Raw genomic sequence first — 70866 nt, forward strand, 5'->3', positions numbered from 1 at the left:
AGCAATAAAACAGGGTTGTTTATGTTAAAAAGTTCTTAATTGAACTTGGGTAGATCATATGTCTGCTGACTTGATGGTTCTTCATTGAAAAATGCGTAGAACCACTAAAGTAGCAAGAAAGACTAGATCACAAAATAAACATACTCAAAAGATCATATCATCTATCACGAAGAACATTCGATGAAAAAGATATTAAGATTGGCAAAGCATGATAACTAAACCTATGCAACAAGTGAGAAGCAACACTCACATTGTAGCACTGGAAATCAAGTATAGCTTTGAATTCCATGAACTGTTTTAAAGATGGGTTTGAGGCCCATGGTTGTAAAACATTAGGGTTGAACATTTATCATATATGAAATGTATTTTCATATTCCATTTATAATCTTGGTTTAGTATTAAATGATGAGTCCCTTTAATTTGACAATATATTCAAGATAGACTGTCAGGACCAGTCCTGTGACTAAGAAATGTCTATCAAGTGAACTTGAATGTCAAAAGTTGAAAATGGTCCCTGGTCGGAGTTTTCTATAAAGATGGACGCATAGAAAACGTCAGACGACTAGAATGCAAGATGACTAGTAGTTCTGTTTCTTGAACTATGTGGACATGGCAATGTCGTAACCATTTGCATAGATACTTACTTTGGGAAGACTAGTATCGGACAGACCTATGAAACTTTACTGTAAGAGATGAAAATCTGTCATAAGTAAATTTCATTAAAATTATTAGACATTAAATCCTCAATACCTGAGTGATTTGAGATTACTTGTTTGAGAACTGGTTACTTTGACGTTGACCAACCGTCACACCGTAAAAGGAGGCTATAAAGGCAACGCTCAGGTAATCACCTATCAAACGAAGTCTAATCTCAAGATCGCAAGATTGGGATTTTCCTCCCATAAATCGGGATGAGATGCTTAAAAGTTGTACAAGGCCACTCGGAGAGCTAGAAACTGTAAAATGCATGGTCGTGCTCAAATGAATCATAGGCTATGATTATCTGTTTATTTGATGAGTTGAACTCTGAAACCGAGAAACACCTCTGGACATAATAAGGATGACAACTCTTACCTTATGTTCAAGAGCAAGCATCGAGCGACAAAGGAATTAGGAAATGCACACTTGTCCCTAAGGACAAGTGGGAGACTGAAGGAAATAATGCCCTTGGTCCAAGTATGCATATAATATTAAGTCTAATAAATGTGGTTCAGTATTAATTAACAAGTTAATAATTCAGTGAGATCAAGTGAGCTGAATGCCTAGCTAGAGGCCGCTTCAGTTCAAGTGGAATTAATGATATTAATCCACAGCTTACTCTTGACTGAACCCGTAGGGTCACACAAATAGTACGTAAACAGATCAAGTATTTAATGGCATTAAATACTCCATCTATGGATATTCGGAATCGACGGATCTTGTTTTCACTGGGAGCTGAGATCGTCACAATGCAAGAAATGAATACTCCGGAAACGATGATATTGCCGGAAACGGAAATATGGATCGTATCGGAAATATAAATGTTATCCAAGTCGTAGATGTTGCAGGAAACGGAAACATGGTTCGTATCGGAAAATATTATCGGAAATGGAAATATTGCCGGAATCGGAAATATTGCCGGAAACGGAAATATTGTCAGAATCGGAAATATTATCGGAATCGGAAAATAATTCCGGAAACGGAAATATTCAATATTTGTTCGAAACGGAAATTAATTCCGGAATCGGAAATATTAAATATTGTTCGTATCGGAAATGAATTCCGGATTCGGGAATTTAATCGGAAAGCGTATCGTACGAATTAGCATCGGACGAGGCTTGCTAGACGAAGGCCCAGCACGAGGCTAGGCCAACGCCCAGCAAGCCACACGCCAAGTGCTCGACCAGGCCCATCGTAAGGCCAGGCCCAGCCAAGCATTGGCGGGCGCGCACGAAGCTGATGGGCTGCAAGGCCGCATGCGCTGTGCGCTCGGCGTGGGCCGCAAGGCCTGCGTGCGGGCGTGCATGCGTGTGTGTGTGCTCGTGTTCGTAACGAATCCTACTCCTATCGGAATTCGTGCATTGATTAAATCCTAATCCTAAAAGATTAAATTTATTATTTAGAGTTCTAATAGGATTATAATTAATAAATCCATATCCTAGTAGGATTATAATTCCTTTCCATAAACTCCATAAATAAGGGCCTAGGGTTACATATTTAACAGACGATTTTGAAGTATTCAAAGGTAAGATTTTTAAGCAAAAATCAGCCAAACACTTGCAACCCAAATAGCCGAAAATCCTAGTAACCTTAAGGGCGATTCTAGTTGGTCAAGCTTAAGGCGGATCCGGACGTGCTGTGGACTATCTACGGAGGGACGACACTTGAAGTCCTAAAGACTTGTTCTTGTTCGGTTCGGGCGCAGCTAGGGAGGGCACGCTACAAAGTATATGCATCTGAATTATGCTAAATGATTATGTGTAAATAATATGTTTCCTGGCTTTATGGTTTTTTCGCATGATTTATGTTTATTCATATGTATCATAACCTAACATATTCTTTTAGTAACATCTTATCAGTTGGGGAAAGCGAACGAAGCAATTGGCTGACAACTAGTTTCAAAGACACGGGGGGAATGGGGGTCAACATGGAAAAAATGCAAAAAGAAAAAGGGAAATGACAGGATTCAGAATGCTCAAGCAATTAGATAATGCATGCAAGGTGAAGAAACAGTGAACGTGACAATCCCTATTTATGGCCACGCCTAGAAAAATTTGAGTTTAACTTAAACGGATATACAAATCTGTAAATTCCGCAGAAAAATTGAACCAGCGCTGGAATATTTCAGCGTTGCTAAGTCAAGCGCGGGAAAATTCCAGCGCTGGCAAGTCAGTTCCGCAAAAAACTCCATCAGCCACGCAGATTCCGATTTCAAGCTTTCTTAAAGTTCTTATCTTGCATAAACTCTGTTATAAGGTCAGCTATTCTAGGACAGCCAGGATTGTATTATTTTCTAAACTCTGTACTCGTACTCGATTTCCGAATGAAATTTTACTTCGACTAAAATTCTGATAAGCATTGTTGATCCTAAAACTTAAAGCGCATCATTTCTTGTTATGTGTTTTTCCGTTTTTTTTAGGTGAGTCGGTATACCTGAAAAGGAAATGCCTACGACTAAGGCAATATATTCACAAAATACTGAAAATTGACCCATTTTTTCGCAAAAATCGATGCATGCACAAACAAACAAAAGAAACTAAAAGTACGAAATGCAAAACAAAATATACAAAGTCTATAGCGCAATACGAAAAATGATACATGTCCAATTAAGGAATACATGTCTACGGCCTACTGAGGCTCATCCTCTTCACCATGAGCACCATCACTCGTGCCAGCATCCTGCGAACCCTGCAGACTATCAAACAAGGTCTGGAACTGAGAAGAGTCCCAGCTCTGCGTCTGCACCACAGGCACCCACCCTACACGCAAAGGCGGCTGGAATGGCTGAGGCTGCCAACTAGTCTGGAAAGACTGAAACGAAGGGGGCTTCCAACGTATCTGAGACTGAGGCACCCCGAACGGCCCACCATGGCTCCTCCTAGGCCTAGTCGGTGGTCGCATGGGCCTATGACCCACACCGACGTCCGAGAAGCGAGGCCTAGCATGCGATCCGGAGGCACCACGATCGCCCTCAAAAGAATGACGATCCTTCGAAGGAGTCCACATCGGCTCCGGCATACGGGCCTGTGGAACGCCAGTCTGCAAAATCCATATACAAGCCAGCACATACATAACCAAACTGACAAAATAAAGCAAAATTACTAGGCACCATACCTGAGTCGAGTTCGGGTTGCTACAAGAAAGAGCAGCCCGAGCAGAAGACAACGCGACCTTTAGCCGGTTGACTAAGGGCACCACCTGGTTAACCATCCTAGCAGGCACCTGAACAATAAAAAGTGTTAACAATTCTACTTGAAAATGTGCAGTAAGTGTGGCTACCAAGCAAACAAATAGCATACCACGCGAACATCCGTAGGAACCAACGGATGAAGTCCCTCCTCGTCAGGAGTCACGGGCACCTCCTCTATGATCCTAGACCCGTCCGTCGTGGTGTAACGGATCGTGCAGTTAAGCGGCACCCAACCGCTAAGATCCGTAGGCTCAGGCTGCAACACAGAAAAATGATAAGTCAAAACACAACAAAGTAAGAAACACACGTGCATATCTATAAAGTCCTAAAGATTACACGTACCTCGACGACCGGAGGAAGCAAGATCCGGAGTCGCACAAAGTTAGGGTAGATGTGATCGAGCAGCACGAAGTCACCCGTAGGCATATCTCGTCGCAACACTGCTCGACGACTAACAAGTATGCCCGTAGGACGCAGCATGCTGGAAGGCCGCGACTTGGGAACCCGGGTAAGCTCTGAAGCATGTCGGATCACCCGCTCCCCCCAAAAACCAGGCAGGACCTCCAAGACCCTGGTATAGGATCCGACACCGAGACTGAAGCCGGGACTCCCTTAACGCCTATATCTCCTCCAGCTCGGCCCAGCAGGACCAACCCACCCGTTTGCAAAACCAAAAAACAGACAAGTCAAGTAACTCACATAAGACGAGATATAGTAAGTAAGTGACAGCTGGGGATACTTACCAAGTGAGGGCGCCCAGCTGCATTCATATCCCCGAACCACTTCATGGCTGGGCGCCTCTTCAGCTTCCCGGCAGTGCCCCACCAAAGGGCAGCAGGGTAACCCTCAGCCACTCTACTAGACCAAGGGGCGAAGAAAGGCAAGCGCTCATAAGCCCACAACTACAAGAAACAAAACAGTAAAGGCATATGAGTAAAAGTACGCAGCCCATTTAGCACTCCAAAAGTAAAGAAGGTCAAATACATACCTCTATGAGCCGTGGCACGACACATAGAAAAATCGGCCTCATCGACCTGTCTGGACCGTCCAAGACCCGCACAGCCACACACATATGGCTAATTAGGTTATCATAGGTTGCCTCGCCCTAGCAGTACAAACCTAACTCAGACAAGTCGCTGGCCAACGAAATCAGCCAAGGGTCCACCCTCTTAGATCGGTTCGACAAAATCGTCGAACTCAAAAACAGCAAGTAGAACACGCGGGCATACATCCTCGCAGAAGCACCAGAAGGGCGGCCCTCCGCCAAAAAGTCCACCAACAAGGAGTAAGTGAAGGAAATATGTCCTTCACCCAAGGTGCATTAGTCTAATACCAAGGTTCAGATTAATTACGAACAATTAATTCAGTGAGATCAAGTGATCGGAACAGCTAGCTGAAGCAATGCTTTCGATCAGTGAGTTCTAATCTATATTAGGCTCATAGCTTACTCTTGACTTAACCTATAAGGTCACACCAATGGCATGTAACAGATCACCGGATTAAATGAATAGGAAATTCATTTAATAGCTTTTCGAGAATTAGTTCGGAAAAACATATATATACGATATGACGTTGGATCGGAATCGTATATCCTATCGTGAATATTCGTAAGCTGGGCGAAACAAATAAATCGTATCGTACGACGGTGATTCGTCAAGTACTACACGATAAACAATAGCCGTGAGGCGTTGGTCGCGGATACGAGCAAGACGAGGTTGTCGTCCCATCGAGCCAAGCACGCAAGGCCCAACGAGCCAGCAGCTCGCCAGCAGCGAGAGCAAGCCCGCAAGCCACGGTTGGGAGTGCACGGACAGCAGCGATGGCAGTAAGCAAGCAGCGAGGCCCACGGCTGCGTTGCCTTGTGCGCGCTGTTGTGGGCTTGTGCGTGTGTAGCTGGCCGGTTGAGGCCTCGTGCCTTGGCCGGTCATGTTATAACCTTAGGGTTATAACACACCACCTCCCATTGTGTTTTTCACACACAACACAATTCTAATTCTACGTACGTTCAGTAAAACCTAATTAAAGAGAAACCCTAATTCTCTCTTTGCCTCTGTTCGTACTATTCTTCCCTAAAAGCTAAAAACTTTTGAGTGACGCTAAGCTACGAATTTCAAGACGGATCTGAACGTGTCGGTAAACCAAGTAGAGGAACAAAATTTGGAGTTCTTTGTTCGTCTTCGTGAATCGTTGAACTAGGGAAAACACGCTTCGAATGTAAGTTTGCTTAATCTGTACTCTATACATGCTTCCTGGCTTTGGGGAATATTCCGATGGGTTAATATGTATTTAATTGTATTCCCATACAGTTGTATCACGAGCAACATGTTTTAAGTACTTTTTAGCATGTTAATATTTTTTTATTTTTGTCGAATTTTCTGAATTTTTTCATTAATTTACGAAATATTTCTGGATTATTGGATAGATCGCAGAATATGTTATGAATTCGAAAATTGTTGGAAATTCGATTTTTCTGACCCTAATGGCCTAATCTGATTGAAAACGACTTTCTAAGATCAACTTATGAGAACAGAATAGCAAAAACAGGCCTTGAAGTTCGAGTTTTTGGGCGTTTTTGTTAATTAGTGAATTAAATTAACAATTTTGGAAAGTTTTTCAATTAATTTCACAACCTAAACTACTCGGAATTAATTGAAATTTTTCCCTACTATTCTTGGGTATATTTTAAAATTATGGTAAAAGTTTCGGCCATAAATGTTAAGTATAAACCCTAATTTCAATTTTCCCTAATTTGGTAATTTTTAGATCGTAAATTGATTTTTTAAATAATTTAGATCTGGAAATTTGTTTAATTGGGAAAGGGAATATAATTTCATGATAAATGGCAGTTTTTAAAAATTATTGGATTAAAATTTTGATTAGATTCGTTAATTTGAATCGTTGGATTGTTGGAAAATTAATTAAATCACCCACTTTGTTATTTTTCGAAAATAAAACGATTAATTTTGTTAAATTCAAGAAAAATAACGTCATGAAAATAAAGTTTCGTGAAATTAAAAATTATTTTTTTAATTAATTGCCTCGTATGGCACGAGCCAAAGGCGCGGAACGATGGGTGTGCGGTGCGTGTGGCTGGGCGTAGCCCATGCGCGCTACCTCCCCGTAGCTTGGCGCAGCAACGCGAGGTAGTCGGCAAGCAAGATGGGCGTGCCAGCGCGCGCTGGCCGAAGCAGCGAGCAAGGCAACAGCAGTGCCTTGGCTCAGCGACGAAGCAACGAGAAGCAAGGCACAACGCTAGCATTGACTTGCGAGCAGCGACGAGCAAAGGAGCAGCAGCACGCCTTGGCTTGTAGTGTTGTGCGGTGGGCTTTGTGAGGCAAGGGCGTTGCTCCTCGAGGCCTCGTATGGCCACAATGCACTTGGCTATGTTGGGTTGGGCGCAAGCCTAGCCCGTGTTGCTCAAAATTGGCTATTTTGTTTGTTTGGGCTTTAAATTTTATTTTTGCGTGAATGGCTAACGGTGGATATTTATTTATTTATTTTATTTAACTTGGGTCGGGCCGTGAGTTTAATTAAATATTTAAAATTAAATTATCCAAATTAAAATACTGGTTTGAGTTGGAGCCATTTCATGAAATTAAAATGAAATAATTATTTTAATTATTTTCGTAGGGCACCATTATTTTAATTAAATTAAATTTTGATTAGGATAATTCTAAAGATTAATAATTCGGAATTGATTAATCTTTTAGGACGCGTTTTATGTGAACGTGATTTTTAAATAAATCATTTAAATACTTGTGTATTTATTTGGGCCGTTCGTTTTAGGATACGAATGGATGAATCCATAGAATGTATATTTTATGTATTGCAGGTACTCAAAGTGACTAGCTAGTATGGCCAATCTAGGATAGTTAAATACGGTATGCGTACCATTTTATGTTTGAATGTAAAGTTTTAAATATGATCTGCGTACCATTGAAATTTTGATGTAATTTTTTAGTTATTTCAAGTAGTTCTAGGAAGTTTAAAACTTTAAGTTAGCTTATTGAATGAAGTTCAAGACGATGCCAAGCTAACAAGGTGAAGAAGATTGGATGCTTCAAGACAAAGTTTTGGGCCATACTAGTTCACCAAAATTAATTTATGCACTATATATATTGTGAATGAATGTATATTATGCATGAATGTTGTTTGTATGCTCGATTAGATTTAGTTCACTAAATAATCGAACCAAAATAGAAACAACTAGGTCCAAAGTAATATTGAGTTTAAAATTGCCTTCCAAATCAAGCACTTACAAAAATCTAGGGATCTAAGGTAGTAGGTTTCCGCCAAAGCGAGGTGCTATTTTAGTTGACTTAGATGGTAAGGTATCCCAAAGGAACACGTTGATTGTGGTTTAAACTCAAACAACAATGACATATGTTGTGGCAAAGGGATAACTTATGGTATTAATTTATTAACCAAGAGTAATTTGGAGATTACTAGCAATAGGTTTTGCTTACCTAAAATCTTAAAAGACTTAAGACATGCCAAATCTGCTAAAGGATTTAGGAATTTAAGGGTCTTGGAATCGTTTCATTCATTTTGGACCATGTTTTGCTTTTGCATGAATGAAATGTTTAATAGCTTTAATTATTGCATGTTCGTATTTATTTCAAAGTTATTAAAGATTATGAATGGTTATTTATTGGAATTCTTTTCAAATGTAGAATATCTAAAATGACAATCAAATCATCAGAATTTCGGGATGTCGAGTTAAACTTGACTAACCTTCTTGAATGGGAAAGGAAACTTATCGATGTTTTAAATGTTAACGACATGCGCTATGTCATCGAACAACCTTTTCCTAGCTATTATGCGCGGGGTATGACTTCAGAAAGGTACAGAAATTGGGCACTTCACAAGTACCTTGTCTCGGAGTTTATCCTAAAATCTATTCCCGAAAATTGGAGAGGGAGGTTCAATACCTATGAGCCTCATGCACTCCTAAGTCCACTAAGGGATAGATGTCGTGTGAGGTATCAAACCAAGGGTCAAACTGTTGGCAACGGGGTTGATGAATTGGCTAATTCAATGAGCAATCTCAAACTAATTACCCCACATAGATCATGCCTGGAGGTCGAGCTTCTAGAGGCACAAAAGCGCATTTACAAGGCTAAGATGGATAGAAACACACCAATTCGGTCTCATGTGAATATGATTGTAACACCCTAATAATTCCTTGCTTTTATAAAAATCATTTTCCAACTTAAAATAAAGGAATTACTAAAGCATTACAACTTTGTAGTATTGATTACTACAAAGAAGGAATGAAACTAAGCTCTAGTATACCACTTTGTAACACCCTAATAATTCCTTGCTTTTATAAAAATCATTTTCCAACTTAAAATAAAGGAATTACTAAAGCATTACCGCCATCGTGATAACGGTTAAGGCTATTACCAGAATTACGCAGCGGAATTTAATGTCAACTAACTTTTAAAAACATAATTAATGAAACATCGAGGCCTCCTACAATTTGGAACCATAATGGCCCAAAACATAATTAAAGTAAATTTAAATAGTTCAAAATACGAAAACATGCAACTCTCTCAATCATCCCAAGCCACATGATTCCGATCTACCAACCTGCTAATTTATTCTACTCCCCATCAATGCAAGTGCAAATGATAGATCACATTAGGGTCATTAAGGCAAAGGCCATGACCAAAAAACACAAAGCACGTAGTTAGCAAAAGCTGAGTACTTACAAGAATAGAGTGAACTGAAACTAAAACATGCATCACTCACTAAGTACTAATCAACATGCAAAAGCCATATAATAATTAACAAACAAATCATGAATACAAGACTTGACTCTTGACTCGACTCTTGACTCACAATTTAATTAGAATAAGCTTCGAACGGGCCAAAAGAATATTCCATAAAGGAAAGAGGTGATGGGAGCCAACCATACACCAAATACTAAATAATAAATTCGGGCCATACCGAGTGTCGGGCCATACCGACGGAATTCCTGCGCATATTATAAATGAAACAACGTCTTGTATCATTACTAGGAGTACGAGCTTTCCGGCAAGACTCCCCCCATTGTTCATACTCAAGGTATATACGTTCCAAGAGTTTTGAAGCTTGTTCTGGTTGCACTTTACGTTTATTAATATTTTATTAAAGGCGAACTCAAGACTCACCAACACGCACACATACTATTAATAAACAACAACCAAAACAATCTTATTTTAAATGCTTTAGGACTTGTGATCAACAAGGCAAGACACTTGTGCGATTACTACCATGTTCCTCCTCACCAAAGTAAGACTCCACATCATGCACATTAACATGAGGGTTGTGCCCTTGCACGACAAATCCTAATTCATTTCATACATAATATTCCCAACTGAACCCTACATGTGCGGTGGCTTACGTGAGCTAACCCTTCACATGTGGTAAAATAAATAGTACAACGAGGTACGAATAATTGGCTCAAAGTATGCTAGACATCCCGTACAATAGCATACAAATAAATAATCCATCCCTTGCATGTGAAACAAACCATACATGCATAAATATTGAACAACATGATTGACAATGAAATCCATAGTCATAATAATTCCAACATGCTTGTTCAACAATTAATCCAATAAATCCAACATCACAAATCACATGCTCGTTCACCAAAATAAACATGATTCCACATAATATAATTCACATCATCAACAATCATGTAATGTCATTGACAAAAGGTGTGGTCGCCCTAGACTTGTACGTACCTTGAATACCTAAGCGTAGGGGCCACTTTGCAATAACGAGCACTCAACTAGAAATCACCTCCTATCATCAAAATAATGAAACTTAAATTATTTCCATGTTCATTAAATTTCCAGAAACTTTATAAAATTTAAAACCTCCTTTAAACTTTAGAATTCAATCGTTTTTCAATAATATAATCGTCTCAATTTGCAAAAATCAATCCCTAGTACAAAAACATACTTTTTCCGCCTTTAAAACCAATAAAAATCAACACTTTAAACCTTTATTCAAATCTGAAAATATAATTGATTATCATAATTAAAATCATCACCTAATTATGCTAATCAATTGACTCATTAGGCCTAGGTTAAAACCCTAACTTGAAAATCCCAATAAAACAAGTTTATCATCTTAAAAATCAATGCTTTATTCAATAAACAAATCTGAAAATTCGTCCTTTAATAATTAAAACAAGCCTAATGAATCACAACACGCAAATCCTCAAACCACGGTATTTATAACCGGTTCCCAGCATTTTAATTACTCAAAACAATATTAATATTATAATTTAAAATACGGAATGTAAATAGAATAGGCAAGGAAGAACAGAATTATACCAATCCGGCCTATAGCACGGAACAATCACGAATTAGAGTGATTGGGCGAAAAAGAATTGAATAACGAACACGAACAACACACACACACACACACACACACACGTCCGTGTGTGCGCGCGCGGGAGAGAGGGGCGACGAGCAGGGCTGGCGCGCGGGACAAGGCAGCAGGGCACGCTAGGTGCGCGCGGGACAAGGCAGCAGGGCAGGGCGCTTGTGCGCGAAGGAGGGGCGAGCAATGGGCTGGCGTGCCGCAAGACACAAAGCAACAATAGCAGCAGCACACACGCACAGCAACACGCAAGGGAGGCGAGTTGTGCGGTGCGAGAGAGGGAGTGGGCGAGAGGCAATGGGTGAGCGACGGGCGAGAGAGAAAGTGCTAGGCGCTGGGCGCGGCAGCACACGAGGGCACAAGGGAGAGCAGCAGCGACGCAACAGCACGAGGCTCATGCTTGCGGGCCGAGTGAACCGGGCGAACAAAGGGAGAGAGAAAGAGGAGTGTTGGGCAAGAAAGAGAGAAAAGGGTTTATGACAAAATAGGGGGTCATTTAATGATGAGGAGTCCTATTTATAGGCTCCTTATTGTTAATGGGCTAGGCTTAGGAAATTAGAATTGGGCTTAGGGGATTAAATGATTGGGCTAGCTTAGGACTTGAATTAAATTCTTTTGATTGGGCTCGTTTAATAAAACGAATTGGACTTTTCATTTAAAAACCCGAAGCCTTTAAAAATCCTTTGCAACTCATTTAATTTCCCGACTCTAGAATTAAATTCGTTTCGTAATTAATTAAAATAATAAATATTCTAATTAATTAAAATACATTAAATAAAATACATTTAAATATTATTTAAATGCTAATAAATCGTAAAATGCTTTATAAATATAATAAAATATACTTACAATTATTATAAAAATACGAGGTATTACAGTCTACCCTCCTTAAAAGAAGTTTCGTCCCGAAACTTGGGTTCGGAAATCAAAATTCAACTCAAAACTTGAGACTTTCAATGCGTTCATTTGCAAAAATCTTAAGTTGCTGTATTCTTTACATGATTAAACAGGACAATAATAAGTGCAAATTCAATAGAAAGCACTAAATTGAGCATAAAATAGGGGAAAACAAGGTAAAAAGCGTGAAATTCTACCGCACTCTACCCCCCTTAAAAGACACGAGTTACGACCCCGTAACTCAACTAACCTCGGGAAAAAGCTCGGGATATTTCTTTCTCATTTCGTCCTCCGCTTCCCAAGTAGCTTCCTCGGATTCTTGATTAGACCACAACACTTTGACAATTTTCACATCTTTAGTACGCGTACTATGCACTTTGCTATCAAGGATTTTGACAGGTCTTTCCTCAAAGGTTAGACTTTGGTCTAATTCTATGGTCTCCGGTTGCAACACATGCGATTTATCCGGGATATATTTCCTTAAGTGAGATATGTGGAACACATTATGCACTCTATGCAAGTCCATAGGCAAGGCTAGTCTATAGGCTACCTTTCCGATTCTTTCTAAGATCTCATATGGGCCTATGTACTTAGGGCTTAACTTCCCTTTCTTTCCAAATCTCATGACACCTTTCATTGGTGACACTTTGAGTAACACCTTATCACCTATATTGAACTCCTCATCCCTACATTTCAAGTCCGCATAACTCTTTTGGCGATCTTGCGCCGCTTGGATCTTTGATTGGATGGTTCGGATTTGGTTCATGGTGTACTCTATCATTTGAGGTCCAAACACTACGGTTTCACTAATATCATTCCAGCAAAGTGGACTTCTACACTTTCGTCCATACAGAGCCTCAAATGGTGCCATTCCAATGCTAGCATGATAGCTATTGTTATAGGAAAACTCAATCAGATCTAGGCTATCTTCCCAACTTCCTTGGAAATCAATAACGCATGCCCGAAGCATGTCCTCCAGGGTTTGGATAGTCCTTTCAGTTTGTCCATCCGTGACTGGGTGGAAGGTTGTACTTATTTTCAATGTCGTACCAAAGCTCTTCTGCACGCTTTTCCAGAAATTCGAAAGAAACCTTGAATCCCTATCTGACACGATATCCTTAGGAACTCCATGTAACCTCACAACATTGTTAATGTAAGCTTTAGCAAGTTGTTCCATTTTCCAGGTTTCCTTCATTGGTATAAACACTGCTGACTTAGTCAACCTATCTACCACAACCCAAATTGTATCATTCCCAGTCTTTGACTTAGGTAAACAAGTGACGAAGTCCATAGAAATACAGTCCCATTTCCAGCTTGGAATCTCTAAAGGTTGGACCTTTCCTTGAGGTCTCCTGTGCTCTATTTTAACCTTCTGACAAGTCAGACATCTAGCCACAAATTTAGCCACTTCGTTCTTCATCCTTGGCCACCAATAGACCTTTTTCAAGTCCTTATACAACTTGTCACCACCGGGGTGTACAGAATATGGCGTATTATGCCCTTCTTTCATCAATTTCTCTTTCAATTCTCCACACTTTTGAGGCACGCACCACCTGCCTTTGTACCTCAAACTTCCATCATCATGGATTCGGAAATCTAACTCTTTACCTTGCGAAATCTTTTCCTTGATTCGCTCCAACTTTACATCACCAGCTTGATTTTCCTTAATCTCATCAAATATGGACGGCTGGATGGTTAAGGCATTCATCATTCCTTCAAGGCTTTCACCACTCACTATTTCAAGGTTCAAACGCTGCATGTCCTTACACATCTCATTAGCAACTACTAACGCATTAACACTATGACTTGATTTCCTACTCAAGGCATCCGCAACTACATTGGCTTTTCCCTTATGGTACTGGATGTCCAAATCATAGTCCTTAATTAACTCCAACCACCTTCGTTGGCGCATATTCAGGTCCTTCTGTGTGAAGATGTATTTTAAACTCTTGTGGTCCGTAAATATCCTACACTTCACACCATACAGATAGTGTCTCCATATCTTCAATGCAAACACTATAGCAGCCAGCTCTAAATCATGGGTAGGGTAATTGGATTCATATGGCTTCAATTTCTTTGACGCATACGCAATAACCTTCCCGTTCTGCATCAATACACACCCTAAACCATTCTTAGAAGCATCACTATACACATCATATGCACCACTCTCATCTGGTAAGGTTAACACTGGCGCGGTTGTCAGTCGCGTCTTTAAGGCTTGGAATGCTTCCTCACACTGGTCACTCCATTCAAACTTTTCTTCCTTCTTCATCAAGGTAGTCATGGGCTTGGCTATCCTAGATAAGTCTTGCACAAAGCGCCTATAGTAGCCAGCTAATCCCAGAAAACTACGAATGTCAGTCACACTCTTGGGTGTAGGCCATTCACTAACAGCTTTGATCTTAGCAGGGTCAACTGCCACTCCTTCTTTAGATACAAAATGTCCCAAAAATGAAACTCTTTCCAACCAAAACTCACACTTTGAGAACTTGGCATACAACTGGTTATCTCTCAAGGTACTCAACACTGATCTCAAGTGTTTCGCGTGATCCTCTTCACTCTTTTAATACACTAGGATGTCATCTATGAAAACCACTACAAACTTGTCCAAATAGGCATGGAATACACGGTTCATTAAGTCCATAAATATTGCAGGGGCATTGGTTAACCCAAAAGGCATAACAGTGAACTCGTAATGTCCGTATCTAGTCCTGAATGCGGTCTTTGGTATGTCGTGATCAGCGATTCTCAATTGATGATAACCCGAACGCAAATCGATCTTTGAAAAGATTCCAGCTCCTTTCAGTTGGTCAAATAGGTCTTGTATCCTAGGTAATGGATACTTGTTGTTGATCGTGACCTTATTGAGCTCCCTGTAGTCTATACAGAGCCTCATACTTCCATCCTTTTTCTTCACAAACAACACTGGTGCTCCCCAAGGCGATGCACTTGGCCTAATGTAACCTTTCTCCAATAGATCCTCTAGTTGGCCTTTTAACTCATTCATTTCTGCCGGAGCCATTCGATAAGGTGCTTTTGAAATAGGGGCGGTTCCAGACACTAAATCTATGGTAAAGTCAATAGGTCGATTGGGAGGCATCCCCGGGATCTCTTCTGGAAATACATCAAGGAATTCATTAACTACTACAATATCCTCAGGCTGATCCTTGATCACATGCTCTAGGTTCCTCACATTACATAAGAAGGTTGGGTTCCCTTTACCGACTAGCTTCACGAGTTCCATTGCCGTGATGATTCCTATGTTCTTAGGCTTACCAAAACGACGATATGACACTACCTTGCCTAGGCTAGACCTCAAGTGAACCTTCTGCTTCTCACAATCTATTTTGGCTTTGAACTTGGCCAACCAATCCATTCCTAGAATTACATCTAGCTCTCCTAACTCAAACTCGATTAGTTTAGATAGGAACACGGTCTTGGCTATGGTCAAAGGCACATCTCTATGGATTTTGGTACACTTCACTATGCTACCAGTAGGTATGACTATAGGTACCTCAAATGTTTCAGGCTCTTTCAACACTAGTTTCCCCAAAGCATCTACTGATATAAAAGAATAAGTCGCACCAGAATCAAATAGGACTTTAACTAAAACGGAATTAATAGAAAAAGTACCCGCTGTGACGTCAGAGGAAGTCTCCGCTTCTTGCCTAGATATCACATTCAACTTTCCTTGGGCAACTCCTTTGTCATAGCTACCTCCATTGGTGTTCCCATTGTTGTTTCGGTTCCCATTCTGCTGTTGGTTTCCTCCAGGCTTTCCATGGTTCTGGTGATTGCCATTGTTATTGCCATTGTTACCACCTTTAGTTCCTTTGGTTTCCACCTCCATTTCCCCCATTTCGGTTCTGATTGTTCCGATTATTGCCTTGGTGGTTACCTTGGTTAGGATTTCCATTCTTAGAATAGCATTCATACTCCCTATGGCCTAACTTCTGACAGAATCTACAAGTCACTAAGTTTCCATCACAATCCTTTCCAGGGTGATTCATGTTACAACGCCTACATTCGTAGGTCCGTACTCCATTCCTTCCAGACTGATTTCCACCACCTTGGTTGTTGCGATTACCACCATTGTTAGCCCTAAACTGGAAATTCCCATTTCCTTTGTGCTTCTTAAAATTCCCCTGATTCTGATGGTTATTCCCTTGATTCAAGCTTCCACCATCCTTTCTCTTTTAAGCACTACCATTCTTCCTTTCTTGTCTATTGAGGTAAAGGTCTCTCCAGACAACAACAGCTATAAGTCCAAGGTCAAACCATTCTTAAATCTTTGAGCCCTGAGCTCTTCGTTGCCACCACTTCAGGTGCAAACCTAGACAACTCTATAAACTTAGAATAGTATTCCGTCACAGACAGACCTCCCATTTTGAGTTCAATGAACTCCTGCGCCTTTTGCTTCTTCAGATAAGGTGGGCAAAACTTGTTCCTTAGTGCAGTTTTGAACGCTTCCCACCCAAAGTTAGGTGTGGCTCTAAGGGTATTCTCACATCGTTGCCACCATAAATCAGCTTCACCTCTCAGGTAGTACACAGCACTGTTCACCCTAAGGTTTTCCGGGCAATTCACAGCTACAATGAGCTTATCAAACTCTCTCAACCAGTTTTCAAGCACACTAGGGTTCAATCTCTCCGCTATATAGTGGAGGCTTGCTCTGAGCTATTTTCTTAAACATTTCCCCAGCCGGATCATGCACTGGGTTGGCTCTAGTTTGAGCTAGGTCTCGAACTACCTCAGCTAGTTATCTAACCACTTCAGAAATCTCTTAGTTAGCCATATCCCTTCTCCTGAATAAATAAAAAGGCTAACTTTAATATTGATTGGACATGACATTACTAAGGCACTAGTTCAACAATGAACCTACTCACAACAAGAACACATTTAGGCGCAACCTAGGGGAAGAGTTGGCGCCATTCTTGGGCCTTCTCACCCCACTATTCGATGCAAGTAAATTTAGATGGTTGCTACTAGACCACCTTGCACATAAAATTTCATTGAAGAAATAACAAGTAATCCCTTTGCGATCCCCACAAGACTTAGAATTGAAAATTGAACTTAAAGGATAACGAAAAAGGAAATTCTATTCTTTTATTAAAACTCCAATGAATAAGTCTTACATCCACTAATGCCATAACATTTATTCTCCAACTATGATAAAACTAAAAACCATAAATAGTAGCTTTGCCACTTTATTAATCAACGAAAAATAAAACTAAGGGTTACATTTCTCTAGAGACTAACGTCATCACGACGATCATTTCTTTCCTTGTATTGCTCTGGAGTAAAGTCTTGATCATTAGGATCATCCAAGTCTTCTTCCGGATCCGAGTCTTCATCCATAGCCTCATCATTTTGTTGTGGCTCACTATCAACCACATTGTTCTCTTCAAGCTCATCTTCAGATCCACTGGATATCTCAATGGTTGGTTCAGGAACTATAGGGTTAGGATTTTCAATCTCTACCACATCATCATCACTATCCTCCTCAACCTCACTAGCTTGCTCATCATGGATCATGCCATCCTCACCATCACTTTCTATTCCTCCATAGCCCATACCTAGATCCACAGAATACTTCCCATCCTCATAGCTATTTTCCGCAACCTCTAAGATAGTAGCAAGAACCTCAGAATCATACTTCCACCTACCATCACTAGTCCCATATTTGTACCAATTAGGGGTACCATCACCAAAATGCATGTCACTGAACTTGTTCTTGAGGTCTATGTAAGGGTTCTTATGGGGTAAACAATGTATAACCATACTAGCCATCATGTCTTTGTGCCTAAGGTGGGGCATATTCTTGGTCGAAGCCAAATAGTCACAAGCAAACACGATCTTCTGAACATACGTGCGAGGAGTCTCATTATCCATCTTCTCTAAGTATCCTAGACTGGTGAACTTAGAAGGTAGCATCCTTAATTCCTGAAAATTCACAACTCAAAAGTCTTACTAACGCGTTTCCATAGAAATTCCAACCCCAAAACGATACAATAAATAGTTCGTGGAGCCATACAATTTTTAATGCACAAATATATGCTCAACATGAAATATGATGCACTTAATCACAATAAGCAAGATAAAACATGGTTAGAACATATACATGGCAATTAATAATCCACATAATCACATAAAATGCATACTTAAACTAATATCCCCTTCTTAGTCTACCCATTTCTCACTTGAAAATAATATTAATTTTCAAAATTAATTAAGAAATAACTCCTAACTTAGTTGAAATTATTTAAATTAAAATCGAAAATTAATAAGAATTGTTGATTAATTAAATAAACACATAAATAAATAAATTTCGGATAATTAAAAATAAAAAAAAGAAATCCGAAAAAATTTAAAATACAAATTCGAAAAAATATTCAAATAATAATAAATAAATAAATAATTAAATAGGATACATAAATAATTAAAATAATTCGGATAATTAAATAAAGGAATTTCCGAAACTAAAAAATTAAATTCGAATTGAATTCGAAAATTTCGAATAAAATAATAAAAAAAAAATAATTTCGGAACAAAAAACTAATTAATATTAAATAATAATCCCACTTTTCAACTCATTTCAAACGACCCAAAATAATTGATATTTGACCTTTAAAATATTGAGTACTCAAAATAATACGTTTTGACTTTAGGAAAATAATATTTAAAAATCCTAAAGTTCCGCATTAGTCTCCGATTACCACTTTGTAGTATTGATTACTACAAAGAAGGAATGAAACTAAGCTCTAGTATACCACTTTGTAACACCCTAATAATTCCTTGCTTTTATAAAAATCATTTTCCAACTTAAAATAAAAGAATTACTAAAGCATTACCGCCACCGTGATAACGGTTAAGGCTATTACCAGAATTACGCAGCGGAATTTAATGTCAACTAACTTTTAAAAACATAATTAATGAAATATCGAGGCCTCCTACAATTTAGAACCATAATGGCCCAAAACCCAAAGTATAAATAATTCAAACATTTCAAACATAATTAAAGTAAAGTTAAATAGTTCAAAATACGAAAACATGCAACTCTCTCGATCATCCCAAGCCACATGATTCCGATCTACCAACCTGCTAATTTATTCTACTCCCCATCAATGCAAGTGCAAATGATAGATCACATTAGGGTCATTAAGGCAAAGGCCATGACCAAAACACACAAAGCACGTAGTTAGCCAAAGCTGAGTACTTACAAGAATAGAGTGAACTGAAACTAAAACATGCATCACTCATTAAGTACTAATCAACATGCAAAAGCCATATAATAATTAACAAACAAATCATGAATACAAGACTTGACTCCTGACTCGACTCTTGACTCACAATTTAATTAGAATAAGCTTCGAACGGGCCAAAAGAATATTCCATAAAGGAAAGAGGTGATGGGAGCCAACCATACACCAAATAATAAATAATAAATTCGGGCCATACCGAGTGTCGGGCCATACCGACGGAATTCCTGCGCATATTATAAATGAAACAACGTCTTGTATCATTACTAGGAGTACGAGCTTTCCGGCAAGACTCCCCCCATTGTTCATACTCAAGGTATATACGTTCCAAGAGTTTTGAAGCTTGTTCTGCTTGCACTTTACGTTTATTAATATTTTATTAAAGGCGAACTCAAGACTCACCAACACGCACACATACAATTAATAAACAACAACCAAAACAATCTTATTTTAAATGCTTTAGGACTTGTGATCAACAAGGCAAGACACTTGTGAGATTACTACCATGTTCCTCCTCACCAAAGTGAGACTCCACATCATGCACATTAACATGAGGGTTGTGCCCTTGCACGACAAATCCTAATTCATTTCATACATAATATTCCCAACTGAACCCTACATGTGCGGTGGCTTACGTGAGCTAACCCTTCACATGTGGTAAAATAAATAGTACAACGAGGTACGAATAATTGGCTCAAAGTATGCTAGACATCTCGTACAATAGCATACAAATAAATAATCCATCCCTTGCATGTGAAACAAACCATACATGCATAAATATTGAACAACATGATTGACAATGAAATCCATACTCATAATAATTCCAAAATGCTTGCTCAACAATTAATCCAATAAATCCAACATCACAAATCACATGCTCGTTCACCAAAATAAACATGATTTCACATAATATAATTCACATCATCAACAATCATGTAATGTCATTGACAAAAGGTGTGGTCGCCCTAGACTTGTATGTACCTTGAATACCTAAGCGTAGGGGCCACTTTGCAATAACGAGCACTCAACTAGAAATCACCTCCTATCATCAAAATAATGAAACTTAAATTATTTCCATGTTCATTAAATTTCCAGAAACTTTATAAAATTTAAAACCTCTTTTAAACTTTAGAATTCAATCGTTTTTCAATAATATAATCGTCTCAATTTGCAAAAATCAATCCCTAGTACAAAAACATACTTTTTCCGCCTTTAAAATCAATAAAAATCAACACTTTAAACCTTTATTCAAATCTGAAAATATAATTGATTATCATAATTAAAATCATCACCTAATTATGCTAATCAATTGACTCATTAGGTCTAGGTTAAAACCCTAACTTGAAAATCCCAATAAAACTAGTTTATCATCATAAAAATCAATGCTTTATTCAATAAACAAATCTGAAAATTCGTCCTTCAATAATTAAAACAAGCCTAATGAATCACAACACGCAAATCCTCAAACCACAGTATTCATAACCGGTTCCCAGCATTTTAATTACTCAAAACAATATTAATATTATAATTTAAAATACGGAATTTAAATAGAATAGACAAGGAAGAAGAGAATTATACCAATCCGTCCTATAGCACGGAACAATCACGAATTAGAGTGATTGGGGGAAAAAGAATTGAATAACAAACACGAACAACACACACACACACACGTCCGTGTGTGCGCGCGCGGGAGAGAGGGGCGACGAGCAGGGCTGGCACGCGGGACAAGGCAGCAGGGCACACTAGGTGCGCGCGGGACAAGGCAGCAGGGCAGGGCGCTTGTGCGCGAAGGAGGGGCGAGCAATGGGCTGGCGTGCCGCAAGGCACAAGGCAACAATAGCAGCAGCACACGCGCACAGCAGCACGCAAGGGAGGCGAGATGTGCGGTGCGCGAGAGGGAGTGGGCGAGAGGCAATGGGTGAGCGACGGGCGAGAGAGGGAGTGTTGGGCGCTGGGCGCGGCAGCACACGAGGGCACAAGGGAGAGCAGCAGCGACTGTAGACACCTACTTTTGTCCCCGTTCCCGCAAGGGAAAGGTTCGATGATGAAAGCATAAAAACTCCACTTGACAACGCATCTCCTGTAAAATAAACGAATCTCGATTCCCCATTTCATTTTACCCGAAACCTGCTATTTATGGAAACCTGCTATTTTTGGAAACCTGCTAAAAATAGTAACTGTCGTAAAGGTAGCTTCTAAAAGTGGCAAATCATAAAAGATAGAAACCTGTCAGAATTAGGTGTTGCACTCCAACATAAATCCTAAATGAGATAGAAAACCGCGAGAATCCTATTCTTAATAGGATTCGGAAATAAGAGTTACGTATTAATTAAAATCCTAACGAGCCTAGAGTTCGTAACGGGCCCAGACGCATTCCGTCATGAAATTGATACGCGCTAAAAGACTCGAATTAATCTCGAACTCTACGGATTTTAGGAATCCGAATCTGACTAAACAAAACTGCCCAGATCCTATTTTCAACGCCTGGCTCTGGGCGCCGAAATCTTCGGCGCCCAGGCCTGGGCGCTGAAAGTACCTGGGTACGTCTCTTTTCCTAATTCTTTGCGGATTAGAACTCTGCAATTCTATCTTTTCACGAACTCGTCCCTATAAATAGGCCCCTAGTTTCGACGTGAAACAACACACAACAACACATAATATATTCTGAGTATTGACTCTAAACCCCTTAGCCTAAGCCTCTCGCTGCGAAACTGTTCACGCGTTCTGTCGCAATCGATCCATAAATCGAACAGAACGTATCCTGTCCCATAATCGAGATTCGTTAAATAAAAAGGAGAAATAGCAAAGTCAAAGTGGTTAGTTTTCTGAGAACCGTGACGCACCTCTCAAGGGTGCGTCGTGATGTGTCCCTTTTCGATGATTTAACTGCTTTCCTCGCCCTTTTTATGAACTGTTAAACTAACCTAATTTGATTGTTCTATCACGCCTAACTAATATAATATTTTTGGGAAATCGGATTATCATGCTAGGTCCCTTAATGTTATTTAAATCAGATAATCACGATCGAATTAGTATTATATGTTGCATATTGCTAAAATCAACTCAGATTAGTTCAATAGTTAACGCATGTCCCTTTAATTATTTATGCTGAGCTAGTAAGGATATCCTGCCTCTGGAGTTATCGACGAGCGAATTACTCCTCTCGGTAGTTACAGTCCCCCGAACCCTCAATCTCTACCTTGCAGGTGTATATTGAGAGATCCCCACACCAGGGATCACAAGGGAACCTACGGCCATCGTGGTCAAACATAATTGCACTCCCTTTATGTCACGATAACCGGGTTTTGTCAGTTTTTCTCATTGTTGTTAAAATATGAATGGCGACTCCTATATTACTAGTCAATTGGGTGTATACTCACAGGAAATCCAATTACACTTGATTGAATAAAAAGAATCGTCACACCCACGAGGGACAAGGTCACGCATTAGCCTCGCGCTTTTTCGACCCCCTCACAGTGGCGACTCCACTGGGGATAGTGAAGGAAATACTCGTGCTTGTAGGTAATCAAAATAGCCGAAGGGCGAAACGATCCTACCCCGCGTTTATTTCCCCATCAAGTTGGGACGACCTGAAAATCAGCACATTAATGTGAACGGGCAGAACATCATAACGAATCTCGGCTCCCTCGGGAGTTGGGACTAAGGATACATTTTTTCGCCAATAGGGGGGTGCATACGCCGCGCATGTTTCCCACTCGGTACTTGTGCAGGCAGTACACCTATCCCGAACCCAATCGCTCGCCCATTAGGTCCCTCTCGCCTGCATGCCCCCTTGGCTTGCACTTGCGGGTTGGCCTCTTGGGCGAAATTCGTCTGTTGAAGACACTACCTCGACCGGGGCATGTGTTGGATCTACGATAGAAGCGGTACCAAGCCAGGCGCAGATAAACTACCCATAGAAGCCTATCATAAACTACGTGGCATATTTAATTTTCAAATCCATGTTTGTAATGTAGTTATGTGTAGCGAAATATGTGATTGTGTGTGACAAACTATCCTAGAAAACCAATGACCTTAAAAATTGCCTAAACATTCATAGACTAATTTGCCAAAGAGTTATACCGAAGCACGTGTTCCGCAAACCCGAATGATCGCCACAAAATAAGCGACGCTCGGGATGGCCTGTAACGAATCCCACAAACGCTGTTACGCGTAAAGGACGTTATTAGGCAAGCACGCAAATCAAAGTCGCATAAACAGAAAACAGAAAACGAGAACCAGCCAGGGACGCATTTTCAACGCCCCTGGCTGGGCGCCAAAATTTCTCACGCCCACTGCTGGGCGCTGAAGTTACTGCTTGGCCTTTTGGTCAGGCGCAACAGCTTCGGTGCCCGCACGAAAGGAAAATATGTAGCAAATAATGTTCATAAAAAAGGAATTGCTACGAGGGCGTAAGAAAAGCACTCGATTTCAAAAGCGACTCGCGAAAAATTAATAACTCTTTGTGTCGTCGTTAGGCCTCCTACGACGGCAATGCTCGGCACCAAAACCGAACATGCTAATAACTATGAATGTCACACAGGCAAGTGTTTCGAAAATCCAAAGAATGACCAAAATAAAAAAAAAACCCCAAAAAGTGTACCGACAGAAGAAAGAGCGAAAAGTGAAAAAACCAATTTAGAGAGTCGAAGTCTAGACTAAGTAGTGCTTGAAACTTTGGGAACCTAAACTTTAGCTTATCTTATGCCTAGGACCGGTCCTGCCACTTGGTGCCGATCAGGGAATCAACGGTTAGTGCGTCTCGAAGATACATCACCAACACCGGGTTTAGTAACTCCAAGCTCCGTCCGTCGTCCCTCATTTCAAGGATCTCCGCTTCCCCAACCTCGATTCGCACCTCCAAACATGTCCATCGAAGATCTGCGAGACCAGATGGTCCAAATGACCCAACTCATGGGCCAGCTGAAAATGGAAAACGAAGCCTTAGCGGCTGCGCAAGCCAAAAATGACCTCGAAAACGAGAAGAGAATTGAAAAAATGGTCCTACAGCAAACCATGGGGAGCAAATACTTCTCCCTCGAGCCTGAACCTTTTTCTGGCAAATTACCAGAAAAGTTCAGTTCATCTGACTTACCAAAGTTCAAGGCCACGGACAACCCCCGTGATCATCTACTAAGCTTTGTGAATACCATGAACTTGAAAGGCGTGGACAAGTCCATGTACCTACCTGCCTTTCCTTTGTCTTTGGAACCTGTGCCGCTCAAATGGTACTATCACCAGGACCCTAAGCTCTTCCCCACTTGGGAAGACTTTGTCAATGTCTTCATCAAGCAATACTCGTCGAACACGGATTTCCAAGTCACCATGCGCGAGCTGGAAGTTCTCTTCCAAAAGAAAAATGAGGGTTTCACAACCTACTTTGCTAGATGGAGGGACCAGGCGGCCCAGCTAATCAATAGGCCTCCCGAAACAGAATTGGTCCAAAAATTCATTGACAACTTGGACCCGGCTTACAGACAACACCTTAGGTACCTGGGACTCGACACTTAGGTACCCGGGTTTATGATGTGGGAATAAAAATCGAGGACGACCTCGCCAAAACCATACAGAGCAAACCTGCATATAAGACCAACACCTATAATCGGGGTAACACACCCCAAGCCCAAGAAGTCCATGCTGTAGAAGAGGCTCCCGCCCGAAGATACCCTGTAAGATGGGTCCGAGACCGAATGTTTGCCCCACTCGGGTCAACTTTGGTACAAGCCTTTGAAAGACTAACCAATCAAGGAAAGTTGAGACCTATAGGCCCCACCCGTGACCCTCCTGTCAAAAACAAATATTGGGTCGAAGGTACTTACTGCAAATTCCATCAAGGAAATGGGCATGACACTGAAAACTGCTGGAATCTAAAACATACGATCCAGGACATGATAGAGGATGAAGTAATACCTCTCCCTAACGTTGGCAAACCCAACAACAACAAGAGCCCACTCGGCTCTTGTCACATCTCTCTCGACCAACCAGAGAATTTCGACCCCGCGGTGTATATTACACCTCAAGGTGCACCACTCGCTGTGGTACCTATGGATCGAATCGAGGGGGAAGTGTGCGGTGTGTGGAACGATGATGCTGAAGATATTTACCTATCTCAAGTCTCGGGCCAGGACCTCTTCACTGTAACTTGGCCCGGGTATGCTCTCATTGACACCACCCCTCAGGAGCCCGAGGTCGACAACCTCACCCGATCCGGAAGGATATACCAACCGGATATTCACCCACCTCCTATGGACGACATCCCGGTTAGGCAAACTCCTGAGAACGGGCGGCACGCCACCGTCGCGGAAGTCATTGAAAATCCTCTCCTGAAACAACTAAAGAGAACCAAGGCTGAGATTACCATCTGGGATCTTATGTGTACTTCAAAGGAACATCGCGAAAAGCTTATTCGCTCACTTGACCTCATCTCAGTACCCACAGATATCACACCTGACTCATTGGTTAGCCATGTCACGAGAGATGCCGGAGAAAAGGCCATAGTTTTCACTGATAAAGACTTACCCAAAGAGGGGGGTGCTCACAATAAAGCCCTTTACTTAGTGGTTGGATGCAAAGGACAAAACATCCCCCTAGCGCTCGTAGATAATAGTTCGGCGGTTAATGTCTGCCCATTGCTAACCGCCCATTGCTTGGGGCTAGGAAGCGATGACTTCCAAACCTCCTCACAAGGGGTACGAGCTTATGATAACTCCCGAAGGCCTGTGTTGGGAAAAATCAACCTTACCATACAAACTGGGCCTGTGGCACGCACCACGGAGTTTCAAATAATCGACATCAAGCCCACTTTCAACCTCCTCTTGGGGCGACCTTGGCTCCATGACTTAGGAGGTGTGGCTTCAACCTTGCACCAAATGGTTAAACTTAACCATAACGGGGTAATACTAGAAATCCGCGCCCCTCCTCTCGACGTCAGTTGTACTATGGTTGGAACGGCCGAAACTGCAGATGACCTTTATGGGTTTCAAATGGAAGAAGCAATCTAGTTCATCGAAGATTATGATCCAGAATTCCTAGACCCGCATGCATCCCGAGTCATCCCTAGAATACTGTTGGCTCAAGGTTATTTCCCAGGAACCCCATTGGGCATAAGGAAGAAGGAATGCACATTCCATCCTTTTCCCGACAAATCTACTCCCTTTGGCTTAGGTTATGAACCAACGGAGGAAGATATTGTTGACCGCCTATCTAGGCTACGCCTTAACAAAGCCAAACAAACCACCCTCCTTCCCCCATATCAAAGGACCCTTAACGGGATGTTTGTTCGGGAAGGAGAAGAACACCCATGTTGTGATTTCCCTGAACCCTTCGTTCAGGATGGCTTGCTAAAACCCGGATTTGAAATTTTCCATGACTGCCACACCTTGGATGAGGCACCCCACCTCACCAAGACTAAAACAGCTGAAATATTGGACAACCAGGCTCTATGGACATTGTTTAACGAATCGAGGCCTATGGAGAACGAGACTGTGATGACTACCCTAGCTTTACAAGATGAAGGTTTCGATCCAACCCGGTTAATCTCTCCTGCATCAACACTAGAAGAGGACGAGAACGGATGGGTGAAGACATATCAGTGGGTCAACGCAAAAGGAATAGGATTCAAGATGAGTGCCGGTGAAGGACCGAAGTTTTATGAGACTAAACCCCAGGCTTGAGCCATATAGAGCACCATTAGTAAAAAAACGCATAGTAGTTCTTTAGATTGATAGAAAAAATAATAGAGACTTTAGATGGTCCTAAGGCCCTTTAGAATATGGGTCAGTTTTATTTCAGTGTGTTTTCCTTACTTTCCAAATCAATAAAGGCGTAATATTTTTCTAACACTAAATAAACACCAAATGTACTTGCAAAATAAAAAAAAATAAAGAAGCGGCCCATTATAGGCCCAACAAACAAAGCCCACTCGGTTTTGAAATAATGCCATGTGAACCAGTTCCCGAAACCCACAAAATAAACCACACTATCCCATCCTCAAAACCTAAAAAGCCAACCAATGTCATCATAAGAGCCAATCCATGCAACCCAAAATCAAAAAGAAATCCAAAATTTAAAACAAATGCAAATGTTACCAAAAAAATAAATTCATAAAACATAGAATCCACCAACAGCGGTTTCACATAGATTCCATCATACCCTCCACAAAGATCTTCATAAGTTTCGCACCCTAACTCCATTCTCAAAACTGTTTTGAGTCACCAATAGAAAAAATTAATCTGGACAAAAATGCGTTTCACGCTAACAGTCAAAAAGCCTCCAAAATAGCCTCAAAATTAACTTTAACTACGAAGCAAAATATCAAGGCACAAAAAACGAAATAGGAATAAACGCAAGAACATGTGAAGCAAAAAACGTCAAAATTGACCGCCCAAGTTATTTTCAACGCCCAGGGCTGGGCGCCGAAATTTCTGACGCCCCAGCCTGGGCGTTGAAACTCTCTGCCTGCCAAAAGTTTTCCTTTTTTCAAAAAGTGCTCGTCATTTTATCCGCACACAACGGAAAAATAACGAACACTTGGGGGGTACAGTACGTATCCAAATAGGTTTACCAACAAATTGGTCGAATTTTACGCAACCTATGGAAAACGGCAGATGAAAATAATGGCAAATACTTCACTCATTTGACCGATTAAGTAATATGTTTCCACTTCAGGACATATCTACCGAAATCCGGCATACTAGAACTTATTCTAAAGCTAAGAACTACACGCGACCTGATTCCGACAAGATACGTAGGCAATCCTTACCAAGGATTCGGTCCAAATAATGATAAAAAAAAATTATATTCTTTGTGTAAAAAAGTGTTAGACATATAAACAAAATTGAATGGAAACTAAAAATACGCCTTTATTAAAATATAATAAGGAGGAAAACAAAGTGCTAAGAATAAAAACAAACACAACTGAAATAAATAGAGGGCACCTACACCCTAGCAAAGAACTACACTACTCTAGTTCTTCCGGATCATCAAATAAAGTCTTGAAGAGAGCAATGTTCGCAGGATCCACCCCCATAGTCTTCTGCGCTGCCCCAATATCAATCTCCATAAGAACTGGCTCCTGGACACTAACTTCCAAAGATGCCAAAGCTTTAGAAACATTCTCAGTTATAGCCCGCTCAGCCTCAAGGGCACAAACAGTGGTGGGAGAAGGATTACTATCATCAACTGGACTAGCTACTGTTTCTATAGGCGGCTGAGCCTTCCTAACCCATACATTGTTCCGGCGACGATCTCCGCTAGAGATTGCATTTCTTTTAACAACAGCAGGCCCCTTCATGTTAGGCGTCTTTTTAGGCCTGACACTGGAACGGGGAAGAACTTCCTTTCGCTTTCGATCAGGACGAGCTTTCACAGTCTTAAAACTATAGGTACGAGGTCTGGCAGAATCAGGACCCTCATACTTAACATGAATACGAGGTATCAAAAGCTCAGCCGGTTCCCCATTACGAGCCTCGGTCCTCACATCCTTGTCATCGGAAGTCATCCACAACTTATAGTTTTCAGAAAGACCCACAAACCCATTTGTAGCTACAGCCCAACGCGGGAGACCATCATAATACCTAGCCCACGCTAAGACCCGTGTTTGTGCAAAGGTCGCTACCTTAGGTGGTACCGTATCAGAAAAGGGGATAGTCTGCCTTAAACCATATTGACGCATGACTCGGTAAGGGAAAATATAAATGGGACAAGATAACCCCAACAAAGAAATATAAACCGATACATCAGACCCCCTGTCATAGTAGTCAAACCCCACCATGGTACCACCCACTTAATAGAATAAATGCCATAAGTAAAAAAGGAGGTCCATTCGGCCTCGTCCTGGCCTTGGTGCAAGTATTTTCGGTTACCCAAAGCTATAGGGCGATAATGTTTAGGATCGGCAGGAGCTTCCAAAAGTCTAAGCCGTTCCGCAAGCCAAATCTGCAAAAACAGGTACGATCGAATCAAAAGAATGAAAAGAAAGAAAAAAGGTTCCTGGGGCGCAGTTTCAACGCCCAGGACCAGGCGCCGAATATTCCAGCGCCCAGCCCTGGGCGCTGAAACTCAGCCCCAGGCAAAAAGAAATATATAAAAGTGGCGTATGTGTGCGCAAAGAAAAAAATAGATTACCTGCAGTAATAGGGGGCTTCCCTTAAAAATTTCGGATTTGGCATCCTTCTTCAGCTCATCCGCACTCAGCAAAGTCTCAGCAACAACCAACGGCATAATAGAATAGCAACTTTCCATCTGGCTAATCAAGGGGATCAGCCTTATGTCACCGAACTCACCATTATTATTCGACAGCAAATAATGATTCAACAAGCAAAATACAAGGGCTCGAATGTTCAATTTTTGTTCGGTCATATTCTTACTAGGCCTAAAATGATGTTTTACGAGTTTTGCCAAGTTAACCTTATCGTCTACAACAAGTTCAGCAAACATGTTATCATCTAGCCCTAGGAAAGCCCTTATGGTTGTTTTACCTTCTTCAATAGTGCCAGGGGTAACAGGAGTAGCATTAGTAGGATAACCAAGGATCGCAGCAAATTCATCAGGCAAAGGACATATTTCATTGCCCCGAAAGGAAAAAACATGATGATCGAAGTCCCAAAAGTTTAGGGCAGCATGCAGAAATTTATAATCAATATTAATTTGTTGTAAGCCTAAAAGTGCCTCTAAGTGGTATTCTTTTAACAAAGCTTTTTCTGTGGGAGTAAGGGCTCGTAGCCAACGCCTAACAGTCCGTTGGAGTGAGAAAGTAGGGATCGACATGGCAAAAGCAGTAAATAATTAGAGCACAACAAAAAAGAGAGAAAGAATTTGAGAGTGGTGGAAAATAAGGACGTACCTAGCCCCTATATATAGCTGAACGCACCCAATAAACATCCTGATCCCATTCGGAAACGTGTTTAGAAATCCGAAAATCAAATATTACCAGGAAAGAACTTTCAGCGCCCACCTCTGGGCGCCGAAATTTTTAACGCCTGAGCTTGGGCACTGAAAATACAGCCCAAGGCCCAGATTTCACGAAACACGGAATAGGAAAGGACTTAAGACCGTGTTGCTAAAACACGAGGCCCTATTACAAGTAAGATCAAGCCCAAAGCACCTTTAGCTCCCAAATAAGCAAAAAAATAATAATAACATTAAAACTTGGCCGAAACTTAGACTCGTCTCAGAAAACGCTCATGTACACTTTTCAAAAAAAAAAGCAAGTTAAATATCATGGTCATTCTTCGAAACACCAAAAATATGTGTCGTCAAGCCATTGGTTTTCCAAGTAGAAAATATCTGTCTGTCAAAGGGATAATCCGGGCTAAGCCAAAACCGGATGTCGCCTGAAAACTAAAATCGCACTCCACGGCTTCACTAAAATAGCACACTACCATAGGAGGTCGCTCGCACATACGAGCGTGACCCAAACATGATTACAAGACGCAAAAAAAAAACCGACGAGCCCCAACGCTTGGGGGCTCGCAAAAAGTGGACTCCAACAAGGAGCGCGCAATCAAAATCACATTCCCAGACTGCGCCATGCACCATATCATGTTTGGATATCTCAAAAAATGTATTGTTAAACAAAAAATACACAATGTGGACCCACTTATAGGACACATCTAATAAGGAAATATTACGACCCACCAACAGGTTGTAATCACAAAAGCCCTTCTACATAGGCAAAATAAGAAATTCAAAATGGGCTCACCCACCCTCAGCGGGCGGGGTCTGCGTCACTAGCCGCGCAGGTCCTCAGTTTTTCGAAGAATAAAGTCTTCAAATTTAAAATAGGCTCGCCATCTTCAGCCGGCGGGGTCTACGGCGCAAACCACGCAGGTCCTTATTTTCAAAAAAAAAAAACAAAAAAAAATTTCAAAACAGATTCGTCCACTTCTATCGGACGGGGGGTCCACCCTCAGCGGACAGGCTCGCCATCTTCAGCCGGCGGGGTCTACGTCACAAACCGCGTAGGTCCTTATTTTCAAAAACATCAAAACAGATTCGTCCACTTCTATCGGACGGGGGATCCACCCTCAGCGGACAGGCTCGCCCACCTTCAGCGGGCGGGGTCTGCGTCACTAACAGCGCAGGTCCTTAGTCGCTGTAGCGATAACTTTTATCGGTTTTCCCTTTTTCCGAAAATCAAAGGATCGGTTTTCCCTTTTTCCGAAAATCAAAGGATCGGTTTTCCCTTTTTCCGAAAATCAAAGGATCGGTTTTCCCTTTTTCCGAAAATCAAAGGATCGGTTTTCCCTTTTTCCGAAAATTAAAGGATTGGTTTTCCCTTTTTCCAAAAATTAAAAGATTTCGTTTTTCCAAAAAAGAGCGATGTGCTGGATTTTCCTTCGTTTTACGTCCTATAAAAACAAGGGGGTTTTCACGTTTAGCTAGCCCTGAAAATGAGAATCTTTAAAAATATTTTACCTCGTGATTGGGCTTGGCCAGGCCCAATTACACTTTACAGCTTTAATTTCGAAAACATTTGTAGCTACTCCCAATGACAAAGTGAAGGAGTTTCTACGCATCTTTAGATCCTTCCAATGACAAAGTGAGGAAGTTTCTATACTATCAGTTGACAAATCCCAATGACGCGTGAGGGATATGTCGACACTTCAAGTGATAACCCTTAAGTCAAATGTTATCACTCGGGGGCTCGTGAGACCCTCGCAAAACAGGTCACATACACCATGGCTTGTGTGACGCACTCCGTCTAATACTTTGACCATCATCTTACTCCAAGACTCAGTCAAAGTGGGGGCTAACTGTAGACACCTACTTTTGTCCCCGTTCCTGCAAGGGAAAGGTTCGATGATGAAAGCATAAAAACTCCACTTGACAACGCATCTCCTATAAAATAAACGAATCTCGATTCCCCATTTCATTTTACCCGAAACCTGCTATTTATGGAAACCTGCTAAAAATAGTAACTTCCGTAAAGGTAGCTTCTAAAAGTGGCAAATCATAAAAGATAGAAACCTGTCAGAATTAGGTGTTGCACTCCAACATAAATCCTAAATGAGATAGAAAACCGCGAGAATCCTATTCCTAATAGGATTCGGAAATAAGAGTTACGTATTAATTAAAATCCTAACGAGCCTAGAGTTCGTAACGGGCCCAGACGCATTCCGTCATGAAATTGATACGCGCTAAAAGACTCGAATTAATCTCGAACTCTACGGATTTTAGGAATCCGAATCTGACTAAACAAAACTGCCCAGATCCTATTTTCAACGCCTGGCTCTGGGCGCCGAAATCTTCGGCGCCCAGGCCTGGGCGCTGAAAGTACCTGGGTACGTCTCTTTTCCTAATTCTTTGCGGATTAGAACTCTGCAATTCTATCTTTTCACGAACTCGTCCCTATAAATAGGCCCCTAGTTTCGACATGAAACAACACACAACAACACATAATATATTCTGAGTATTGACTCTAAACCCCTTAGCCTAAGCCTCTCGCTGCGAAACTGTTCACGCGTTCTGTCGCAATCGATCCATAAATCGAACAGAACGTATCCTGTCCCATAATCGAGATTCGTTAAATAAAAAGGAGAAATAGCAAAGTCAAAGTGGTTAGTTTTCTGAGAACCGTGACGCACCTCTCAAGGGTGCGTCGTGATGTGTCCCTTTTCGATGATTTAACTGCTTTCCTCGCCATTTTTATGAATTGTTAAACTAACCTAATTTGATTGTTCTATCACGCCTAACTAATATAATATTTTTGGGAAATCGGATTATCATGCTAGGTCCCTTAATGTTATTTAAATCAGATAATCACGATCGAATTAGTATTATATGTTGCATATTGCTAAAATAAACTCAGATTAGTTCAATAGTTAACGCATGTCCCTTTAATTATTTATGCTGAGCTAGTAAGGATATCCTGCCTCTGGAGTTATCGACGAGCGAATTACTCCTCTCGGTAGTTACAGTCCCCCGAACCCTCAATCTCTACCTTGCAGGTGTATATTGAGAGATCCCCACACCAGGGATCACAAGGGAACCTACGGCCATCGTGGTCAAACATAATTGCACTCCCTTTATGTCACGATAACCGGGTTTTGTCAGTTTTTCTCATTGTTGTTAAAATATGAATGGCGACTCCTATATTACTAGTCAATTGGGTGTATACTCACAGGAAATCCAATTACACTTGATTGAATAAAAAGAATCGTCACACCCACGAGGGACAAGGTCACGCATTAGCCTCGCGCTTTTTCGACCCCCTCACAGCGACGCAACAGCACGAGGCTCGTGCTTGCGGGCCGAGTGAGCCGGACGAACAAAGGGAGAGAGAAAGAGGAGTTTTGGGCAAGAAAGAGAGAAAAGGATTTATGACAAAATAGGGGGTCATTTAATGATGAGGACTCCTATTTATAGGTTCCTTATTGTTAATGGGCTAGGCTTAGGAAATTAGAATTGGGCTTAGGGGATTAAATGATTGGGCTAGCTTAGGACTTGAATTAAATTCTTTTGATTGGGCTCATTTAATAAAACGAATTGGACTTTTCATTTAAAACCCGAAGCCTTTAAAAATCCTTTGCAACTCATTTAATTTCCCGACTCCATAATTAAATTCGTTTTGTAATGAAATAAAATAATAAGTATTCTAATTAATTAAAATACATTAAATAAAATACATTTAAATATTATTTAAATTCTAATAAATCGTAAAATGCTTTATAAATATAATAAAATATACTTATAATTATTATAAAAATACGAGGTATTACAATGATGACTGGATTATTCTTTACAATTGAGAGACTTGGTGGTTCCATCAAAGAGCCAATAGTTATTGCACTTTCGCTAAATTCTCTTCATAGGGATTATCAGGAGTTTAAGATGCATTATCTCTTTAATTAGAAAGAGAACACATTCAGTGAACTTGTGGAATTGCTCGAAAAATTCGAGAGAATCCTTAAGTTCAAGCAAGACCCTTTGAATGTGAAGTGCACTAAATTCAAGAAAGTGTGCAAGGGGAAGAAAAGCAAGGATGCATCTTCATCCACTCCAGGAGGGCATATGGCGCCTTCCAAGAGCAAGATGAGGAAGAACACTTCTCCTTCTACATCGCAATGCTTTAATTGTAATGAAATTGGTCATTACAAAAGAGATTGCCCCAAACTAAAGGAGGGAAAGAAGGACGGAAGCGATGCTTCTCCTTCAGGTATGTATGTTATACATTGTAATCTTGCAAGTTCTATTTCTTGGGTATTAGATACTGGTTGTGGCACACACACTTATGTTCCAATTCACAGGGACTAAGGAGAAGTAGAAAGCTTGATAAAGGCGAGATGGATCTACGCGTGGGAAATGGAGCACGGATTGCTGCATTAGCCGTAGGATCCTATTTTATTTCTTTGCCTAGTGGTTTTGTTTTGGAACTAGAAAACTGTTACTATGTTCCTAGTATCATCAGAAACATTATTTCCGTTTCAAGTTTGGATTATAAAGTTTTTAGTTTTCAATTTAAAGAGAATAGTTGTTCTTTTTCTTTGAATGGAATGTTTTATGGTTCAGCACAACAAGAAAATGGTCTATATGTGCTAGATACGAGCAAACACATTTATAACATGAATACCAAAAAGGCTAAAACTTGTGATTTCGATCTCACATATCTGTGGCATTGTCGATTAGGCCATATAAACACAAAGCGCATGGAAAGACTTCAAAGAAAGGGCATTCTAGAATCATTCAATTTAGAGAAGTTTGATCAATGCAAATCTTGTTTACTTGGCAAAATGACAAAGCGACCTTTCTCAAAGGTGGGATAAAGAGCAAGCGACCTACTAGGGCTAATACATACGGACGTATGTGGGCCTATGAGTACGAAAGTTAGAGGTGATTTCAGCTATTTCATAACGTTTACGGACGATTTTAGTAGACATGGCTATATTTACTTAATGAAACACAAGTCTGAATCGTTTGAGAAATTCCGAGAATTTTAAAATGAAGTAGAGAATCAACATAGCAAGAAAGTCAAAGCTCTAAGATCAAATCGAGGAGGTGAATATCTTAGCCACGAGTTTGATGACCATCTAAAAGAATGCGGTATTCTTTCTGAATTGACTACACCGGGGACACCTCAATGGAATGGAGTGTCGGAACGGAGAAATAGGACCTTACTCGATATGGTCAGGTCAATGATGGGCAAGCCGAACTTCCATTACAATTTTGGGGACATGCGTTGCAAACCGCAGTACTCACATTGAATCTTGCTCCGTCAAAAGCTGTTGAAAAGCCTCCATACAAATTATGGACTGGGAAACTTCCAAAGTTGTCTTTTCTAAAGATTTGGGGTTGCGAAGCATATGTCAAGCGATTAATTTCGGACAAGCTCGAACCAAAATCTGACAAATGTTTCTTCGTTGGGTATTCAAAAGAAACAAAGGGGTATTACTTCTACAACAAGTCAGAGAACAAGGTATTCGTTGCTCGTGACGGTGTCTTTTTGTAAAGGAATCACATTTCCAAAATGACAATTGGGAGAATAATAGACCTCGAAGAGATTCGAGACGAACAATGAACCAAGAACTCTTTAGAATAAGTTCAAGGTGAAGAACCTCCAAGGCATTTAGAAGAGCCAGTGGGAGTAGTTCCTCAAGACGTTGTTGCCCCTCGTAGGTCACATAGAATTAAGGTTCAGCCGGACAGATGGACAGGCATCCTCTTGACTGAAAACTTAGATGTTCTCATATTAGATAGTGATGAACCTATGACCTACAAGCAAGCTATGACGATCCCAAGCTCCACTAAATGGTTAGAGGCCATGAAATATGAGATAGACTCCATGTCTGAAAATCAAGTCTGGGATTTGGTAGATTTGCCGGATGGGTTTACACCTATCGGATGCAAATAGGTCTTCAAATTGAAGAAAGACAAGGATGGAATTGTATACATATACAAGGCTTGATTGGTAGCAAAAGGTTACAGGTAAGTTCCCGGCGTAGACTACGATGAAACCTTTTCTCCAGTCGATATGCTTAAATCTATTCGGATAATCCTTGCGATTGTCGCGTTTCATGAATATGAAATATGGAAAATGGATGTCAAAACTGCCTTCTTTAATGGTGTTCTTGAAGAGACTGTGTTTATGACACAGCCGAAGGGTTTTGTCGATCAAAAGAATCAAGGAAAGGTATACAAGCTTAAGAAATCCATTTATGGATTAAGTAGGCATCAAGAAGCTGGAATATACGATTTGATGAAGCAATCAATAAGTTTGGCTTCATCAAGAATCAGGACGAATCTTGTGTATACAAGAAAGTCAGTGGGAGTAAAATTGCATTCCTAGTCTTGTATGTAGACGACATACTGCTTATTGGAAACAACATTCCTATGCTGCAGTCTGTAAAGACTTGGCTTGGAAAGTGTTTCTCAATGAATGACTTAGGAGAGGCACAGCACATATTGGGCATCAAGATCTATAGGGATAGATCTAAGAGGATGATTGGACTAAGCCAGAGCACTTACATTGACAAAGTGCTAGCTAGGTTCAATATGATGGGAGCCAAGAGAGGTCATCTACCCATGTCACATGGCACATATCTAAGCAAGACTCAGTGTCCCAAGACATCTGATATGCGTAGAAAGATGAGTGAGACTCCATATGCTTCGGCTATTGGATCCATCATGTATGCTATGATTTGTACAAGGCCGGATGTTTCTTTCGCACTCAGTGCAACAAGGAGGTACCAGTCAGACCCAGATGTGGTGCATTGGACTGCTGCCAAGAATATCCTAAAGTACTTGAAAAGGACAAAGGATCAGTTTGTGGTCTATGGTGGTACAGATGAGTTGATTGTTAGAGGCTATACGGACACAAGCTTTCAAACCGAAGAGATGATTTCAGATCACGACCAATGACTAATGAAGATTAGATTGCAAGTAGATTTGTAGTTCGGTATCTTGAACTAGATTGACTGGATGTCAAAATCTTTTGCATAGGATTGACCATGAGAACACTTTAAGAGATTAAAGTCATGTTATAAGCAGTTCTCATTAATGGTGATTAGAACCATTTCTCAGAACATGAGTAATTATGATTGCTCGTTTGAACATTAGTTCGCTCTATTGCTCGCAAAACGTGGCACCGTAAAAGGAGGCTACAAAAGCATTTATTGGGCGTACTATGAATCAAAGTGAGTGTTCATAGATTGCAAGAATGGATTTTCCTCCTATCTTTGATAGGATATGGTGTTGTTGTGTAATAAGGCCTCTCGGAGAGTTAGATACTGTGAAAATGCATGGTCGTGCTCATAATGGTTAAGGCTTAACCTTCTATTTAACAGTTGAACTCAGTAATCCGAGAAATACTTCTGGACCTAATAAGGATGGCTTGGATCTTACCTTATGTTCAGCAAGTAACACTAAGCGACAAAGGAATGTGAATGCACACTTGTCTGAATGACAAGTGGGAGACTGAAGGAAATATGTCCTTCACCCAAGGTGCATTAGTCTAACACCAAGGTTCAGATTAATTACGAACAATTAATTCAGTGAGATCAAGTGATCGGAACAGCTAGCTGGAGCAATGCTTTCGATCAGTGAGTTCTAATCTATATTAGGCTCACAGCTTACTCTTGATTGAACCTATAAGGTCACACCAATGGCATGTAACAGATCACCGCATTAAATGAATAAGAAATTCATTTAATAGCTTTTCGGGAATTAGTTCGGAAAAACATATATATGTACGCTATGACGTTGGATTGTAATCGTATATCGTATCGCGAATATTCGTAAGCTAGGAGAAACGAATAAATCGTATCGTTCGACGGTGATTCGTCAAATACTATATGATAAACAATAGTCGTAAGGCGTTGGTCGCGGATACGAGCGAGACGAGGCTGCTGGCCCATCAAGCCAAGCGCGCAAGGGCACAAGGCCCAATGAGCCAACAGCTCTGTAACACCCCGACAATTCTCCCTTTTCTAAAATAACCTTTTTATATAAAACATAGAGAATTATCAAGGCATTATCGCCCGTGTGAAAACGTACGGCTTATTCAGAATTTTGCAGCGGAAAACATAAAACTAACTTTTAGGTTCATAAGTAATCTTATTACATATTAGGTCCAAAACCAATTAAATGAAATAAGGAAATACGAATAGTACGACAAATTTCAAATCCAAGTTAACAAATTAAATCACTTAATTAAACGAATAGAACTACAAGCTCTCTAATCCCGATCCCAATGATGCATCATCTTCAAACCTGTAGATGGGCAACGCTTATTGATCCTTAGAGACTGCTCACCAAAGATGGGTCATCACAGGATCAATAAGGCATAGCCATGATCAACACACACAAACAAAGCACGTAATCAGCAAAGCTGAGTACTACATACTAAAACAACAACAATCCTAGCATGATACTACCAAACCAACAACCCTAACATGATACTAATAAATATAAGTAAGGACAGACAAAACATAATAAATTGACGATTATACTTGACTAGACTAAGCTAGGCTTAATAACCATAATATTATTTTAGTTGAAATAGACAATGGACCGAGTTGACCATCCAGAAGTCTTCACTAAGGAAGACGAGGTACGGGCGCGACTCCGTAACCTCAGTGACCTGCGATATCGAGGAACGTTTAAATAAAAATAGGACACGGTGATCAATCCGGTCCGAATTAAAGGCCATGGGCTACCACCATGAACCCCAACTCCTGTTTGTCCGTCACTTCAGACGTGCACAGTCTAAAGCTATTGCTATTCAGTTTCACTTTACATGATTTACAAATTGAGATTCCGTTATGACTCAACCATTACATAAGACAGACAATTCACATTTGTTCACAACTGTTTTTATCTTGGAATTAAGTAAGTGATCATAAAAGCATCAATCAAGACTCATTCCAACTTAACCAACCTTTCCTTTAACCATGAGCAACCCTGTATATGGGCATAAAGTTTCAACTTACTAAACAAGGTCCTCCGCCCTTATAAAGTAGTGAAAAGATAGAAAGGGAACAACAACCAATTGATCCAACCCAATCATATAGAATAATCTAGTGTTCCCAACCAACATGTTTGTATCAAACATCCATACTAACATGTTACAGTTCTTATAGTGCAAAATAAGTTCAATAAGTTTGTCCAACAGTATTAAACATGCACATTCAATATAACCCAGTTCGTCCATAATATCAACATCACCAAGTTCAACAATAATATCAACATAACCAAGTTCAACAACAAGATTCAACATGGTTTCAACAATTAGCACACGTTCCAAGCACACAGGTATGTACGTACCTTGTGTAAACAAACTGCAAGACCACTTTAATAATTCAAAAGTCGCCTACAAAGAATTCTCCGCCTAAAAACAACCAACAAGGATTCCCAATCAACTTCTAATCGTTCACAGCTATAATAACACATTCTAACTACATCCTAAACATATTTAGAATTCTTTTTCAATAACAAAACTTGAATATTTGATTTCCTAGCATAAAAATTATTGAATTAGTGATTGAAATTCGTTGAAAACTCTTTGCAAACATCGTACTTTAAATTTCCGGCAATATAACTAATTTCAAACTACTCCAAAACATAATTAGCATGTTTAAAATCATAAAAATAATAATTCAATAACTTATAATCATCCTAACATGAATTTAAAATATTAAAACCTTAAAATTCGTGCTTTAAATAATTCGAATTCTCGTTTCAAACCAATTATATAATCTGCAAATTTAATTATAAATCAAGCGAAATATATAATCTGAAAATGTATAACTTAATAAAAAAAAATCATAAATTTAATTCAAGACACATAAATTAAATTATTAAAACGTAATTAAAGCATTAATTAGTTTTAAGGATTTAGAAATTAACCAAAGGAGAGAGGAGGGAAGCTGGCCGACGGCGGGCTGCGCGACGACGGTGCAGGTGGTCGCCGAGGTTGGGCGACGCTTGCTGATGGTGGTGGTTGAAGGTAGTCGCGCCGAGGTGGTTGTGCAAGCAAGGGGCTGCGACTGCGTGCGTGACAGGAAGAATAGGGAGGCTGCAACAGTTGGGCGGCGCGGTGCGGCAAGGGAGGCCGTGAGGTGGTGGTCGCGGCTGCAAGCGGCGCGTAGGTACCGGTTCAAATCAACAGAACCAACGAGTGAGGGAAAAAGAAACGAAAGAGATAAGGAAAGAATAAGAGGAGGAGAAGAGATAAGGAGTACCGGAACGACGGAGAAGGGAGGAACGCCGACGGTGGTTAGGCGGCCGAAGGTGACGGCGCAGAGGTTCCGGGAAGCTGAAGCAAGGAGGAGGTTTGAGAAATTTCACGTGAAACAGCAATACGTGATTTTTCTTGTTTGGTGTGGGTTAGAGGGTTTTTTTTTTTCCTTTTCCACGTGAAGTTGAAGGAGATGAGAGGAAAGACTTATGGGTTTATCTATCTTGGGCTTCACCAATTTGGGCTAGGATTAAAATTAAGTTTGTTTGAATCCAAAACGGTTAGGATTGTTTTCCAAAGTCAATCGAACGTGTTTTCGTAAAACGAATTGTTTCAATGTAAAGTTCTAAAATTATTTTGATTTCATAAATCGTTAAAAATTTAAAATGTAATTAACTTAAATAAATATACGTTAATTATATATTTATTATTAAAATTCGTAAATTCTATTAAAATATAAATAACTATACGTTAAAATATATTAATAAAATGTATAAAATTACGGGGGATTACAATCTACCCCTCTTAAAAGAAGTTTCGTCCCGAAACTTGACACGAAAATTCACACATTTTTCAAAAGTTTTCAACTTATTCTTACTGTAGGAGTACTTTGTGCCACTCTTGTGCACTCTTTTGCCAACTCAAAGATGCTTGTGTTACTCATGAACACCTTTTTCTTATGCGGAGAATTTATTTACTTTGCACCAACATGTATAAGTTGCTAATAATTAGCATAAAATGCATGAAATTGCTATAAAAGTAGGTAAAAAGCGCGAATTTCTATCGCATTCTACCCCCTTAAAGAAAACGAGTTACGCCCTCGTAACTCATCTCAGGGAATAACTTTTGATACTTCCACTTCATCGAATTATGTCCCCAATACAATATTTTCACTCAAATCATTCCAGCAATGGACTTCTACACTTTTTCCACACAATGCCTCAACATGTGACATCGTAATGCTCGCATGGTAACTATCGATGCACGACAATTCAATCAAATCTAAATGATCTCCCAACTTCTCTTTAAAGTCAATAGTACATGCTCTCAACTTATCTCCCATGGTTTGGTTAGTGCTCTCAAGCTGACCATCGGTTACAGGGTGGAAAGCAGTATCATTTTCAATGTTGTCCCCGAGCTTCAACTGGACCTTATTGCCAAAATTTCAGACTTTTGTGCTCGGTAAGGATCTTACATGTTGCCCTATAAAGGTAATGCCTCCGAATATTCGCATATAACACAATAACAGCTAGCTTTAGGTCATGAGTAGGTTAATTAGTCTCGTAAGGTTTCAACTGACGTGACAACGAGTGTGGGGGTCAAATGTTCTTTTACAATCTGGAAAGCTTTCACAAATTTCTCCCTTCACTCAAACTTTGATTCCTTTTTCATCAGATTGGTCATTGGTCTTGCTATCTTCGAAAAGTCTCTCGGAAACCTCCTATAATAGTCAAATAGGCCTAGGAAACTTCAAACATTAGACACGTTCTTTGGAGTAGGTCACTCACTCACAGCTTGAACCTTAGCAGGATCTACAGACACTCCTTCTGCTCCACTTTCCTTTTCTACTGAACCTCATTACGCCTTTCATGGATGTATAACTCTTGGGCTTCAATTCTAGTATTTCACCAATTCATATATTCCCCTCTTTTCAAGACAACAAATTTCTAACGATCCTGGACCACTCGAATCACCTCTTAATGTTACTCCCTTACGTAACGTAGTTTTCGATCAATATAATCCTTCACTTTTCCACTGGTGTCACTTATACACACATGACTTCAAGATTTGTATACTTCATTTAAGAAAAAAAAAACTAGATTCTTTCTAAGCGTCTCCAAAGTAATCCTCAAGATTTCATTATGCTCTTTTTTTGCATTCTTTGAATAAATCAGGATACCATCAGTAATATAATAACAAACTTAATTCGGAATTCGTGGGAAATCTCATTCATCAATTCCATATTTATGGCAGGTGCATTGGTTAACCCAAAAGACATTACTCTAAACCCATAATGACAATAACGAGTCCTAATGAGGTATAGGCCCTTATCATCTATCCTCAATTGGTGGTACTTCAACACAAATCAGACTTTGAGAACACACTCGCCCAATTCAATTGATCAAATATGTCATCTATCCTAGGCAAAGGATACTCGTTCTTGATGGTGTTTAGCTCCCTAAAATCGATGCATGATTCCATACTCTTATCTTTCTCCTTAACAAACAACTCTTGCAATTGTGTCTTAATTCGCTCATTTCAGGAGGTGTCATGCTATAAGGTGCTTTGGATATAGGTGTCGTTTCAGGATCTAAGTCTATAGTGAACTCAAAAGCTCTAACAGGTAACATACTTGTAATTTCACTCGGAAACACATCAATGAATCCACTCACAATGGCAACATCCTCGATTGTCACTAACTTCTTTAATCACCTCTGACACACTACAGAAAATAGTTCGTACTCCCTATTCATCAATTTCCTCACTTGCATTACGGAAATAAGTAAAGGTTCTTGGACTTTTCAAAACATCTATATGAGGTCAATTTTCCAATAAGGTTCCTTAAACTTACTTTCTGAACTTCACAATCTACCTTAGCCTTGTACACACTTAGCTAGTCCATCCCCGAAATTACATCTAGGTCCCTCAGACTAAACTTTATCAAATCAGAAGGAAAAACACAATCTTTTGTCTTCAAAGGCAAGTTCTTAAACAACTTGGTACACTTTATGGTTACACCAGTAGGTAGACTAACAGGTAAATCAATCGCCTCGAAATCTACTAACTTCAACTTTTAACAATAGAGCACGAAATAAAAGAGCAAGTTGCCCCTGAATCAAACAATGTTTTAACTGGCACGGAGTTAATAGAAAAGTACCATAAACTACATCTGCAAAACGTTCAGCTTCACTTCTACTCACAACGAATAGTTTATCCGGAGCCTTATCCTGGTTGTTATTCTCATTAGCAGACTTATGGAAGTTCTCTTAGTTGTTCTACGCCCCTAAAGGCTTCGACCCTAATTTCCTGACTGGTTAAATCCCTACTTTACCTGGTTACCACTCCCATTACCATTTTCATTCATATTTCTCTTGAAATTTCCTTGGTTTTCCCCAGCATTAAACTCTTTTCTTTTCTCCCCAACAACAATATTTTTCTTGTCCATTCTAGACTGCAACCCATAAATATGAGCCGCTCCCCCATACACAAAATCCAAAGATGTAGAGGTTTCCCCACCTAATTCTAAGGTGGTCATGCTATAAATCTGCAATAGTATTCATCGATGGTCATGCTCCCCATACTAATGTTTATGAATTCCTAAACTTTCTGCTTTCTCATAAAAGGTAGGGTAAACCTTTCCCTTAAGGCAGTAACAATTGAATCCTAATTGAATCTTTCAGCAGCGCTAAGCCTAACTCTATTTCTCTCCACTGTAAATCGGCTTCATCTTTCAAATACATGACAACTTGACCCACTCTCATATTCTCAAAACAATTCAAATCCCCAAACAATTTCTCAAACTCTCCAATCTGGTTTTCTAAAAAGGTGGGGTCATCTTTTCCGCCAAGAGGCGAATAGCAACAACTAAGTCATTATTGTTGGCCATTCTAGAACGCGACCTGCAATTAGTATACTCTACTTTAGGTTTGAAACATCACCTATACGTTATCCCATACAATTTAATACTTGAATTGACCATAAAGTTCGCCTCAACCAACAATGTTCACATTAATACACATCATTTATGAAGGCACGACAATCGTTTATGAAGGTGCAACGATCGTCTACAAGATGCAATAATCATTGAAAAATAATCATCCTCGATAATTCACGAAAGACATTCACACACTGCACATAGGGCATAACCTTTTGAATCATATTGGTCATGAGGGTCTAGATTGGCCCTCACTTCCTTTATGTACTCAAATCATTTAATATTATTGTGGCAATTAAATTGATCCACAATTCACACTGAGTATGCAACCAATGGAAAATTAATCCATGACGTGTTACCTAAAGGTTGGGGTATTATGGAATCCTCAAAATAGAATAAAGAACAATTCCTTGAAAACTTTAACTTTTATTGCTAACTCCATAAAGATTTATTACATCCTTCAAAATAATAAAGAACATTTCAAACTTCAATAAACTTTAACTTTAAACTATTGTAGCTTCGCTACTTATTCTCTAAAACATAAAAGAGTTAAATTAACTATTTATGACTTCAAAATATTTGTGGCCTCTTGCCTATCCATTGCTCCTGAAACTTGCGGAGTGAAATTTAGATCTCAAGATCATCAAACTCTTCCTCAGGGTCTTCATCTTCTTCCATATCTTCATCTTGATTAGGCTCATTTGCCACCTGCTGCTCACTTTCGAGATCTGCATCTGAATCACTAGAAATTTCAATGGTTGGCTCATGAGCCACTAGGTTAGGATTCTCTGCCTCAACACCTACATTCTCACTCTCCACGGCTACATCATTTTCCTCTAGGTCATTATTTACACTTACTCCCATAGGTTCTTCTGTAACTGCATCTCCAACATGACTCCCTACGATTTTACCGTCTCTAAACCCACTTTCTGCCGCCTCAATAATGGTGGTCAGAATTTCTGAATCATATTTCCATCTACCATCCCAAGTCCCATATTTAGCCAGGTTTGGAGTTCCATTATCAGAATGCATGTCTTTAAACTTTTCCTTGAGTTCTAGGTATGGAAATTTGTTAGGTAAGCAATTAATGATAGTAGCTGCTATGATATCCTTTCTCATTAAGATAGGTTGCCCTTGAACTTTAGCATAATATTCACATCCAAACATGATTTTCTTCACGTAAATATCTGGGGTTTCTATATCAAGTTTCTCGAAGGATCCTATGTTGGTGTACTTGGAAAGAAACATTTTATTCCTGAAATAAACAATTCCATGTCTCACTAACGTTTTTCCAACCAAATCATAGACAAAGTTCAATAACGCAATAAATTTGGTGGAAGCAAACAATTCTTTATGCACATTTAAATGTAACACTTAAACAATTAGTACACGAACGTTCATAACAATCAATTTCTAATGCTAGCGTTGACTAGCCATTAATGCACATATAATTCTATCTTATATGCCCTTCTTATACTACCCATCTCTCATAAGCTAAAGCATTGAAATAATTTAAATAACAAGGTAAAAGGACGCTAATATAATAACATAAATAAAAATATAAAATAAATAAAGTAAAATAAATTAAGGAAATGCGTAGCGAATAAATTAGAAAATAAAGTTATTAATTCGAAAAAGATTTATATTTTCTTATAACGAATTCTAACTCTTGAAACAACTAAAAAAAATGTACTCATTTTTTTTTTTTTTGAATAATAAATAATAAGAAAAATAAAAATGTCGAAAGTATCACTTTAACTTGAATAATAATTTGATTTCGAACTTAAATAAGAAATATCATATACTTTCAAACAAGATAAAAGGAAATCGGCCCCCCAAAAAAAAAGTACCAATTTTTTTTTGAACACTATAATACGTAGAAGCTCGATTTTTAAGAAATTTATTTTAAATAACTAGATAGTTAGGCGCCTAAAATTTTATTAAAGTAAAACCTTAGCTTCTAAATACCACTTTGTAACACCCCGACAATTCTCCCTTTTCTAAAATAACCTTTTTATATAAAACATAGAGAATTATCAAGGCATTATCGCCCGTGTGAAAACGTACGGCTTATTCAGAATTTTGCAGCGGAAAACATAAAACTAACTTTTAGGTTCATAAGTAATCTTATTACATATTAGGTCCAAAACCAATTAAATGAAATAAGGAAATACGAATAGTACGACAAATTTCAAATCCAAGTTAACAAATTAAATCACTTAATTAAACGAATAGAACTACAAGCTCTCTAATCCCGATCCCAATGATGCATCATCTTCAAACCTGTAGATGGGCAACGCTTATTGATCCTTAGAGACTGCTCACCAAAGATGGGTCATCACAGGATCAATAAGGCATAGCCATGATCAACACACACAAACAAAGCACGTAATCAGCAAAGCTGAGTACTACATACTAAAACAACAACAATCCTAGCATGATACTACCAAACCAACAACCCTAACATGATACTAATAAATATAAGTAAGGACAGACAAAACATAATAAATTGACGATTATACTTGACTAGACTAAGCTAGGCTTAATAACCATAATATTATTTTAGTTGAAATAGACAATGGACCGAGTTGACCATCCAGAAGTCTTCACTAAGGAAGACGAGGTACGGGCGCGACTCCGTAACCTCAGTGACCTGCGATATCGAGGAACGTTTAAATAAAAATAGGACACGGTGATCAATCCGGTCCGAATTAAAGGCCATGGGCTACCACCATGAACCCCAACTCCTGTTTGTCCGTCACTTCAGACGTGCACAGTCTAAAGCTATTGCTATTCAGTTTCACTTTACATGATTTACAAATTGAGATTCCGTTATGACTCAACCATTACATAAGACAGACAATTCACATTTGTTCACAACTGTTTTTATCTTGGAATTAAGTAAGTGATCATAAAAGCATCAATCAAGACTCATTCCAACTTAACCAACCTTTCCTTTAACCATGAGCAACCCTGTATATGGGCATAAAGTTTCAACTTACTAAACAAGGTCCTCCGCCCTTATAAAGTAGTGAAAAGATAGAAAGGGAACAACAACCAATTGATCCAACCCAATCATATAGAATAATCTAGTGTTCCCAACCAACATGTTTGTATCAAACATCCATACTAACATGTTACAGTTCTTATAGTGCAAAATAAGTTCAATAAGTTTGTCCAACAGTATTAAACATGCACATTCAATATAACCCAGTTCGTCCATAATATCAACATCACCAAGTTCAACAATAATATCAACATAACCAAGTTCAACAACAAGATTCAACATGGTTTCAACAATTAGCACACGTTCCAAGCACACAGGTATGTACGTACCTTGTGTAAACAAACTGCAAGACCACTTTAATAATTCAAAAGTCGCCTACAAAGAATTCTCCGCCTAAAAACAACCAACAAGGATTCCCAATCAACTTCTAATCGTTCACAGCTATAATAACACATTCTAACTACATCCTAAACATATTTAGAATTCTTTTTCAATAACAAAACTTGAATATTTGATTTCCTAGCATAAAAATTATTGAATTAGTGATTGAAATTCGTTGAAAACTCTTTGCAAACATCGTACTTTAAATTTCCGGCAATATAACTAATTTCAAACTACTCCAAAACATAATTAGCATGTTTAAAATCATAAAAATAATAATTCAATAACTTATAATCATCCTAACATGAATTTAAAATATTAAAACCTTAAAATTCGTGCTTTAAATAATTCGAATTCTCGTTTCAAACCAATTATATAATCTGCAAATTTAATTATAAATCAAGCGAAATATATAATCTGAAAATGTATAACTTAATAAAAAAAAATCATAAATTTAATTCAAGACACATAAATTAAATTATTAAAACGTAATTAAAGCATTAATTAGTTTTAAGGATTTAGAAATTAACCAAAGGAGAGAGGAGGGAAGCTGGCCGACGGCGGGCTGCGCGACGACGGTGCAGGTGGTCGCCGAGGTTGGGCGACGCTTGCTGATGGTGGTGGTTGAAGGTAGTCGCGCCGAGGTGGTTGTGCAAGCAAGGGGCTGCGACTGCGTGCGTGACAGGAAGAATAGGGAGGCTGCAACAGTTGGGCGGCGCGGTGCGGCAAGGGAGGCCGTGAGGTGGTGGTCGCGGCTGCAAGCGGCGCGTAGGTACCGGTTCAAATCAACAGAACCAACGAGTGAGGGAAAAAGAAACGAAAGAGATAAGGAAAGAATAAGAGGAGGAGAAGAGATAAGGAGTACCGGAACGACGGAGAAGGGAGGAACGCCGACGGTGGTTAGGCGGCCGAAGGTGACGGCGCAGAGGTTCCGGGAAGCTGAAGCAAGGAGGAGGTTTGAGAAATTTCACGTGAAACAGCAATACGTGATTTTTCTTGTTTGGTGTGGGTTAGAGGGTTTTTTTTTTTCCTTTTCCACGTGAAGTTGAAGGAGATGAGAGGAAAGACTTATGGGTTTATCTATCTTGGGCTTCACCAATTTGGGCTAGGATTAAAATTAAGTTTGTTTGAATCCAAAACGGTTAGGATTGTTTTCCAAAGTCAATCGAACGTGTTTTCGTAAAACGAATTGTTTCAATGTAAAGTTCTAAAATTATTTTGATTTCATAAATCGTTAAAAATTTAAAATGTAATTAACTTAAATAAATATACGTTAATTATATATTTATTATTAAAATTCGTAAATTCTATTAAAATATAAATAACTATACGTTAAAATATATTAATAAAATGTATAAAATTACGGGGGATTACAAGCTCGCCAGCAGCGAGAGCAAGCCCGCAAGCCACGGCTGGGCGCGCGCGGACAGCAGCGATGGCATCAAGCAAGCAGCGAGGCCCACGACCCACGGCTGTGTTGCCTTGTGCGCGCTGTTGTGGGCTTGTGCATGTGTAGCTGGCCGGTTGAGGCCTTGTGCCTTGGCCGGTCATGTTATAACCTTAGGGTTATTACACACCACCTGTAACACCATAATAATTCCTTGCTTTTATAAAACCATTTTCCAACTTAAAATAAAGGAATTACTAAAGTATTACCGCCACCGTGATAACAGTTAAGGCTATTACCAGAATTACGCAGCGGAATTTAATGTCAACTAACTTTTCAAAACATAAATAATTAAATTATCGAGGCCTCCTACAAATTGGAACCATAATGGCCCAAAAACCAAAGTATTAAAAGTTCAACAAATTCAAAACATAATTAAAGTATAGATAAAAATAGTTTTAAAGTACGAAAGCATGCAACTCTCTCAATCATCCCAAGCCACGTGATTTCGATCGTACTTCGATCTACCAACCTGCTATATTATTCTACTCCCCAACAATGCAAGTGCAAATGATGGATCATCATAGGGTCATTAAGGCAAAGGCCATGACCAAAAGACACAAAGCACGTAGTCAGCAAAAGCTGAGTACTTACAAGCCTAGAGTGAAATAAAACTATAAACATGCACCACTCGCTAAAGTATTAATCAACATGCAAAAGCCATTCAATAATAACAAGTAAATCATGAATACAAGACTCGACTCTTGACTCGACTCTTGACTCACAATTTAATTAGAATAAGCTTCGAACGGGCCAAAAGAATATTCCATAAAGGAAGGGTGTTGGGAGCCCACCAAACACCATAAAAAATAATAAATAACGGACCATACCGAGTGTCGGGCCATACCGACGGAATTTCAGCGCATAATATGAATGAAACAATGTCTTGTATCATTAGTAGGAGATCAAGCTTTCCGGAAAGTCTCCCCCCATTGTTCATACTCAAGGTATATACATTCCAAGAGTTTTGAAGCTTGTTCTGGTTGCACTTTACGTTTATTAATATTTTATTAAGGCGAACTCCAGACTCAAATAAACATACATACATACAATAATAAATGACAACCAAAACAATCTCATTTTAATCTTTTAGGACTTGTGATCAATAAAGCAAGACGTAGTGAAATTACTACCAAGTTCCTTCTCACAAAAGGTGAGATTCCACATCATGCCTATTAACATGAGGGATGTGCCCTTGCACGACAAATCCTAATTCATTTCATACAGACATTCCCAACTGAACCCTACATGTGTGGTGGCTTAGGTGAGCTAACCCTTTACGTGTGGTAACAAAAATAGTACAACGTGGTACGAATAATTGGCTCAAAAGTATGCTAGACATCCCGTACAATAGCATAACAATAAATAATTCATCCCTTGCATGTGAAACCAAACCATACATGCATAAATATTGAACAACATGATTGACAATGAAATACATACTCATAATAATCCCAACATGCTTGTTCAACCAATAATTCAACAATTCCAATATAATAATCCACATGATCGTTCACCAAACAAATATGAATCCGCATAATATAATTCACATCAACAACAATCATGTAATATCTTTGACAAATAGTGTGGTCGCCCTAGACTTGTACGTACCTTGAATACCTAAGCGTAGGGGCCACTTTGCAAAAACTAGCACTCACTTAGAAATCACCTCCTATCATCAAAATAATGAAACTTTAATTATTTCCATGTTGATTAAATATCCAGCAACTTTATAAAATATAAAACCTTGTTAAAACTTTAGAATTCAATCGTTCTTTAATAAAATAATCGTCTCAATTTGCAAAACAAATCCCTAGTATGAAAACATACTTTTTCCACCCTTAAAATCAATAAAAATCAACACTTTAGACCTTTTTATAAATCTGAAAATATAATTGATTATCATAATTAAATTAATCACCTAATTATTCTAATCAATTGACCCATTAGGTCTAGGTTAAAACCCTAACTTGAAATTCCCAATAAAACCAATTTAACATCATAAAAATCAATTCTTTATTAAATAAACGAATCTGAAAATTCATGCTCTAATAATTAAAATACGCCTCATGAATCAAAACATATAAATCCTCAAAGTACGGTGTTCACAACCGATTCCCAGCATTTTAATTATTTAAAACAATAATAATAATATAATTTAAAATACGGAATTGAAATAAAATAGGTAAGGAAGAAGAGAATTATACCAATCCGGCCTATAGCACGGAACAACCACGAATTAATGTGATTGGGAGAAAGAATTGAACGAACGAACAACGAAACACACACACACACAATCGTGTGTGCGCGTGCACGGGCAAAGGAACAAAGGCAGCAGGGCACAGCGCGCGCTGGCGCGAGGCTGGGCGACGAGGGATGGCGCGAGGGCGTGCAAGAGAGCGAGGGTGAGAGGGAGAGTGCTGGGCGCGAGCACGAGGCACGCAGCAGCAGCTATAGCAGTAGCACGCAGCAGCAGCAAGCGCTGACTGGGCGGGCTGCGAGGGCGAGAGGGACGGGCGAGCACGAGGCACAAGGCACGAGGGCACTGCTCGTACTGTGCGGGGCTGCGAGCCGGACAAGAGGGAGAGGAGAGGAGGAGTGTGGGGCAAGAAAAGCAAGAGGGGGTTTATGAAAAATAAGGGGAATCATTTAATGAGGAGAGTCCTATTTATAGGCTCTCATATCACTAGTGGGCTAGGCTTGGCAATTTGACATTGGGCTTAGCATTTAAATGATTGGGCTAGCCTTAAGTTTAGAATTAAATTCTTTTGATTGGGCTTGATTAATAAAACGAGTTGGACTTTTCATTTAAAACCCAAACCTTTTAAAATTACTTGCGACCCATTAAATTTCCCGACTCGAAAATTAAATTCGTTTCGTAATTAATTAAAATAATAAATATTCTAATTAATTAAAATACATTTAAATAATATTTAAATGCTAAATAAATTCTAAAAATCGTAAAATGCTTTATAAATATAATAAAATATATTTATAAATATTATAAAAATACGAGGTATTACACCACCTCTCGTTGTGTTTTTCACACACAACACAATTCTAATTCTACGTACGTTCAGTAAAACCTAATCAAAGAGAAACCCTAATTCTCTCTTTGCCTCTGTTCGTACTATTCTTCTATAAAAGCTAAAAACTCTTGAGTGACGTCTAAGCTACGAATCTCAAGACGGATCTGAACGTGTCGGTGAACCAAGTAGAGGAACGACAATTGGAGTTCTTTGTTCGTGTTCGTGTGTTGACCTAGGGAAAACACGCTTCGAATGTAAGTTTGCTTAATCTGTACTTTATACATGCTTTCTGGCTTTGGGGATTATTCCGCTGCGTTAATATGTATTTAACTGTATTCCCCTAAAGTAAGGCATCCCCTTCCCCTTGTACTTGGCCACCTCTACGGCCAAGTCATCCCCAATGCACTCTTTGACCGTCCTCTACGACGACATAAATGTCTCCCTAGCGATGTAAACCGGTCTACCCGTGAAGGATAAACCCGTAAGGGCAATGTAAACTCGGGGGTAATAGTCATCTCGCCCCACAGGAAGTGGAAAGTGTTGGTGGTATCCCACCACCACTCCAGAATTAGGCGCACGAACCGCCTAGATGTATTAGGGCCCACGACCTCCCTAAAGAAGCACACCGTCGGATATAAAGGGCATGCCTCCACCGCTGCGCGAGTCCGCTCGTCCAGCTTCCCTAAGCGCTCCACGAAAACCGACCCACCACAAGGTCGGAAATCTGTATCCGCCTCAGCCTTCCCAGCACGGAACCGGGACACCACGTGATGCTCCAGGTTGTGGTGAAGATCAACCCCATCGTACTCTATCGGGGCCAACCAAGCAGGCAGGGCCAATTAGGGTCGGAACCCCCTCCGGACCCCAACGAAGGAGACAAAGAGGCATCCCTCGTCCTCCGAGAGCCCCTGGCACGGTAAGTACCCTCTCGCCTCATCGGACGAGAAGAAGCAACCCGTGGATGTATGACGTAACCCGAAGTCTCCCCCTCAGCGAAGGATGAACTGTCGCCCGACATACTACATTTCGCAAAAAATACGAAAAGGCATAAGGCATCACACCTCAAACCCAGTAATGTAAAGCAATTACATTCCAAAAATTCCACAATACAACAAACTAGTGGCATCAGACAATTTCGTTCCCTAAATGTGACATGTTACTAAGTTCACAAGTTAGTAATAAAAGTCCATACATGCGAAGTCAACCACAGACTATTCCGAACACCGAAATCATGCATTTTCTATCATCTATAGACCATGTAGGCCGCAAGCAAAGCAACAAAAACACCTACTTTACATTCCAATATCAATTCGTAGGCACACTTGGGGGCTAATTTTGAAGGTGTTCAAAATTACCCAAAATCAACATACTTGCAGAAACTAACATGCTTAGGCACTCATACATGTTATGAACATCACATGCAAGCAAACAATTGCAAGAAATTGGGGCAAATATCAAAAGCCCCAATTCAATTTGGGCATGAAATATCATACGAATTTCTACTCAAAATCAAGCCAAAATGCAAGTTAAACTCGAAATTACTTACATATATGTGATTTAGATCGACTTGGGAGCAATTTTGGTGAAGAAATCGTGCAAAATTGAGCAAAAACGATGAAGAACGAGTAAGAGGAGTGAGAAAGTCGCGAGCAAGCAAGCAGCAGAAATGGCGAATTGCAACTATGTTGTTCGTATTTAAAGAAAACATGCGCTTGAAAATAATTCAAGCGCTGGAAAATTTCAGCGCTCAAATTCAAGCACTGGAATTTTCCAGCGCACATTTATTCCACTCCGACAAAATGTTGGGTCAATCAGCCCCATTTCTTATCAAATAACCGCTTAATCTTTTTCCGTTTCTCTTCCCGCGGAAAAGTAACGGTTCAAAAGTCAATATTCGGGCAGCCCACTAACAGGCAACTGTGCTCCCGAATCGCCGCAACCCATTTAGGTGACGGTTATTTTATTTAAACAAAAAAACAAGCAACATAAAGGAAATTTTGAAACTTATCAGCATTCAAAGAATCTATACTCTGAAAAAGTTTTGTAATCCGTATCCCGGATTCCGTTCAGGTTTATTCATTCCTTGCTAAAAAATGTCGCGGTTTTTGTAATCCGTATTCCGGATTCCGTTCAGGTTTATTCATTCCTTGCTAAAAAAATGTCGTCGTTTTTCTAATCTGTATCCCGGATTCCGTTCAGGTTTATTCATTCCTTGCTAAAAAAATGTCGCGGTTTTTGTAATCCGTATCTCGGGTTCCGTTCAGGTTTATTCATTCCTTGCTAAAAATGTCTCGGTTTTTGTAATCCGTATCCCGGATTCCGTTCAGGTTTATTCATTCCTTGCTAAAAAAAACGTCGCGGTTTTTTGTAATCCGTATCCCAGATTCCGTTTAAGTTCATTCGTCATTCTGTTATTTCGTATTTTGTAGTCTATATCCTATTCTGTATCTAGTGTTATGACCTTAAAAGTCAAGTTAAGTGTCTGTTTTCGAAAAACTATGTCCTACCATTTGAACGTCTTCAATGACTCTCTGAGAAGTCCGTTCAAGTCAGTAGCTTCCCAATGACTCATGAGGGAACTATTGGCATTCCTAGTGATGACCCTTCAGTCAAATGTTATCACTCGGGGGATCGTGAGACCCTCGCTCGAACTTGGTTTCAACCAAGTTATGTCCTAGAAGCACTCCGTCTTCCAATACTTTGATTGTCGTCTTGCTCAGACTCAATCAAAGTGGGGGCAAACTGTAGACGCCTAAATTTATCCCTAGGCCCGACACAGTGTGTTCAATGATGAAACCAAACACCGCTTGACTAAGATTTCCTAAATATGATGCGAATGATCCATGACTGGCTAATATCCCATAAACCATATTTCCATTTTTAGAAACAACTATTTATTGTAACTGATATGCTTGAACGCTGCCCAAAATAGTAACCGTATAAGATAAAATATCAAAGTGTTTGAATCGCATTACGATTTATCATTTGATAAAGGCTAAGAGTTGCATCCCAACTCATGTTCATAAGATAGAAAATGGGATATGATTCGGCAAAAACCGATAAAGACTGGAAAAGTGGACTAAAACACCAGCGCTGGAAAATTCCAGCGCTGGCATTCCAAGCGTCACTATTTTTCAGCGCTCAAACCTTGTGCGCTATTATATTCCAGCGCTAAAGTTTGTGTCTTACAAAATCATGCAAAGATATAATTGATTCAGCTGTCACCAGAACAAATCTGGCGCACAAATGTCAAGCGCTAAAAATAACCAGCACTCCTGATCCAAGCGCTGGAATTTTCTAGCGCTGCACAGATCTCAGGTGTATGCAGAAATATGAGCAAGACTGGACAGAAAGGGAAATCTAGAGGATTCTCTAACTCCCATCATAAGTAAATACAACTTTACAACGTCGTCGGGACACTTCATAGTTCAAAAAGAACCCCATGCCGACCTTTTCTCAACAATATTTGCTAAACTAATCAACAATAAGCTAAGCTAAGTTAAATATAATTGAATATGAGATCAGGATCAATTATCTTCATCTAGATAATACGACTTGTCAGGAAGCATAATTTTCATGTCGCCTGTTTTCTAGCCTCGTTGATAAGAGATGTAAGCAAGGAGATACTGGAATTCTAGCGATACAGAAGGAGGCTTAAGCTTAACTATCACATTTCAGATGAATTGAAACTTTTTTGGCCACTGTTAACTCATCTGACAGCCTGGTAACCTGACAGACGTACGCAAGGAGATACTTGAATTTTAGCAATACAGAAGGAGGTTTATCTATCATATTTTAGATGAATTGAAACTTTTTTTGCCACTATCAACTCATCGAACAACCTGGTAACCCGTGCAAGCTTCATTGTCAGTTTGTCACCATCTCATCACTAAATACTCAGTATCAACACAATAAAGAGCCACCGTGGTCTGCTTCTTATATTTTTAAGACATAAGACTATTCCCAGGAACAATGAAAATTCGACTAACCAAAATCCTTCAGCTAAAATGAACTACTATTGTTGAAGAGGACCATGAATTGGATTGGTTTTTTGATACCTAAATACAGGATTTGCTACCTGTTTACGAGGGATTTAGGGAGTTGGAAAGAAAAAGGCGAGGTTTTCGCAATAAGCAAATACTACGTATCAAACAAATTACAAGATTACATCAACATCAACATGAGAAAATGTATGTTTAAGAGCGAGGGAAAGCATGGTGTATAGTATTGACCTTAGCAAAAATACCACATCTAGTGCACAACTCTTCTGAGATGAAAGCAAGTTTTGATTCTTTTTTAACCTGAATACATTCTGAAATTGAGAAAGGTAAATCTATCAGTTTTAATCACAAACCTTATGTTTTGTAACATAAACTTTTCTTAAATATATACTCAAGACACTACAATTATAGTTTTCACACAATTGGAAAAAAAATGGATGCATCACGAACAATTGAAAATTAAAAGCTACACCTGGTTGCATGAACAATTGCATACCTGTCTGAACCACAGGGCAACTCTTTTTACACTCCTGACTGCATTTTCTTGGCTTGCATCCATCCAAGCTAAGTCTAGTGTTGCAGTGTCGGTCAAACGATCTAACATTCTTCTTGTTGTAGTTTAGAACAAGAAAATAACAACAATAAACCTTGAGCACCAAGAGAAATACAGAGAAAATAAAGTTTAGTGGTTGAAAACAAGATATGCAAAGTATCGAAATGTTGGGGGAGAAAACACAATTGTGTTTACGTGGGACAGGGTTGAAGGAGGCTACTTTTAGTTTCCTATTAACAAATGGAATATGTATTTGTTTGAGAAACTAATTAAATTTTACTACATTGTTTTCCTATTCTATGTTATTCTCCTTGATCACAGATTTAGGATTTGTAATCCTTATCACGTCAGACACCAGTATATAGTTAAGCCTTAGGACTGGCATTGTTCTTAAACTTGTTCAGAGGCCTCAGGCCTGCAAGAGTAACACATTTTTTATTGTTGTAGTTCAGTTTTAGCAGTGTTAGCAACACTACCCCTCTCTTGTTTAGCATTTCTCTCTATAAGTCAGTATAAGCTTTGGGTTTCATAGATGAACTTGACGCTTATTTAATTTTTATCTCCAACAAGAATCTATTTGGCAGCCATTATTCAAAAGCATCACAAGTAAGTGAAACAATGAAGGTGAACAGTTAGTACAAATGTTATAAAATCCCCCAACCCCTTATATGCCCAAGGGAATGAAGTAAAGTTATACATGAACACTGGTTTTTCTTAAAATTAATTCACCTCCGTTACACTGAGCATGAAGTCCAAAAACAATGGTATTTTTCTCATTTGGTTCATCCTTTTCTAATAAAAAGTAAAAAAACCGTTAAAGCAAAATCATATCAAAACACACGACATCATCAAGAAACACCCAACATTTCATAGTAATGAAATTGATTTCTGGATTGAATTACTCCAATTAAAACCCTTAAATTTCAGATAATGATAACTTAAAACAACAATTACATTAAGATTGAAAGCAACTCATAAATATTTACACTATGAACTGAAAGGAGAGAGGGGAGCGCAAACCTCAGCCAATGACATGATCCATAGTAGAAGCATGACTCAAGAACAACATAACCTCCATATTTCTGAAAGCAACAGAAGATCAGAAATTCAACAAAGTAGGAGAAATGAACAAGTGTGAATCGCAAAAATTCACTAAATAACAACTTATTAAAGTCTATTCGAAGAAACAGAATCAAAATGTTGAATCCGTAGATACTAATAAAACCCTAGAAAAATAATTTGATAAATTGCAAAAAAATCAAAAGTTTTTCGACAAAGTCGAGCTTGTTGCTGAACTTATCGGACAAAACCAAGCTTGTTTATGACCTTATCGGGAAAATCTCATTGTACAAAATCATAATTACGCAAATTCATCACCAATTTCAGAGAAAATTACATGAATTGAAACTAACGCTTCGATGATAAAAAACGTCCGCCTAATTTCGCGCTAGTAGTTATAGATTACAATGGAAGAGAGACTTGCCAACCACGACCAACAGTAGAGAGGAGATAGAAAGGAGAGAAAGGTAATGGCGACGGTAAGAGAGAGAAAAGCATAACAGCAGGATAGTAGGAAGAGAGGGAGGGAAGCTTAGCAGTTACGGAGTAACAAGAAACAACGAAAGAGGAGGAGAAAAAAAATGGAAAATGGAGTTTCAAAATTGTAATTCCCCGTAATCTTATACATTTCATTTATATATTTTGGCGTATATTTAATATATTTAAATAAGAATTTATGAATTTTGGAAATAAATATATAATTAACGTACATTTACTTATTACATTTTAATATTTTCAACGATTTACGAAATCGAAAATGATTTTTGAATTTTAAGTTGAAAAGAATTTGAATTACGAAAGTTGATTGAATTTAGGAAACGATCATATTCAGTTTTGTATTCGAATCATAAAAGCTAAATCCTAATTCTAGCCTACTTGGGAAAACCCAACATCAAAGCCCAAACCTCAAACCCTCACCCAAACAATTTCACGTAAAACAAATCAAGCCCTTCTCTCTCCCCTCCATACTCACGTGAAACCAAAGAAAGAGGAAACCCTCCATCCTTCCTCCAATCTCACGCACCAACACTCAGCCATCCTCTCTCCCTCCACGTCGTCGCGAGCCGCCGCCGTCCAGCACGCCTCAGCCGCTGCCCTGTACGGTAACACCCTCCTCTTCATCCTTCTTTTTCGTCTTCTCTCTTTCCTTCCCTCTGTTTTTTCGAGCTACCTTAACCCCTTCGTGTGTCGCAGCAACTCGAGTCGCACAGCCGCCGCCAAGTCGCGCCGCCGTGCCCAGCCCCTACCGCGAGCCACCTCCGTCCGCCAGCTCTCTCTCTTTCCTCCTTCTTGAATTGGTTACTTTCTTAAACCCTAAGTAACTAATTATTTTAAATTAAAGCTTGTTAATTTAGATTATGTTCTTAAATTAAATTTATAATTTTTATGGTGAATATGATTTTCAGATTTGATGTTGAGATTAAAAACGAATTAATTTTCAGTTTTGATAAATTAAAATTAAGTTAGGGCTTAATCATGATTTATTAGTTTGAATTATGTTTTCTTGAATTAAAGCTATGGGTTTTGTGATTTAAATTATAAATTTAAGATTATATGAATTTTATAATAAAGTTATTGATTTTCGGATTATCTAATGACATTGAAATATTGGTTTTGATGGTTTAAAGTATGAAATTCAAAGTTTTTATGATTATTAATCATGGTAGGTTGAGTATGGATTGTTGAATTGGTTGTTTTGAGATACTAGGAACGTAGATTGACCTTGGTGAAGTTTTTAAATGAATTTATATTGCTGAAAATTTAGAGTACGATGTTTGCAAAGAGTTTTCAACGAATTTCAATCACTAGTTCAATAATTATGATGCTAGGAAAGCAAATGTTCAAGTTTTGATATTTAGGAAAGTTCTAAATATGTTTAGGATGCATTTAGAATGCTTTATTGTGGTTGTCAATGATTAGAAATTGATTGAGATTACTTGTTGGATTATTTAGGCGGAGAATTCTCTTTAGGCGACTTTTGAAAGTGTTAAAGTGGCCTATCAGTTTGTTTACACAAGGTACGTACATACCTGTGTGCTTGGAATGTGTGCTAATTGTTGAAACCATGTTGAATTGTTGATGAACTTGGTTATGTTGATACCGTTGATGAATTTAGTCAGGTTGAATATTGCATGTTTAATACTGTTGGTTAGACATATTGAACCTATATTGCATTTTGAGGATTATAGCATGTTAGTATGGATGACTGATACAAACATGTTTGATTGGGAACACTAGATTAATTTGTATATAATTCAGATCAGTGGATTGTTGTTCCCTTTTAGCTTTTCACTACTTTATGAGGGACGAGGACCTCGTTTAGTAAGTTGAAACCTTATACCCATATACATGGTAGATCAGTATTAAAGGAAAGGTTGGAGTTAATTGGAGTGGGTCTTGTTTGATGCCTTTGTGATCACTTACTTAATTCCAAGATAAAAAACAGTTGTAAATAAATGTGGATTGTATGCCTTATGTGATTGTTGAGTCATAACAGGGTGTCAATTTGTAAATCATGTAAAGTGAAACTGAGTAGCAATAGCTTTAGACTGTGCACGTCTAAAGTGACGGACAAACATGAGTTGGGGTTCATGGTGGTAGCCTATGGCCTTTAATTCGGACCGGATTGATCACCGTGTCCTATTTTTATTCAAACGTTCCTCGATATCGCAGGTCACTGAGGTTACGGAGTCGCGCCCGTACCTCGTCTTCCTTAGTGAAGCCTCTAGCTAGAAAACTCGGTCCATTGTCTATTTCAACTAAAATAATATTATTGTTATAAAAGTCCAGTCCAGTCTAGCCTAGTATAGTTAAGTATGGACGTCAAATTATCATGTTTTGTCTGCCCTTGTTTATGTTCATTAGTATCATGTTAGGGTTGTTCGTTAATAGTATCATGTTAGGATTATTATTGTTTTAGTATGTAGTACTCAGCTTTGCTGATTACGTGCTTTGTTTGTGTGTGTTGATCATGGCTATGCCTTATTGATCCTGTGATGACCCAACTTTGGTGAGCAGTCTCTAAGGATCAATAAGCGTTGCCCATCTACAGGTTTGAAGATGATGCATCATTGGGATCGGGATTAGAGAGCTTGTAGTTATATTTGCTTTATTAAGTGATTTGGTTTGTTAACTTAAATTTGAAATTTGTCGTACTATTCGTATTTCCTTATTTCAGTTAATTGGTTTTGGACCTAATATGTAATAAGATTATTTATGAACCTAAAAGTTAGTTTTATGTTTTACGCTGCAAAATTCTGAATAAGCCGTTACGTTTTCACATGGGCGATAATACTTTGATAATTCCCTACAGTTATATTTAAAAAGGGTTATTTTAGAAAATGGGAGTTGGCGGGGTGTTACAAAGTGGTATTTTTGAGCTAAAGGTTTTACTGACATTTCGTGTCTACCTTTTTAAATTTTAGGCGCCTAACTAACTAATTAGTTACGTAAAAATAATTTCGTTGAAGTAAACTACAACTAGTGAATAAATTGAAAGTTATTAGTTAGAAATGTTTGAATTTATTTTAAAATTAACTCTTGAATTACGTGCTTTGAAATACGTTCTTATTTATGTGACTTAATGTATTTCGTTTCTTTTTTTAAATTTAAATTAATATTTTCGTAATTATATATATAAAAATAAAAAAAATAAAAAAATATATTGTATTTATTTATTAATTATTTGTCGTTTAAATAATTATTCGTTTAATCAAATTAATTCTTATAAATCATTCTTATTTTATTCTTTTATGCTTCAATGTTTGATATATTATGATTATTGTGAGAGATGGGTAGCATAGGAAAGGGCATATAGAATAGAAGCATTGTGTCTACATTATGTCAACGTGATTTTACTTTCTCTACCTGCCAACTGTTGTGTCTTTCCTATGTTTTGCGATTGATATATATCCTTACTTATTGTGTATTGTGGGATCATACGGTAAGTGAGAGTACTAATTACTAACATAGAAACTATGTTTAATTGTTATAGATCACTAATCATGTCTGGCATGGAAGAAAATAGAATAGGGAGCAACTCTAACCCTATTGTTCTAAGCGGTGATGAAAATGTGATGAATTATGAACCTGACAACAGTAGAAGTCGTAGTCTAGAGCACATTCGTCACGAAGTAATGAAAACAAGTGCATATGGTAGTGATGATGAGGCGATTCGTGAGTATGACCGTGCTGTGGGTAAAACAAAAATGGATATCTACAAAGCTTTTCTGAGGGTTGAATCTGATTCTGAGCATGAGTTTGAGCCTGAATTTGATTTTGAGTTTGAGCCTGAATTTGAGTTGAGCCTGAATTTGAGTTTGAATTGGAGCCTGAGCCCGAGTCTGAGCCAGAAGAAGATAATCATCAACTTCAAGGTCTACGAAGATCCTCAAGGCCAAGAAAGGAAGCCTATTATTTTGATATGGATGATGATGATGAACTTAAATATGAGTTACTCACCCTAGAAGGTTATAGCGAATCAAAGGACAAGTCTGATGATGTTTCCCTTTAGCTTTGCTTACATATTTAGTTGTGTGTGAGAAAAATGTTGGACAATTCGCCCAACCATAGTTTATGTTTATATCGTAGAACCTTTTTACTTTATTTTGGGAACAGGTGTGTGTTAATATTTAGGATTGTTATCGACATTCTTCTGAGGAATAAAAGTTAGATTATTGACTATCTAAAGGATCAAAGTTCGTTACGGGCACGCAAGGGGAATGCTTTCATCTTTTATTCTACCTTATTATTCGTGAAGATTGAAGTTATTCCTTGTCTCTCAGTCGAATGTTTTGCATGATTGTTCATTTTGTGTGAATTTTGAATGTTGATGTGATATTGCATTACTAGAGGATAATATAAGTAAAGTTTTGAACCTGAATTAGAGTATATTAATTTCAGGTCGCGCTCTAGGATGGCCAATAATAGTGACCTGGCTGCTGCTATTCGCCTCTTGGCGGAAAAACTAACCCAGGAAAGAACTGAGCGCCCCGATTCTGCAGGGGACATGTTTGAAAGGCTTGCGAAAGTTAAGCCACCATACTTTAAGGGGCAGGCAGACCCCACCTTCCTTGAAAAATGGATCAGGGAATTTGAGAAACTATTTGGGGCGGTAAACTGTCCTGAGCATATGAAGGTAGGCCAAGCTGTCCTCTACCTGAAAGATGAGGCCGACCTTTGGTGGAGGGAAAATGGGACTAGACTAAGTGCTGCTGAGGGATTCAATTGGGATTCTTTTATTGTTGCTTTGAGGGGGAAGTTTTATCCTCCTTTTATGAGGAAGCAGAAAGCACAGGAGTTTATCAACCTTAGGATGGGGAATATGACCATTGCTGAATACTACAGTAAGTTTATAGCTTTGTCGAGGTTTGCACCTGAGGTGGTAGCTACTGAGGAGCTAAAGGCTCAGAGGTTTGAGCAGGGGTTAACCGATGAGATCCAACTGGGATTAGGCGGGGAAACCTTTACGTCCTTAGACATTGTGTATGGGAGAGCTGCTCATATTTATGGCCTGCAGACCAGGAGAGACAAGAAGAATGTTGTTGTTGGGGATAAAAGGAAAGAGTTTAATGCTGGGGGAAGTCAGGGGAACTTCAAAAGGAATAGAAATGGAAATGGGAATGGTAATGGCAATGGTAACTTTCAGGGAAGAAGTAACAAGGGGAATAACTACACCAACAAAAACCAGCCTAACAGAGTGCATCACTGTAAGATGTGCAACAACAATCACCCTGGGAAGGACTGTAAGGGGGAATTGGTAATTTGCAACTACTGTCGTAAGAAGGGGCATAGAGAGTATGAGTGCTTTACAAAGCAGAAGAGAGAGCAGAATGGTAGTGGGAGTAGTAACCAAGGGAAACCAGGGTTTAACCATTCGGGGAACCAAGGTTCGAAGCCTGCTGGGGCACCAAATAACCAGGGAAACCAAAACAAACCTGCCAATGGAAACAACAATAACAACAAGGCTCCCGGAAAGCTGTTCGTAATGAGTAGAAATGAAGCTGAACGTTCTGCAGATGTAGTTTCGGGTACTTTCTCTGTTCACTCCTTACCTGTTAAAACGTTGTTCGATTCAGGGGCAACTTATTCTTTTATTTCGTCCTCTATTGTTAAAAGTTTGAAGTTAGTAGATTTTGAGACAATTGATTTACCTGTTAGTATGCCTACTGGTACAACCATAAGGTGTACGAGATTATTTAAGAACTTGCCCTTGAAGATAAAAGATTGCACTTTTCCATCTAATTTGATAGAATTTAGTTTGGGGGACCTAGATGTGATTCTAGGGATGGATTGGCTAAGCTTATACAAGGCCAGGATAGATTGCAAGATTCAGAAAGTAAGCCTAAAGAACCCTACTGGGAAATCAATATCATATAGACGTTTTGGGAAGTCTAGGAACTTTGGGGTGATCTCTGCAATGCAAGTGAGGAAATTGGTCAATAAAGGGTGTGAACTATTTTTCTGTAGTGTCCAAGACGTAAGTAAAGAAGTTGGGGTGAAGATAGAGGATGTCCCAATCGTAAGAGAATTCGTAGATGTATTTCCGGATGAGATTCCGGGTATGCCACCGGCTAGAGCCCTTGAGTTTACCATAGAGTTAAATCCCGGAACCGCACCTATATCCAAAGCACCTTATAGGATGGCACCCCCAGAAATGAGTGAGTTAAAGACCCAATTGCAGGACTTGTTCGATAAGGGGTACATTAGGCCTAGTGCATCACCGTGGGGAGCTCCAGTATTGTTTGTCAAAAAGAAAGATGGGAGTATGCGGCTATGTATTGATTATAGGGAGTTGAACAATGTAACAATCAAAAACAAATATCCTTTGCCTGGGATAGATGACCTGTTTGACCAGTTGAACGGGGCAAGTGTATTCTCAAAGATTGATTTGCGTTCGGGATATCACCAATTGAGGGTAGCTGAGAAAGACATTCCTAAGACTGCATTTAGGACTCGTTATGGACATTATGAGTTTACAGTAATGCCTTTTGGGTTAACCAATGCACCCGCCATATTTATGGATTTGATGAATAGGATTTTCCATGAATTCCTAGATAAGTTTGTGGTGGTATTCATTGATGATATTCTGATTTATTCGAGGAATGAAAAGGAACATGATGAGCATTTGAGGGTTATCTTGGAGACGCTTAGGAAGAACCAGTTGTATGCAAAGTTCTATAAGTGTGAGTTTCGTCTGGAAAAGGTAGCATTTTTGAGACATTATATGTCAAAGGAAGGAGTCTCTGTGGATCCTGCCAAGATTCAAGCTGTGAGTGAGTGGCCTACTCCGAAGAATGTGTCTGATATTCGGAGTTTCTTAGGTCTAGCTGGTTATTATAGGAGATTTGTGAGAGATTTCTCAAAGATAGCAAGACCCATGACCAACTTGATGAAGAAAGAATCAAAATTTGAGTGGAGCGAAAAATGTGAGGAAGCCTTCCAAATTCTCAAAGAACGTCTAACCTCAGCACCTGTTTTGACCTTGCCTGATGGGAATGAAGGGTTTGAGGTATATAGTGATGCGTCAAAGAATGGGTTGGGGTGTGTGTTACAGCAAAATGGGAAGGTGATTGCGTATGCGTCGCGTCAATTGAAACCATATGAGGCTAATTACCCTACCCACGATCTAGAGCTAGCTGCGATTGTTTTCGCTTTGAAAATTTGGAGTCATTACCTCTATGGGGCAACATGTAAGATCTTCACAGACCACAAAAGCCTAAAATACATTTTCACCCAGAAAGATCTCAACATGAGACAAAGAAGATGGTTAGAGTTGATCAAGGACTATGATTTGAACATTCAGTACCATGAGGGGAAAGCAAATGTAGTTGCCGATGCATTGAGTAGGAAATCTAGCCATAATATGAATGTCTTGGTTGTGCCTGAAGAGTTGTGTCGAGACATGCAGAGACTTAGCCTGGAAATAGTAAGTCCTGGGGAAACCAAAGCAAAACTGAGTGCATTATCATTGGGGTTGTCCATATTCGAGGAGATTAGAGAAAGTCAAGCTGGGGATGAGTACTTAGGAAAGATCAAAGAAAAGATGAATCAAGGGAAAGAAGTAGATTTCAAGATTCATGAAGATGGTAGTTTGAGGTTCAAAGGGAGATGGTGTGTACCACAGAAGTGTGAAGAACTCAAGAGACGTCTTATGGATGAGGGGCATAATACTCCAAGTTGTACAAAGACCTGAAGCAAATCTATTGGTGGCCTAATATGAAACAGGAAGTTGCTGAGTTTGTGTCTAGATGCCTAACCTGTCAGAAAGTCAAAATAGACCACAAAAGACCCATGGGGAAGGTTCAACCTTTAGAAGTGCCTGGATGGAAGTGGGATTCCATTTCTATGGATTTTGTTACTGCCTTGCCTAGATCAAAGAACGGAAATGATACCATTTGGGTGATCGTGGACCGTCTAACAAAATCAGCCGTGTTTATTCCGATTAAGGAGACATGGAAAAAGAAACAGCTTGCAAAGACTTACATTAAGCATGTAGTGAGGTTGCATGGGGTCCCAAGCGATATTATCTCAGACCGTGATTCAAGGTTCCTCTCGAAATTTTGGCAAAAGGTCCAGTTGAACCTTGGGACAACTTTGAAAATGAGCATTGCGTTCCACCCTGCAACCGATGGTCAGACTGAGAGAACTAACCAGACTATGGAAGATATGTTGAGGGCTTGTGCGATTGACTTTAAGGGTAGTTGGGAAGACCATCTAGACTTGATCGAATTTTCATACAACAATAGTTACCATGCAAGCATTAAGATGGCACCTTTTGAGGCACTATATGGGAGAAAGTGTAGAAGTCCCACCTGCTGGAATGATTTCAGTGAAAATATAGTCTTGGGAACGGAATTCATTGAGGAGACTGTCAGGAATGTAAAAATGATTCAGGCTAGAATTCAAGCTGCCCAGGATAGGCAAAAGAGTTATACTGATTTGAAAAGAAGAGATGGTGAATTTGCAGTAGGTGATAAAGTGTTCTTGAAAGTATCACCAACCAAGGGTGTGATGAGATTTGGGAAAAAGGGCAAGCTAAGTGCCAAGTATGTAGGCCCATATGAGATTCTGCAACGAATAGGGAAAGTAGCATACAAGTTAGCCTTGCCAATGGAGTTCGAAAAGATGCACGACGTGTTTCACATTTCGCAACTAAAGCGCTATATCCCTGATGAGCGTCATATCTTAGAGCCTGAGAGAATCCAGATTGATAGTAGCCTCACATACGAAGAAAGGCCTGTGAAAATCCTTGATAGGAAAGTGCGTAGTACAAGCAATAAGGACGTCAGCATAGTGAAAGTACTTTGGTCGAACCACGAGTACGAAGAGGCAACGTGGGAAGCCGAAGCTGAAATGAAGATCAAGTATCCAGAGTTATTTTCTGAGGTGAGTTACGAGGGCGTAACTCGTTTTCTTTAAGAGGGGTAGAATGCGATAGAAATTCGCGCTTTTTACCTATTTTTATGGTATTTTTATGCATTTCATGCTTGTTTTTTTTTACATGTTGATGCAAGTAAATAGATTCTCCGCATAAGAAAATGTGTTCTTGAGTATTACAAGTAACTTTAGTTGGCAAAACAGTGCACAAGAGTGGCACAAAGTACTTCTACAATAAGAATAAGTTGAAAAGTTTGGAAAGATATGTGATTTTCGTGTCAAGTTTCGGGACGAAACTTCTTTTAAGAGGGGTAGATTGTAATCCCCCGTAATCTTATACATTTTATTTATATATTTTGGCGTATATTTAATATATTTAAATAAGAATTTATGAATTTTGGAAATAAATATATAATTAACGTACATTTACTTATTACATTTTAATATTTTCAACGATTTACGAAATCGAAAATGATTTTTGAATTTTAAGTTGAAAAGAATTTGAATTACGAAAGTTGATTGAATTTAGGAAACGATCATATTCAGTTTTGGATTCGAATCATAAAAGCTAAATCCTAATTCTAGCCTACTTGGGAAAACCCAACATCAAAGCCCAAACCTCAAACCCTCACCCAAACAATTTCACGTAAAACAAATCAAGCCCTTCTCTCTCCCCTCCATACTCACGTGAAACCAAAGAAAGAGGAAACCCTCCATCCTTCCTCCAATCTCACGCACCAACACTCAGCCGTCCTCTCTCCCTCCACGCCGTCGCCGAGCCGCCGCCGTCCAGCACGCCTCAGCCGCCGCCCTGTACGGTAACACCCTCCTCTTCATCCTTCTTTTTCGTCTTCTCTCTTTCCTTCCCTCTGTTTTTTCGAGCTACCTTAACCCCTTCGTGTGTCGCAGCAACTCGAGTCGCACAGCCGCCGCCAAGTCGCGCCGCCGTGCCCAGCCCCTACCGCGAGCCACCTCCGTCCGCCAGCTCTCTCTCTTTCCTCCTTCTTGAATTGGTTACTTTCTTAAACCCTAAGTAACTAATTATTTTAAATTAAAGCTTGTTAATTTAGATTATGTTCTTAAATTAAATTTATAATTTTTATGGTGAATATGATTTTCAGATTTGATGTTGAGATTAAAAACGAATTAATTTTCAGTTTTGATAAATTAAAATTAAGTTAGGGCTTAATCATGATTTATTAGTTTGAATTATGTTTTCTTGAATTAAAGCTATGGGTTTTGTGATTTAAATTATAAATTTAAGATTATATGAATTTTATAATAAAGTTATTGATTTTCGGATTATCTAATGACATTGAAATATTGGTTTTGATGGTTTAAAGTATGAAATTCAAAGTTTTTATGATTATTAATCATGGTAGGTTGAGTATGGATTGTTGAATTGGTTGTTTTGAGATACTAGGAACGTAGATTGACCTTGGTGAAGTTTTTAAATGAATTTATATTGCTGAAAATTTAGAGTACGATGTTTGCAAAGAGTTTTCAACGAATTTCAATCACTAGTTCAATAATTATGATGCTAGGAAAGCAAATGTTCAAGTTTTGATATTTAGGAAAGTTCTAAATATGTTTAGGATGCATTTAGAATGCTTTATTGTGGTTGTCAATGATTAGAAATTGATTGAGATTACTTGTTGGATTATTTAGGCGGAGAATTCTCTTTAGGCGACTTTTGAAAGTGTTAAAGTGGCCTATCAGTTTGTTTACACAAGGTACGTACATACCTGTGTGCTTGGAATGTGTGCTAATTGTTGAAACCATGTTGAATTGTTGATGAACTTGGTTATGTTGATACCGTTGATGAATTTAGTCAGGTTGAATATTGCATGTTTAATACTGTTGGTTAGACATATTGAACCTATATTGCATTTTGAGGATTATAGCATGTTAGTATGGATGACTGATACAAACATGTTTGATTGGGAACACTAGATTACTTTGTATATAATTCAGATCAGTGGATTGTTGTTCCCTTTTAGCTTTTCACTACTTTATAAGGGCCGAGGACCTCGTTTAGTAAGTTGAAACCTTATACCCATATACAGGGTAGATCAGTATTAAAGGAAAGGTTGGAGTTAATTGGAGTGGGTCTTGTTTGATGCCTTTGTGATCACTTACTTAATTCCAAGATAAAAACAGTTGTAAATAAATGTGGATTGTATGCCTTATGTGATTGTTGAGTCATAACAGGGTGTCAATTTGTAAATCATGTAAAGTGAAACTGAGTAGCAATAGCTTTAGACTGTGCACGTCTAAAGTGACGGACAAACATGAGTTGGGGGTTCATGGTGGTAGCCTATGGCCTTTAATTCGGACCGGATTGATCACCGTGTCCTATTTTTATTCAAACGTTCCTCGATATCGCAGGTCACTGAGGTTACGGAGTCGCGCCCGTACCTCGTCTTCCTTAGTGAAGCCTCTAGCTAGAAAACTCGGTCCATTGTCTATTTCAACTAAAATAATATTATTGTTATAAAAGTCCACTCCAGTCTAGCCTAGTCTAGTTAAGTATGGACGTCAAATTATCATGTTTTGTCTGCCCTTGTTTATGTTCATTAGTATCATGTTAGGGTTGTTCGTTAATAGTATCATGTTAGGATTATTATTGTTTTACTATGTAGTACTCAGCTTTGCTGATTACGTGCTTTGTTTGTGTGTGTTGATCATGGCTATGCCTTATTGATCCTGTGATGACCCAACTTTGGTGAGCAGTCTCTAAGGATCAATAAGCGTTGCCCATCTACAGGTTTGAAGATGATGCATCATTGGGATCGGGATTAGAGAGCTTGTAGTTATATTTGCTTTATTAAGTGATTTGGTTTGTTAACTTAAATTTGAAATTTGTCGTACTATTCGTATTTTCTTATTTCAGTTAATTGGTTTTTGACCTAATATGTAATAAGATTATTTATGAACCTAAAAGTTAGTTTTATGTTTTCCGCTGCAAAATTCTGAATAAGCCGTTACGTTTTCACACGGGCGATAATACTTTGATAATTCCCTACAGTTATATTTAAAAAGGGTTATTTTAGAAAATGGGAATTGTCGGGGTGTTACAAAAATATTAAGGGCGAGACAGTAGTAACACTATCTATAAGGTAAATGAAAAAAACAAAACATGAAGAAAATAGGGGTAAAGTAGTATTTTCACTATTGTGTGAATAGTATGAGCAACCTCTTGCTTTTTAAAGAGTGTTAAATACCCCCAATTTTTGGCATAATTCACCAAAAGCCCCTCACAAATGACTTAATACCCAAAATACCCTTACTAATGACGCGTCGTTAGTCCTCCATTAACCTAATATTCAAATTCACCAAATACCCCTATTTTAACACTTATTTAACCAAATATCCTTATTCTGAAACTTAATTCACCAAATACCCATAACTTAAAATTACCCATTTTGATGCTCAACGGCTAGTTTTTGTGTTTGAAAATTAGTCGTTGCTTATTGTTTGCTTATAAGTACCCCTTTTCTAACTGTGTATTGTATTTTTCCTATTGTTTTGTTAACTTCATATCATTTTTGTCATGAGTTTTCTTTCAAAATCACCATCCACACCCAATGATTCCACATATGTAAGAGTCCCAAACAAATTACTTACTATTTTCACTTTCCTCGTTGTTGTAGGTTGAAAATGAAAATAGTAAGTAATTTGATATGATGATCACAACTAATTTAAAATTGAACATTTAATGATTTGAAAATGACGAGCATGCAAAGAAAACAAAAAGGT

At 39.1% G+C, this 70866-nt stretch overlaps 1 protein-coding gene and 2 long non-coding RNA genes across 6 annotated transcripts; all 3 read right to left on the reverse strand.

The window, feature by feature from the left end:
• Window positions 1-38402: 38402 nt before the first annotated feature.
• LOC130470345 (uncharacterized) lies at window positions 38403-40999 on the reverse strand. The gene is made up of 4 exons (XR_008930521.1): window positions 40602-40999; window positions 40267-40491; window positions 39685-39748; window positions 38403-38665 (listed from the first exon to the last, which is right to left on the reverse strand). It is a non-coding gene; the product is annotated as an uncharacterized lncRNA (long non-coding RNA).
• Window positions 41000-44232: 3233 nt separating this feature from the next.
• Window positions 44233-48889, reverse strand: LOC130470344 (uncharacterized). 3 transcript variants are annotated; one of them, XM_056840330.1, is made up of 4 exons: window positions 48506-48885; window positions 48171-48395; window positions 47589-47652; window positions 44233-45507 (listed from the first exon to the last, which is right to left on the reverse strand). In XM_056840330.1, the coding sequence occupies exon 4, from the start codon at window positions 45498-45500 to the stop codon at window positions 44880-44882; it is 621 nt and encodes a 206-aa protein (XP_056696308.1). In that variant the 5' UTR covers window positions 45501-45507; window positions 47589-47652; window positions 48171-48395; window positions 48506-48885; the 3' UTR covers window positions 44233-44879. The 3 variants fall into 3 exon arrangements, 2 of the variants coding, with proteins under 2 accessions (XP_056696308.1, XP_056696309.1); XR_008930520.1 differs by lacking the exon at window positions 44233-45507 and adding an exon at window positions 46192-46569 and having other exon boundaries at window positions 48506-48868; XM_056840331.1 differs by having other exon boundaries at window positions 48171-48889.
• A 472-nt stretch (window positions 48890-49361) lies between these two features.
• LOC130469027 (uncharacterized) lies at window positions 49362-58288 on the reverse strand. Of its 2 annotated transcripts, none has more exons than XR_008929395.1 (5): window positions 58067-58288; window positions 57691-57752; window positions 56614-56722; window positions 50699-50759; window positions 49362-49572 (listed from the first exon to the last, which is right to left on the reverse strand). It is a non-coding gene; the product is annotated as an uncharacterized lncRNA (long non-coding RNA). The 2 variants fall into 2 exon arrangements; XR_008929396.1 differs by having other exon boundaries at window positions 56614-56764.
• Window positions 58289-70866: the final 12578 nt, after the last annotated feature.

Source organism: Spinacia oleracea, chromosome 3, assembly GCF_020520425.1.
Source record: "Spinacia oleracea cultivar Varoflay chromosome 3, BTI_SOV_V1, whole genome shotgun sequence".
In the NCBI taxonomy this organism is placed as follows: domain Eukaryota; kingdom Viridiplantae; phylum Streptophyta; class Magnoliopsida; order Caryophyllales; family Amaranthaceae; genus Spinacia; species Spinacia oleracea.

What these genes read in the sequence shown, in the direction of transcription:
- LOC130470344 (XM_056840331.1), bottom strand. Translation starts at nt 45,500, where the DNA reads ATGTTTCTTTCCAAGTACACCAACATAGGATCCTTCGAGAAACTTGAT.